Source organism: Hippocampus comes, unplaced genomic scaffold, assembly GCF_001891065.2.
Source record: "Hippocampus comes isolate QL1 unplaced genomic scaffold, H_comes_QL1_v1.1 scaffold443, whole genome shotgun sequence".
Taxonomy (NCBI): domain Eukaryota; kingdom Metazoa; phylum Chordata; class Actinopteri; order Syngnathiformes; family Syngnathidae; genus Hippocampus; species Hippocampus comes.
In genome coordinates this window covers 338,371-400,466 of record NW_017805111.1, presented here as the reverse complement: position 1 = coordinate 400,466, position 62,096 = coordinate 338,371, and the positions used below count along the sequence as shown (strand labels likewise).

Genomic DNA, 62,096 nt, shown 5'->3' with positions numbered 1-62,096 from the left:
CACACACACACACACACACGCACACACACACACACACACACACACACACACACACACAGTTTCAGTGTTGCCCGTGGCTCTGAAATAACAGCACATCAAACCGGCCCACATATTTTATTTGCGATGCTGCAACATGCTGACTGGCCGCAATGTCCACTCGGTGACACTTTGAAGAGTTCCTCATCTCACCCTCTGCACCCAACTTTCTACCCATGTGGTCCTGTCAAGAAATATCATTAGAAATGTTAGTTTTAATCAAATGTCTGTACTGGTTAGACCTCCCAAAGGATTTTCGAGTCACTAAATGACCTCTGAGTCAGTCGAGGAATTGAGGATTACAGTCACCTCATTTCCTAAGAGGGAGCTAGAGGGCAGCGGTGTGAGTGCGGTCCAAAGGGTGTTGGTGCTGATGTGCGATGTTGGGGATGTGCTGTGCCCATCTGGCGGGCAAGAGCTTATCACTAAGCTCAAAGGACCCCCTGCAGGGGTTCCACAGACTGTTGATCACTAGCCCCCCTGCTGGCGGCTCCAATCACTTGACCTCCATAGCATCTAAACACACAAATGCCCGCCACAAGGAAATATGTTCACATATGAACCTCTGACTTGTACCATTATGCTTACAGGCTGGGGTTCATGCCAACACCCCCCCCCCCACACCTTTTTTTTTAACACAGTACATTAAAGGCTAAGTTATAGATCGACAGAAAGGAGATGGCTGTCAACTGATCAGTTTCTCAGGTTTTACAGTTTTTGATGTTTTTAGGCAAAATACAAATTACATTCTCTAACTGCTACCAACATTATACCCAAATATCATACACAAGTATTGGAGACAGCCCGGTGAAATTGTCCCGAGGTGTGAGTGTGGATGGTTGTTCGTCTCTGTGTGCCCTGAGATTGGCTGGCAACCGGTTCAGAGTGTCCGGCCTACTGCCCGAAGACGGCTGGGATAGGCTCCAGCACCCCCCATGACCCTTGTGAGGACAAAGCGTATCAGAAAATGGATGGATGGAAATATTGGAGACATTTAACAACAACAAAAAAAAAAGATGCTTGGGTACTCACCTCCAGCCTGTGTCAACATGTTGCTATTAAGATTCAAGCGTTATTCACTGAAAAGCTGAGGAGGGAGAGCCTTAAAATGTTAAAAAAAATAAAAGAAAAATCGATTTGCACCTGTTTCTGGATCTTCACCAAGATTCGATGAGGTCTGCCTTGGCAGATGACCTCCCTCGTCACTCGGTTTTGCAGAAATCGGGGAAGCAGTTATTGTTTAATCTTAGTCACAAACAAACAAACGGCAATAAAAGATAACCTTCTAGGTGGAGGTAAAAGGTAAACACAAGAAAGAAATAGGAGGAAAAGCGCAGCACAAACATGCAGTGTCCATATGGAACGATACATTACCAAGCGCACACGTGATCAAATAAACATACACACACATAATTACAAAAATATAGACGGCTGGGCAAACACACAGAAGCAGCCACGCACGCCACACACAACCACTGATAATCCCCCAGACACACACTCACACAGGGCATCATATTGTTTATCACTGTGAACCAGCCCAGTGACACCCATCACTCTAATTCCATTTGTCTGTTTAGATTCGTTTTGCTTTTAATCCCCGCCTTGTTTGTGCACATCTGCAAGCAGCGCTACGCCACATCCCAGCGCGAGGCCGAACGGCAGGCAGAAAAGAGAGAGAGAGAGAGAGAGAGAGAGAGAGATACAGAGAGGGAGAGTTTTTTTTTTTTTTTAAGAACTACATTTCTATGACGGATTTCAGTGACCACATTAATATACTGTATGTAATCTAGGTGACTTTCATGAGAGAGACAGACGAACACACAATCAGAGACAGAGGGAAGAGTGACAAGGTGACAAAATTAGAGAGAGGGAAAGAGAAGGAAAGGCCGTATGAGAGAGAGAGAGAGAGAGAGAGAGAGAGAGAGAGAGAGAGAGAGAGAGAGAGAGAGAGAGAGAGAGAGAGAGAAAATTGGTCTCCCTGGAGCTCCAGCGGCAGGGGCACACGGGCGTATCTCCTTGCCCAGGGAGAGGCGCCCCATCCCAGGCACGGAGCTGCCGCCAGGGCCGCGGGCCCCTCTAATCACAGCAAACAGTCAAACACGCCGCCGCATGGGCTCGAATACCAACACCAACATTTGAGGCTTTTTACACAGTATTACAGCACATCTTATTATCCCATTCAAGTCCCTCTATTAGCTCAATTGGATGGTGGGATTTTCATTTGTAAATTGGGGGATTTTAGATTAGCTTGTCTGTCAGCAATGAAATGCCCCCTGAGACTGTGAATTATGTGACCGATCACATAGGAATCAGCGCCTCTGCATATTGGAGAGCACGAATGGATGGTGTTGCTTGAGATTTATCCCAGTTTGTGTCGGAACTCCATTTTACACCTTAAATTTTACCCGTACGAGCAAAACAATTGTAGCTCTAAGGATTCGGAATGCAGATACATGTACCGGTAAAATGCAAAAAGGATTTCATTTGTTCACACCTAAAAGAGAGCAATGTTAGCTTTTATACAGGATATCATATTCAGGCCTAATAGAGCGCCATTAAAGAGATACTGCAAATATTAGCTACTGCGCACACCTCGGAGCAACATTATGCAGAAGAGGAGCGCGTTGGTTGAAAGGAGGGGGAATCATTTTCCCCTTCTTCCTCCTCGGGCCTTCCATTCAGACGTAGAGTGAGAGCGTGCGACGGGGGTCGGAGGGGGGAAGAAGGCACCCCGAGCTAGTCGAGAGACCCGGCACATTATGAAAATGCTTCACTATGTCCTAAATGGAGGCCGAGCTTTTTAATGTGGCACAAAATTAGAACCTGGGGGAGGAAGTGTGGCCCGCTTGATTGGCGAAACACCTCCTGGCCCACTGTAGTCCTTCTCTCACACACAAACGCACATTTAACACATACATACACACATGCGCCAAGGCAGACGCTTCTCCAAGTGTACAGATATTATCCTGTGCCTAGTGGCTGTGTCTTTGAATTGGCGAAACGGGAAAATGTGAAGGACCCCAGAGAGAGCCCAGGGGCATCTATAAAGGTGCCTAATTTGTCAGTTTACTCCTCAATTATTTAAATAGATCTAAGGCGGCAGCGGAGAACGCGGCTTTTTTTTTTTTTTTTTTTTTTTTTGCCTCTTCGCAGTCGAGCATAAAGAGACCTTTCGCCACGGTAACCATTTTCAATTATGCTCCGCACTGCCGTCTTTGATACACACACACGTGGTGTAGTGGAGAGGCACCACATCAAATAAACAAATGTGTGTACACAAGATAACAGCGGCAACTTGGGGATAATATTCTCACAAGAACTCAAAAGTTATCCCGCATGGACAGATTAGAACTCTATGAAAATGGGCACAAAGTAGACGGACAAACATTGCATGTGAAGTGCTATCACGCGCGCAAATAAAAACATTCACGGGTCTATTGCCGAGGATTACAGTCAAGTTTGGATATGAAAAGCAAGCATAAACGTCCTCTGTTGACACGAAAGCCCCACCTCATCAATTTAACATCAGTACAGTCAAATGTTCCGGAGTTGGGAGTGCGAGTTTGACGAATGATCCCGAAAACGGGAGCTGTCGCATTCCCCAAGACCTTTGACCTCAAATCCACCTTACGTCAACAACAAGGTTTACTTGGTTTGATTTCAGGGTGTTTCCGTGAGGATATTTGCGAATCTTGCTTTTCACCCAAAAAACAAAAAAAGAGAGGGGGGGGCAAGCCGAGGACCCTGCCCAGTGCAACAAACAAGTCCACCCAGCAGTTTGGGAGGGTTCCTGATAAAATGGCCAAAGGAAAAAAAAACGCGACACACAATGGGCGCCACCCAAATACAAACACAATGGAGAGCTCTCCCTAACACCTGCACAAATAAGCTTATTAGGCTTGCAAACATACTGTACCTACAACTGCAGACAGACAGTAACTCCCACACAGTGAGAAGCACACGTTAAGGGTGATTGTAAACAAACTCTTGATAATCAATCATGGCATGTCAACACAGACGCTAATGGGCATAATTCTACCCAATACGCATAGAGCAAAGCGTCAGGGTCAATAAAAATGTAGGACATCTCCTCTTAAAAAAATCGAGTGCAATGGTTCTCAAAGTTGAATTCTATATGCTGCTCATATTTAGTTTACCTCAAGTGTCCAAGTACAGTTCAGTTGGACTTCACTTGCAAGTTTAAAGCATTCCATCTTTAAGAGCAGTTTCTTTTTAAACTTAAGGTCAATTAGTCATTCTTTTTCATGTCACCCAATGACTTGATTTGTATTTATTTTCTTTGGTTGTAAATTGTTTCTGATATTTATTGTCCTATTCCATCCTTAATCTTGGATTGATTTTTTTTTTCCTCGTAATATTTGGATTTTATCCCTGTAAATATTGGGGTGGTGTTTCCCCCCCCTAAATAGACTATCACAAGTTTGTCCTAATTTTTTTATCATAATACTATGACTTGCACAGAATTCTTGGAACATTACATCTTCAGGAATACAAATTCTGTCCCGTTCTGATGAACGCTTGGGCCTACTACGCTGCTGTATTTTGATGTTAGTCAGTATGATGGTACTTACAGGCATATATTTTTTTTTAATCAAAAGTCTGAACACCACTTTTCAAGGGCAAAGTCAAAAAGGTCATGAGTTTGGCATTGAAGAACTTGATCCTAGACCTCAACCACTGAACAACAAACATGGCGTTCCATATTATCCTAGAAAAACACAAAACTTTCCGTCAAGTTTTCCCAGAAGCGTGGGCTGTTGGTTCTCAACTTCACGCTGTCTTCTTCTGTAGGTGTCCCCTTCTTTTGGTCCATAGAGTATGTGAAGTCACTGTCTTCCTGAATTGTTTTCCTTTCAACACTTTTGACATCAACAAAGAATGTGTGTGGAAGTTTGGAGGCAGAAGTTGGCAACCAGCACACAGATGGGTGGTGCCCGGTAAGCATCCTTGAAACAGGTTTCTCATGCTTAAGAATGGGATCTGCACGCAAAGTTTTTCCAGAGTGTGAGATTCTGCGAAAACTGCGGCCAGCTCTGTATATCACGGCGCTCACACCCTCTGTTCTCTTCCCAAACATGAACTAACAGACCCATCCCAAGCCGCCGCCTCCCTCCATCGCAGCTTCTATGCAGCCAGAGAGGAGAGGAGATAGGCCCAGTTGCTAAAGCTGTCTTTTCAGCCCCTGCTCCCCGCTCCGTCTATCTGAGATACACAGCAAGCGGAGGTGTCGCTTTTCTGCTGGCATTTCGGACAGTATCTACTTATAGACGGGGAGGAAAAAGAGAAAAGAAAAACAGAGAGGGTATTATCAGGGAGGGATGAGAGCAGCAAAGACATTTTGTCTTTTTATTCCCCTTCTAAGCCCTGGGCTTTGCTCCCAATCCGATTGGTCGATACGGCCAGGGATGTAAATGAAATGCAAAGAGGAATAAGGCTGGCTTCCCATCTCCAGAGTGTGCCCCCACCAAGTCCCCCGCCCCTCTCGCGCCGCCTTACTCTCGGGCTGTTTATGCCGTTGTCTTTCTGTCTCCCCATTCATAGACCTGCTGCTTCCCCTGTTCCTGTCTCACCCTCACTTGCCTCACACACACCCCACCCTTCTCCCCCTCCACCCTTGCCCCATCACTCGAGTCTCCCTGGCTGGGCTCTCAGAGCTCTTATCTCCTCAGACGCCCCACATTCCAGCGTTGTCGTGGCTCCCTGCCTGCATCCTCGGTCACGGCGATTCCACGGGTTGCCACAATCCGCGGCAGCTTGCTGATTTAGGGTGGGCAACTGACTCTCAGAGGAAGAGGCAGCGAGAGGAGAGGAAGAGGGGAGGACGCGGATGAGGGCGGAAGGGAGACAAGTAAAGTAAAAACATAAAGAGCGCATAAGACAACAAACCGCCCAAACGCACAACTCGTGATGTCACGTATGTGGTGGGCAACAACGACACAAAGTCTTCTGTGTTCCCCAATTCTTTATTAAACCAAGGAAAAAAAGACTTTGGACACAAAAAGGTGAAAAATGTGTTCAAACAACCGCAACTTTCAATGTAGCAAGCAACTGACTGCCATCAGTCCTCTTACAACATCAGTGGGACGTCAATATCTGGCTCCTTCATCTGAAGTCTCACTCGTATGTCCAGGTGACCACAAAGGCGCATCCATTTCTGCAGGAGCTTGCATGTCAAGCGTGTGTCTGGATTCAACAAAACTTCTCAGATATTCGGGGTGCACTGACCCATTTACCGAGTGTATTTCTGCATGTGTCTGGCAAGGGGAGGACTTTAGTTGAGATCTACGCATGTTCAGGCACATGCGTAAATTTTTAAAAACAAACTGACACGTGTGCGCACACGCACTTTAAAAGGGTCTCTGGCATTGTGACATTTCATTTAAATCCACGAAGGATTACAGGCCTCCCGTTAGGACGGAAGAGTGTGTGAGGATGTGGGGGGATGGGGGGAGAGGGGGCCTAATCGAATGCATTAGTTTTAAACATTTAAAAGACTATCTAAGACAGACTGATGGATGGACAGGGGGATGGGTGGCGAGTGCCGGGACTGGGTGGCACAGTGCGAGTCTGTCCTAGATTAAACAGCTGCTCTAATCCCCTATTTCTGCCCCCAAATTGGGTTTCCCTCAATCTCGTCATCCTAATGTGAGAGGGGGGAAAAAGAGAAGCGGAGTGTCGGCCAAGGCAAAAATAATCAGTACATTAAAATCTGCATGAGCAAGAGAGGAGGGGGAAAACGGAACAGAAGATGTAATGATAAAGAAATCAAGTGCCAGAGTCTAATGGGGCACACTTGATTGGGGTCATTCGAGGCTTCCTGTAGTCCAGCTCTCTCACCACATTACTCTCATTCAGTTCACCCAATGTGGCAATTTAGTCAAAACCCTGACAAAACACCACAACTGGTACATTATTGCGCTTCCTTCTGGAGAGCCAGCGGAACAAGAAGCTTGCCCGCTCGCAGGTCAGTTTCACAACTTCTGGGTGTCGGGTCAAACCTGTCAGGTGGTTTGCTTGAGGCTCTGGCGGTGCCGGGCTCTTTCTTTCAACAGGTGTGCAACGGCCGAGCGGATGGCGGTAGCCTGCGGGTCTGTGGGTTCCTTGTCCAAGTATAGGCTGAAGTGCTGGATGCTGCAGGTCAACAAGGTGTCTGGACTGTGGCTTTGGTGACCTGAGCGCAGCAGCCTCTCGCAGGCCAGTGCCAGGTTCTTGTCCCAGTTTGAAGGATAGTTGGAGGCGGACTCCACAAGCGCCTTATACAACTGCAGGCACACACAGCCGGACAATTACGAAAACAGATGTTTTGACAATGGATGTTGTTTTGCAGTATTTCCAGGAAGTGGCACCTAAATCTGTCCGCTATTAAAAAGAAAAAAATATATAATATTACTGATGTAGGAGCATTGTTGACGTCAGACTCACAGTGTAAGACAGCTCAAAGAGGTCAGATTTGCCCTCTCGCTGCATCCCCTCTGCCAGGTCAAACAGGAAGAAAGCCGTCTTTATCCTGAAACAAAGCGCTTAGGGATCAGGGCTAAGTGCTGGCTGGATGGCTGGATGACACACCACTTCAATAGAGTGACTTATGGAGATACAGTTGCAAAACGGAACGCACACGTACTGAAGATGCTCGACCACACATTACTGATCTATGGAGATGTTCTAGCAAGTGCAGCGTATTTATGCAAAGTGTAAGCGCATCTTAAATTGGACAGTTTGAGTGTACCTGGCTTGCCACATCTCCTCGTTAGCCACACGCTCCCAGGATGCAGAGTGGAAACTTCACACAGAGGGGAAAAGTGGGGAGGGGGAGGAATTTAAAAAGCTTCAGGCAGTAACTCTAAATGAATACAAATGCAAATATATTGTTCCACTCGACTTACGCGTGGTCTGGAGCGCTAAACAAATATTTAATGCATAAACTTTAAATGACTGTGCAACAATGCCGGCTTGCATATTAGACATGGAGTAAAAACACATTTGCCCCCTTTTTTTTTTCCACATGAAGATTGTAACCACTTGACCTCTTCTTCAAAAGAATATTTTAGCGGGGTCCCGGTGCTAATATTTAGCTGGTGGGCATCGGCGGACACGCTTGTCGTTGGAGTGCGAGAAATAATGTCACAGTATTCAGCCGTGGATATCTGAGTGAATGAGGGGCTGCTGGCAACCGCAACAGAAGATGTAGCTCTGACTAATTCCACTTTTGACACAGTTATTGACAAAACGCAATATGAAACTCATTATTTCCCATCTTCACTTTCATTTCAAATGGCTGAGAGCCTAATGTCTATGCTCTGCTTGAATTCACAAAGAAAGCAGATCACAGCGTGGAGAACAGAGCACAGCCAAGCTCCACGAGGACGACTGAGGAGCCGTGAGACAAGAAGCAAACAGATCTGCTTCCTTTGATTAAATCCATTTTGTTTACTTGTCTGTCTGAATGACAAACAGAATGGCAAAATGAAAAATGAAACCCAGTAAATGTAAATAAAACTGAACAACAAATTTATCAGGAAGTCTTTGCTGTCACTATAAATATTTTCGATGAGACAATCTGCTATAAAATGTTTATGCAAAAAAACAACAACAAAAAAAAAACTGGTTTATCGATTCTAATTTCCCTCACAGGATGAATAAAGTTTATCTCTACAGCTATCGAAATAATATCAGACTATAACGTGAGGGCAGATTTGTTGATATGGCATATTAGAATGTATTACATTGTGCAAGTGCACCGAATATTGTAGCCACGACTGCATGGTTTAAAATGTACATCGCGGCTATCCAAAGGGACAGACTCTTTTGGTTGCTTACCGGTTGTGTGGCTCGCTCCAGTTGTAAAGATTGTGTGTGCGACTCGCCCACTCTTTGGGGCGAAACTGCCTCCGAGCAGGCACCAAGAAGTCACACACACCGAAGGGCCAGCGGGAGAAGCTACGACCCCAACTCGGGTCTCCATCAGGCAGCCCAATACAGGCAAACACGTCCCTCCTTCAGAAAGATAAATTGTGTCAGATGTAAAATGAACCCCTTTTTGCCTTCATTCTAGATAACACAAGCAGGCTAATTAATTCCTGTGTATTTCCTTAGTCAGCACACTCTTATACCAGGTGCTACATACCAAAGCCTCGCGCCCTGAGGGTTCAAACCCGTTTAGTGTTGCCCCACTGAGAGGCCGAGAGGCATTTTTTTTCCCAAGCAAATACTGCCCCCTGGTGGATTCGGCATTTACAGGTCATATCTCAGTTTCAGAACGGAGCCAAGAGAGACTGTTTGACACAATCAAGCAGATTAGTGACTAGCGATTCATCAAAGTCCTTTTAAGGCCTCAACGTACGTATGTGCTTATCTTCACCCTGCGTTCAGCGGTGGGTCAACCATTCCGCTGCCTAATGAGATCACCTACTGCTCTGATGGACCATTTCATTAGATAATTTTAGCGTTGAGACTCACTGGGAGTTGTGCATCAGAAATTGCTCTAGATTGAAGGTGCCCTTCTCCTCAGAGTGGACGGAGTCCCATTGCTGGCCGGGAAAGTGCACCCCACGGAGGTGCGCCCCCAGCTTTTTCACATACCAACTGTATGTCATCATCTAGAGAGGAGAAAGAGAAGTAGGTTTGTGTTTGTTTGTTTAGAATGATGAAAACAGGAAGGGTGTGCGCCTGAACAGTCAATGGTGTTGTTATATAGACAAATCTCTAAATAACAATTTGGTTCGCCCAACAGGTTTTTCAAATGTAAGTGTGAGTAGACAATTTCTTCAGCCACTTAATAAAATTTCCCATTAGTATTATGGTGAAAGGTAGTTGGAGAAAACAATACAGGGGGACAACTCATTGACTTTATTTTACAAGAAACAAGGGTGTTTACTCATGTGTACTTTGTTCTCATTGAGACCCAGGCTTGATCAGAGAGAGTGAGGACAAGGCAAGGCTCTCACTTCCTGGTCGACCAGGCGCACATCAGGCCGCACATCAAGACAGTAGTGCAGGTAGCGAAGGGAGTTCCCCGGAAGATCTCCTCTGGTCAGGATGATGGAGTCCGTTGGGAAGGAAGCTAAAAGCTCCCTGCCGAACCGTTCCACCACGCTGTTATTGCTCTGGTCACATTCCCTAAGATCACCGACGCGTATGGAAACAGCAGCTTTGTTTACTTGCATTAAAAAAGGGCTAAGGGTGCACTTTCACTTCCATTCTAAGCGGGATACTGTATAAAAGAAAGTCAGCATATTTGCTTGGGAGTGTGCTTACAAGGTGCTCTGAGGGGAAGTTGTCAGTGGCCCCGCCCCTTCGCCTGTGTACAGCGCTCCAGCTGCCTATCTAATCGTGAGCAGACAGGTGTGATGGGAATGACAGCGCGGGCCATGCTCTCTTCATGATCAAAGCCGCTCAGTGATGGCTGTCTGGCACTCCTCTGCACCTCGTTGGTGTAATCTGCCTCTTCGGACAGCTAACATCTCAGGCTGAGCTCAGCGAGTAGAATCTATGTGCTAACCGTGGCTCACTTTAGCCCTTACCACGGGGTGAGCGGAGAGAAACCTGACATGTTCATACCGCAGGTCTGAAGCACAGACTAGAAACAAATCGGGTTGATTCGGGGGGAAAACTTAAGCAAAGGGATTTTAAAAAGGTATGAGAGAGGACTTTTTATTTTCCCCCTTTTCTCTTCGCTTTAACTTTTCTCTGCTGAAGTAACACTGGAAAAGTGGGCGTTCATACAATTCAATGTTAGTTAATCCCTCGAGAGCATTCAGACGCTCTGTAACTGAGTGACACCTTTTTCACGCATATTAAAAGTAAAAGCAAAACCAAAACTTTTACAAAAGAAAAAGCTTAGTGGTGTTCTCTGATTTATTGCTATGGAATTGCAAATTCGAGACCAATTAGGCAAAATGTTGGCAAATCAAACCAAGTGAATTTTAGACAGAATGTCATAACTTTCCCCCCAAAATATGACAGTCAAAAGCATGGATGCCGAGCACTCACCTGTGATTAGTGTGCATCATGTTTACCAGTAGAGCCACGGTGAAGACCCAGGCTGTGGTCTTCCAAAACCCCCCATGGCCTAGCCTCCGCTCCAACCGAGTGAGAGTAAGGCTGGAGCCGAGTCCAGCCAGCACACACAATATAGCATCACCCTGGATCCAAAAACGCTCAACCTGCAGCAGACAGAGTGATTCCTGCAGTTGGACTTCAACACAATACATTTTGCTGCATCGCTGCCATAATTGTCAATTAATATACAGTAATAAAATGATCTGTTTTTTATTTTACCACTCCAAGCAGTAAAGGTCTACTGATGTCCAAGTTTGCCCTCCAAGCAAAAAACAGTGAGTATAGGAGCAGCATGGAAATCAACAGCCAGGACATGGAGCGATACATACTGGAACAAGAAAAAAGAAACAATGCTGGAAAAAACTTGATTTTCCATTGACATAAGAGTGAGTCCATAATTCAGCTTGCTAAGAGGGGCATTTTCTCAAAGTAGCCTGAGTCATTAGGATCTGGCGCCAAGCTCTGAATCATTTCAGCTTGGCTGGAAACTGTACTAAAAACCAAGCAAACCAAAAATGAGACAGAAAAGGTGTAAACTTGATTTTAGTCACTTAGGTTTCACAAACAACCTGTTCAAACACAAAGTGTCACACAGTATTTGAGATTTCATCAAATCGTATCCATTATTAGGAAAACTGGCATTTCGATGATTTCATTTTGACATCCCATTGCATGATCTTGCACTTCTTTCATTAGTGTACAGTGATAGGAATTTGCAGGGATCAGTCCTACAGCATAAAATAATCTACTTGTGGACGCAAATTCAAAAACAGTGCTTGGCTTGGCCTGCCGCACATTGAGCAAAGTAGCCAAATGTGAATAAACGTTCGCATTGTATGCAACTAGTTCTCCTCAGTGGTAGGCCGTTGGCCACTAATCTTGCCGTGATTCAGAATTTGAATCACATGTGGTTGGTATCACAACATTGCAGATTGAAATGCCATCAAAAGTGCCATGTCGTATCACATATGTTTTCACAACTCAAATTATAACTTCAGTTATGAAGCGAGAAACTGCCACCCATTATGTGTGCAAGGTTCAATTTCCTTGTGCAGGAGTGTGACTTGACGTTTTTTTTTCCCCCGTCATTGTTCAGTCATATTCAGCGACATCATTCAGTCTGCGACGGGCTTCTTTGATTTGGTTTCTTAAACTAAGGGCTTCATCTTACCTATCCATTGAGGTGAGAAGGAGGCCCAATGCTGCCAGAGCCACAACGGGAGGAGAAAGGTCTGCCAGGCAGTGGTCCCACTGGGCCCTACAAATACACAAACAAACACGATGGGAACACATGCTGACAAACGTGCAAGACAAACTCAGATGCTCGTCCTATGACAGAACTCAAGGACACCAATTCAATCCTCGCCGTTCCCGATCAAAACAAACACTTTGGACTGTGCGCTCCTCCTTTCAAACAGATTGACAGATTCGAATGACAGTGTCACGCACCCCCCTGGTGCCCTGTCCTCTCTTCTCAGCCCTTGTCAGTCACTGAGCGCTTTCTCAGAGCAAAGATAGTTTCCTGCCTCTTGCTTAATACCCATCTCGATTTGACAGCTTATTGAGTCTCTCTATCTCCCAATGTACACTATGTGCGAGTGTGTGCTTGCGAGTGGTTGTGTCAGCTTCTCCACTGGGTTTACGTCTCCAGTGCGACATGCTTGTCATGTTCGCCTGTCTTCCCCATTTTGAAGGTGCGGTTGTCCATCAAGCGGCGGGGGTGATGAGTAGTAGTGGGTGCCTGGCAGAGGGATGCAGGGGGGGAGCCTTAAGATGCATAGGCACCCCCATTTCGTTTGTGTGTGTGTGTGTGTGTGTGTGTGTGTGTGTGTGAGTGTTGGCGGGTGGAGTCGAGAAAATACTTTTTTTTTTCCAGGGCTGTTGCAGCGTCTGTCATCACAACTCGTCACGCTTTAAACACCAGCACTGAGTGATCACTTCAAACTGCTGGTGAAACAAAACACAGCGATTTGGCCCTCTAAGAAGGTTCACTTGTGCTTTGATGGGAGGGAGTAGAAGAACAAAAGCTCATGAAAGAGAGAGAGGGATAGGCTGTGGAAATGATTGAGCACTGTGAACAAGTTGGTGTGGTTAAGCCTTTGTCCATCACCAGAACCAGTTCCAAGGATAGCAGGGTGCTCCAGCTCCCTGACTGTACCTCTGATCACACATAGCTACACTGCAAAGAAAACCATACCTGCATAATGAAAAATAATTCTGCATATATATCAAAACAGAATTTTGACAAGTACGAAAAGAAGAAAAAAAAAACCTCACTTCAGCAATGACGTCAGGTTCGCAGAGCTCTCCGTCTTTGCCTGCAAACACAGAACGAGAGCCAAGCAAAACTTGATACGCCAGAGAACAAAAAAGCTCAAACAGAGCAAGCAACTCTTACCAGACTGAAGGTACCATATTCAGCCCTGAGCAGGTGGGTTAGCAGGCCCGATATAGTGGTCTGGTCGCCCCAGCTCCAACGAGCAGCGTTCATGTAAGAGGAAAAAGGCAGGAAGATGTAGGGCAGAAAACCCAGCAGGAAGCACATTCCCATCCACATGAGGCTACGTAGAGACAGCTCCTGTCAAGACAGCAATCCAATTTGCAATCAAGCTAGGTACTGTAAAAAAAAAATCGACGCGTAAGAACCTCAGGCTTACCCCGTGTGAGCGGAGTCTATGGAAGACCCACGGGATGACTGGAAGTACATAAAGCACCAGGGTATGCTGGTTGCAGAGTCCCAGCCCGCAGCAAAGAGCCCCCCACTGTGAATGCTAACAGTACACATGGCGTTCTGAGGACATCTCGACAAGAAATTTGAAAATGTCAAAGCTGAAAGTCTACTTACCTTTCGCCTCTCAGATGCATTCGTAGCCGAGTGAAAGCTGGCAGCAGAGAAGACGAGCAGCCCAGTGAAAAGATTGTTGAGGGTGAAAACCTCGGCAACCACTGACCACTGCCAACTCAGCCTGGAAACGGCAAAGACTCCTCCAGCCAGTGCTGCCCCAGGACCAGGACCTACCAACCTAACAGCGAAGGACAAAAGGGGTTGAGGGGCTGCTCAGCATAAACGAGAAAAGCCATTTATCCATTTCTCAGTGAACACAACAATTTTCTTAATTTTGGTGATGATTAAACTCATCTGTGTATTTCGATCTAAAAATCAGCTTTGCCTTGCCGTTGGCGAGCGTAGTGAGGATAAGAGTTTTGGAAAATGTATGAATGAATGGCAGATACCCATGTGTGCAACATTAATTTTTTTTTTTTTTTAATGTGTGTGTGTGTGTGTGTGTGTGTGTGTGTGTGTGTGTGTGTGCGTGTGTATACACACAACGGCACATTTTACTTACAACCAATGGTCCTAATTTGTGAGACCATTGTATGCTGTCAAACAGTATGCCGTGGAAAATATTAATTCTCAAGTTTTTCTCAAATGTGTTAGAGTGTACTTATGTTGAGCATTGTACGTAACTTGGAATGGAAAGTGGAATTAAATTACCGGTATTGAATTAAATGAAGTGCGGGTGAGGAAGGAAAATTTGGACAAAAGGTATTCATTCCCCTTTTTGGAGAAAGAATTTTGGGAGTGGCCCTTCCTAATTTTTTTTTTTTTTTTGTCACAGATGCGTAAAGGCATGATTCACTGCCATTGTTGTGAGTATGTTTGCATGGCACTGCTTATTATTCTTTTTTTGGTGACTTCCTGTGGCAGGTCTCCGGCAGCATTACACACAGGCCAGGCATATATAGCAAACGACAGTGTTTAAGCGTTTCCATGTGGATATACATTTCGCACATATGCAATTCAGGGTTCACGAGAATTGTTTTATAAATGAATCCAGCTCTGTTTCCTTGTGCACGTGCCCTAAGTTTTTGTCCCTTTTTCCTTAACAATGGCACAAATGAAAAGAAAAAAGCAGTTTCACATTGAAGTTGTGCAGTTAAAACCCCCAAAACTGATGCCCACTCTTTGCATTCCAATCTTTTCATTACAGTCCAGACCTAGAAAAACATTCCATGAATTGGCCCAAATGAGAAATATAACCCACCACCGCCCATTCGCAGAGAAGCTAGTTGATCTCAAACAGAACGGCATAAAAAAATGCCATGGTCATGATGGCACTTTATCCTCAGCTTCTTAAATATAATGTGTGCAAAAAAGTTTTCCGCTTCCTCCTCTCCTGTAATGTCTCCATCCTTTTTGCTGTAATTGAAGCAAACTTGGCCTAATCTGTCATGCGCTAAGACCCACCACTTACTAAAATGAGAGACAGAGGGAAGAGAGAGGTGACAAATGATGGGAGGAGGAAGGAGGGGTGGGTGGTGCAAAATAGTGCAGTCAAATGTGTGTTAAAGGGTTGAGACAGTGTGCCGGATGAAGGAGGAACTAAAGCAGGAAAAAAGTTCAAACAGAGAGAGAGGGGGCAAAAGAAAAACGGGTGGGGGGTGGGCAGCCCGGTCCCCTGCACGCTGGCTCGGAAATATGAGCGGGCTCGACAATTAGGGAAGTCAGGCAGTATGGCCCTTTCCGCCATTGTGTGGAGTGGCTTAGAGTCCTCATCAGCCTATCAGCTAACTGACAGGCAGAGAGCTGCTCTATTCAGCGCGGCAGATACAAGCTGCAGGCCAAACGGCTGCCAGGTCCCTTATGACCCCACAATCCCTTGCCGGTGACAGCTTCAAGCTCCATAGCAAATTAGGCGCTCTCACATTACAATCGCAGAAGACAGATTCCATTAACGGTATCTGAAATTGAGTAGAGAGCAGGCCCGTTATCAGACCTGACTCATAAGCACCGCCATTAATCAGAAGGCATGATACCATTTATACATTTCCAGCTCTCTGCCTGCCGCTGTGATAGTCAGCCACAAAAGGCCTGATGAGACTTAGGCGAGGGGAACAATGGAGCTTTCTGAGGAAAGCGCGCTAAATCAGAGGGGGAGAGAGGGTAGGGGGGGAAAAAAATTCTTGCTTGCTGACTATTTCCCCTTTTTTCTTAGGCTTTCTTCTTCACTATTTTTCCTCTCTGTGTTCACTGTAAGGCGAGCTTGTGAATATATGTGCGAAAGGGCGGGTGCGGGGGATGGAGCGTGTTGATGGGTCGTCTAGGCGCGCGTCTTAATATGAGATAGCGGTGTCTTCCCTCGCCGCCCCGCTCCAGGAATTAGTTGTAACTTGAAGCAGGGATGAAGGTGGTGGGGGCAAACGGGGACCCCTGCACACACAAGTTTACCTCCCCGCTTGACAATTAACCCAAAGCTCACACTCCTAGCAGGAGGGCGGGTTTTTTTTTTTTGTGTGGGTGCAGAACAGTCAGGGGGGTCCCATGGACACAGTTATTACAACAAGTCGGTTCTGGCTCCTTAAGCCCCACCTGATAGATATGCAGCACTTGTCACATATTCAGACACACATCTTTTTTTCATCTTCTACTACTTTATTCTCACTGGGTGGCTGACAAATCTCTCTGTTAGAACTTGACAGTCCGTTGGAGCCCAGTGATGTGTGTACAGTACAGCTGTAAATGACCCGCCTGTCTGCGTGGGACCACCTGGGTCCAAGTCTGCCTCTCTACAGCTTATTCTCCGAGGGCATACAGACATAACAGGACAACACTCTGACACCAGAGCGTTCGCCGTTATCGCCGTTCTTTGTAGTGCAGGATGCTGCTGTGCAGAAATGCGGTGGCTCAGCCTCAGCAACAATGGCCTGGCTGGAATGTGGCAGAAGAACAATCCAGCTAAGTCATTTCCACCCAGAACGGAAGCCTCAATGCCAAAATTTTTTTGCATCCTCACCTGTCCAATTAACCTCTTTGACAAGACATCAACCACACAATTATGTCAATTATCAATGGTCTAGTTTTTGACAGTCCTCAGACACTAAGTCACATTTGAAGAATATCTGCCACAAAATGCTCTGAGCTGATTCAAAGAGTAAAAGATGAAAGGGAAATACACAAATAAGAAATGACAACGGTACAACAGGCTCCGTTAAGCAGTGTCCCCTTCAAGGACTCCACAAAAGCGCAGTAAAACCACTTTGAAGTGTCAAAATGGGACCTGCCTCATTTACCACTCGAGCTCTCGCTACACAGTGTGTACTCGAGGCGTGCCAGCAGTCGCCTGTGCTAAATGGCTGCGACAAAAGCATACACCAGCCCTGCGCACTGAATGGCACTTGACAATGGAGCTGGTCGGGGCAGCCAGCGATACACAGCACCTCCGGGACCAGACAATAAATACCACAACTGTGCCGTCGCAGATCAGCACCGCACTGTTCTCAACCAAGTGGTTTTGGGAGACTGCTGGAAAGGAATCACGGAAACCATAGAGGAGGTGGCCTGCACGGCCTGCGAAGGACGCTTCCAGCTGGCCCTCAATGACACCTCTGAGCTCTCCCCTGGCCAGGCCGGGTACTTAGTGGCTATTAGAATACAGAGCATTTCATTGCTTTGAACTTTAAAGCCAAACTGCAATTGATATATTGTATTCCTTTACGCATTTAAAATGGTATGGAAAGGTAATGGTAAATCTGTTACAGGAATCAAAACCTTTGAAAGACATGCAAGACTCTGGTATTCATATTCGTAACAGAGATGCACTGCATAACACAAATTTGGAACATTGCAGATACAGAGGACGCCCGCTATTTGCGAGGGACAGGTACAGGGTCAGTCTGCAGAATTGACACCTCTTGAAATCCATCGGGGGAGGATATTATTTTTAACCCCAAATGAAAATGATTCAATATTATTTTTCCACAAAAAAAATTGAGAAAATGGGGAATCAAATCCACCACCCCACCCCAAAATCACAGAAAACACCAAAAAGGTTACCACTACTTGAAAAAATATTGGAGAATAAAGCTTTTGTGAATATGCAAATTCAAGGGTCAACATTCCCTCTGAACTGCATGCATGAGCAACTGCACACTTCTGTCACCCTCTTAGCGCACACAATGACACTAGTGCACACCATGAACACACACATTCACATGTCGACATTACTGATGAAACTGTTTGTAAAACACTACCTTAAAGAACCAAGTCATCACTAATATTGCTAATAATTAAGCAATAAATAGGTTGACGACAACAATAGTCTTTTCATTACTGCCTCAGTATAGTCTTTTTCAATTGGTGATTTCATAATACAGTCAAGCTCAGCTGAATGTGGCATGCCACGACCCAATTTTAGAGCAATTACTGAAACATACTCCCCTCCCTCATCTTTAGTGTTCACCAAGGATGCAGTCTCCTCCACAAGCGAGGGACTCCGGCTTTGCCACTCAGACACCTCTCCTTCCAGGAAGCGCTCCAGTGCTCCTAGTGCGTATAAAATTAATCAACACAATTCCGCTCAAACAATGCAGCCACCGACATGACAATTTCTCCCGTAATGCCATCATAATCTCAGACCAACACACAAAAATTACAGGGGCACGAGGGAAAGCAATTTACACACACACACGCGCGCGCACACACACACACACACACACACACAAAATCGTGTTTATGCAATTCACTGACAGCCATTTTCCTTGCTGCTTTTCCACCAGTCATTAAGTATACAGCAGTGATACATAAATGTTGCTATATAGACTCCATTAACTAATTTTGGCTGAACTGTAATTGCCAAGTCTGATCCATCTCCATGCCGGGTGCCTTATTAAGACTGCCTGTGGTGGTTGAAGAATGTAATATTGACGTCCAAGAGAGACACAATCTCAGGCCTAAGGGCAAAAAGGACTATTAAACTGGGACTGTATGCTGCCGTCTATCTGGCGGTCCTTCTCTCTTTTCCTATCCCATAGTCAGTAATGAGGAAATAACATCTTCATTAGGCATCTGTTTAACTGTATTAGAGAACGAGTCCTGGGGGAAACCATTGGTTATGCTGATGGTGGGGGGGAAGCAGGGCTATTGGACCGCAATATAACACATGGGAGAGTGGGAACAAAAGAAGAGCAACAATTTGGGTGGAAATGATGTAATGCTACATTTGCCACTGTTCACAAAACAATGGATTCGCAAGAACATTTTGAGCATGTTTAAAATTGCAAGCTTGAGAAGAAAAAGAGTTTGGAATGAGTTAAACTGTTTGCAACCTTTCACAAATGATTACAAACCCCAAATTCGCTACATTCACAAGCATTCGCCGCTCATTCGGGCTTAAGAGATTCCATTGCCATTTTGCAAATGTGAGACCTGAGCCTACTGATCCATGCAATTCTCCACCACCGTTCAAAACATACCATATATAAAAAGAGGACCATCTCAATCATATTGCTGATGGACAGCGTGGCACACGCTCACCCTCCTGTTACCTGAGGTATCGGCTGGGCCAATTTGTAGCAACGGAGCCTCTCATCTAGGGGATAGAGGCTGACAGACATGTTTGGTGTGCTTATTATGTAATCGCGATCAAACTAAAAATGCTGATGTTTGAGTGTTCCAGGGTTGTTTTTCTGCTCAGAAGGCTGTCAGCATGCTAACGTGGCTGCTCCTGGTTTCTCAGGATAAGCTCGGGAATGGGAAGAGATCCCTCTAAGGTAGTGGAGATACAGAGCAGCTTTAGCAGATAAAGTGTGAAACGAGAGCACACGCAGAATACAGAGCTGCCTGGATTATCCCGTTATGAAGGGTGCATTCCTCTGGAGGCTCACGGCTGAGGCCCGTAGCATTCCGCGGGCCAAGTGTTTTTTTCTTCGGTGCACCTCCGAGTGCAATCGATAGTAATTAACATTACGTGCGCCATCCTCAAAGGCTTGTCAAGCCACGGTGCGAAAACATACCAAGACGTGCAATTTGACCATCAAACCACTTGATCAAGGCAAGGGAGGAAAGTGGAGTTGGCAAATCAAAGGGAAGTGTTACATTTCTACATTTGCCCAAGCAAAGTGCCTTCCAAACCTATGAATGCACATTCCCCCACATTAAACGCCGCAATCCAGCCGACTAATTTAAATTGATACTTCAAAGGTTTGGATATAATGCAGATAAATGTGCCTTCAATACAATTTTCCTGTGAAGGCATAAAATTGTTTCTGTGGGAATAAATGGAGCGACTCAGTTGAATAAAGCTTCAAATGCAAATAAACAACAAATGAGAGAAGTCATTGAAGAGGGAGCAGCTATCAACTGCCCAGTTTTGGAATTGTACAGTATTGGACAAACAACATAGGAGGCCCACCCCTCCCCTTCAAGCCACAACATTAGTGCGATTGCTGATCTACAAACTCAAACTGGGCCCTGAACAGATAACAAAAACCTTTTATGCTTTTTTTTTCCCCCTGCCCAATTGAGCCCATAGATTACATTACGTTCACACTTAACAGCTTATGTTATGTGACTGTTTGCTTTGGCTGAAGTCCTTGCTACCCATCAGGCTCTAGTCGAGGTAGAGTGGCGTGGGCTGTTTTCAAAATGACTTTTCACTTAGCCATAATCCAAAACTGAATCTAAATCCCCAGAGATTACAAACAGCGCTATAGTTAACATGCACGCTGTGAGCCAAAATGCTCCCAGACAGCATGGCTATTTCCGGCCTTCTCGACGTCTGGCCAAGAGCTACTTTCCTCCAACTGAATAGTAACTCATCAATGGCATTAAGGCTGTGGGGGTCAGAGAAAAACCAAAGGCCTAAACAGCTCATCTGGAAAATGCAGTCTGCTCTAAAAGCCTGATGGAGCACATCCTCGTCAATCCCCTTGTACTTCTTCAGAGGCCTTGACTCTGAACTTTCACTTTAACCCTTCAACTGAGTCATGGAAATAAGGCAATTAAAAAACATTTAGGTTTGTTGTACATTACGACCATGTCCCAACTGCAAAAATGCAGATGTGGAAAATGACATCAATTAGATGATGTTGTCCGGTGCTTTTGGCAAGTGTGGAGAAAAAAAAGTTCAGCCTGACACAACAAATATAATATAATGTAACAACAAAGTCTCATATTGAATAATTGCATATTACCTAACCCCAAAGGGGAATCAAACACTGTACTTTGGACAACAACAAAATGCAACGAGGTAAACGAGTACAACACATGAAACCAAAAACTCATCATGCGGAGGAGATGAGGCGAGTTGTGAGAAAGAGGAGGACAGCGTTTGTGAGCATGTTCCTTTTTAGACCCAGGAGGCAAGAAGCGTCAGATTAGAAATCGTGCCATGTCTGGATTGGGCGCATGCTGGGCAACACGGGGGGTCGAAGGAATACAGAGATGTGGTGGCGTGGGGGTTGGAGGGCATGATAATTGTGGTATACATAGACACACGCGAGTGCTAACTCACAACGGGTGGCTGATGGGTAAACAGGCTGGGCAGGGTTGTGGCAGGGGGAGGGCAGCATGAGCTACGCTCCTGAATGCTGAGCAGAGGATTAGGGACAGCACCGTCGGGCTGTCAGGACCCCGAAATGCCACTCTGTGCCTCACACGGCATCCAGATGCAAAAAGTAGTGGAAGAATGTCGATTTCTGTTTCTCCAAGACTGTTTTTCTCTAATCAATTTCCTGTTTGGATATTTGTCTTGTGACGTTGGTACGTTTTGACCTTCTGTCCAAATAAGGTGATCTTTTCATATGTGTGAGTAGTTCAATTGAAAACTCCATTCTCACTGCGGCTCAATTCCGCTTTTTTGTCCATCTGCACAATGTATCAGATTTTTTTTTTTATGCAGTGTGAGCAATACAATTCCTCGTTTTTCAAATCCAACCTGGGCCTCTTTTATATGTGGATATAAATCGGATATGTGCCCAATGCATGCGATATGAACGCTCATCCGTACACATCCGACCGACATGTCATCAAAAGCCCAATATGCCCGCTGCACCAACGGGTAAGAATGCTTAGGGGGACTATTGACAATGACGCAAATCTGCAAAATTGTTTTAAGTAACAGTGTTGATTTATTTGATTTTGATTTCATCTCTCTCACCTGGAACATGAAGCATAAATTGGATGTGGTGATAGTAGTAGTTCATCCATGAAGACGGCTCATTTGTTACGTGTGGAAATGACGTGATGTCATCTTTAGAAGAAATGAAATGAGGGGATTGAGAAGCGTAGTCTTATATTGCCAAATTATTTATACCTCCTCCCGCCTCACTTCTCTGTCGAAATGAGATGATAAGATGATATTTACTTTCATAAAAACTGCGCGTCATTTTTTTTTTTTTTTTGGCGCACATCACACGACGTTGTGCTTCGTGCGCATGTAGGACACATTACGGACAAAAATAAATCAATCTCAAGAAAAAAGAATGCTTGTATTAGGTTAACTGTCCACAATGAATTTGAATATAGAAATGCGATTAAATAAAGCTCAACTGTACTAAACTATATGACATTTCTACAAAATTTGAATTGAGATGTACATCGAAGCATAAACGTTTTTTCTTTGCATCTACAAGGGCCTACCTGCATACAGTCATGCAGAGGGTGCCGCATGCCACTGCCCCCAGCACGCTGCTCATTAGGTTGACACTGTGGGCTGGTGAAAGTGTGGGCAGAAGACACATGGCCATGCGAGCTAGCAATGTGAAGAGTGGGTACCCGGGAGGATGGGCCACCTGGGCACACAGAAACGTTTGAAAACACAGTGAGTGGCATCGCCTCTCACAAAATAACTGACATGGTGCGAAAGGACGGTCATTCGTAGAATAGTGGTTCAACTTCACATTGCTGACTTGCGTGTAGTTGCTGCGAGACAAATTTGTGACCCTGAACAGGTTAAGCGAAACAGAAAATTCAGGAAACCAAAGGCACCTCCTCCTCGCACTCTCCACTTGTCTTTCTTTGGCCTCTTCCCAAGGACGGCGCAGCTCCCAAGAGCACGCAGCACAACACGTGATCTTCGCCCGCCCCAGCCCCCAAAACCACCGCCGAGCCGCAGTCGTTCTCGTCTGGGGGATCTCAGCAATCACAGCAATTAGCCGCTAAGTCTCCTTCGCCCAGATAAGGGCTCAGTCATTAAAGACAGATTCATTTCCTGCCGCTGATAACATGAGTCACACTGGCAGAAAGTAGGGGCAGCGCTTCAACCGAAGACAGTGAGGAAAGGTGAGTTTGACTACTTTGCCGGTCAACGTTAGAACAGACCGTACCATAAAACTACACCAGATGCCCCAGTTGGGCTTTGGAACAAAATGTGAAGGTCAGAAGACAAAGCGAGGGAAAGAAGTAAGAGTTCAAATCGTGAACTTGAGAGCGAGAGAATGACATGAGAGGAAAGATTCAAGTTCAGGATCGCTGAGCCAAAAAAGTCAAAAAGACAAAAGGGCAGAAGAACTCTTGGGATATAAAATGGGCAGCCTGGGACACAGGGGTGGCCTGCGAGGCCTTTGGGAGGCCTGCGAGGCAGCCGGGCAGGCCACACGGACCGCAGCCCTAACAGCAGGATTACTGGCATAGTGACACCGACACAGCCTCCCTAAAAGGATCACAGCGGCGTAATAAACTTTATTAAATAATAAAACTTATTATAACTGTTAACCCGATTTAGTTCATTCTTTGCGGCTTACACACACACAAAAAAAGAGGGGTGGATATAATAAGCCTTATACCGTACATAAGGCAAAGCCTACAAAAGCCATCGCCTTACTATTGACTTTAATTGGATTTGAAAAACGGGTTGCAAATTATAGCATTCTCTACTTGCAACTTGGTAAAATAAGTGTAAAGAAAAGAAGGGGGGAAACCTGTGGACTGAAACTGAATTAATCTGCTTTCTGCCCATGCTTAATTAAACTTGCTTAATGCTTCTAAGAGTTAATGAGTGAATTGATTAAACAATAGCGCTAATACTTACCCCCAGCTCACAGGCAGTGGTGATCAGCTCTCCTGTGGAAGAGAAATGGCGGAGGAAATTAATGTAAACCCAATAATTATTATTAAGAGACAAGTCTGCTCCCAAAGTTTTCCCAAATCAAATACTTGCACTGGGGTTTTGCATTAATTTGCTAGGATCAAAACCTGCAAATCTTCCCAGTGTGACATTTCCTAAGCGGCACGCTCATTCTCTTCAGCGCTTGCCTCTCCCCTGACGCCTCCCCTCCCTTGCCTTCGCCACCACACACACACACACACACACACACACACACACACACACACACACACACACGCGCCAGTAGACATCCTCTCCAATGCACTGTCACAGTAAGACACACATATGCTGATCTGAGAAGAATGCTTCCAGTCCCATCCTCCCCGTGCGTCAGGGTCTTTCTTCTGCCACTCTCCATGCGTCTCTGCCAGTGTCTCAGTGTCGCCTTCAGTCCGTTGGGCACAAACAGAAAGAAGGCGACGCTGGTGACAGTCACAGAATGAGGTAAGCTGCAAAAATAAGAGCCGGCTGCACAATTTCATGACAAGCTCTGTGTGAGGCACAACACTGAATGAAAACGTCTCCCCCACCCCGATCCCCCCACCCTTCTACTCCTAAAAGCTATTTGAGCAAGCTTTAATGTAGCTGGGCACAAACCCATTTGTGCCAGAATACACCCAGAGCGTTTCAAATTATGCTGATTTCTCACCCAATGTTTGCATCTCCCACTCATGAAAATTGAAATTCGGTTCAGATTAACTGACACTGATAAAGGTTTGGGTTCATGACAGCACCCTCTAGCGGCACTAGAGAGAAAGTCCCGCGTCTACTCCATCATATTCTGCAACGTCCTTGTGGCCTGTATCGGCACAGCACAGAGCATCAAACCATTCAGTGAAAAAGAAAAGATGTGCGCGTGTGAGGCTTCACAAACCGTAAAATGTTCAACAATTGAACACAGTCCATTCCATGATGCTTGACTTCCAAGTTGTTTTTGATTTCAAAACTTTTTTTTCTAACATGAATATGTAAACAAATGCAAAATGTATTCATTTGTTCCAGGGTCAAACTGTCGCCATCATATAGCCTTTATTATTTGTAGGGGTCACAATGGAGAAATTCGCAATTTACAGCAGCAAAATTTTGAAAGAAAGAAAGTGGGGTAAAAAAACAAAGTTGACTGGTTTAATTTTGTAGTGGAATTAATTACAAAAGAGACAAAGAAAAAGTTAAAGGCATGAGTTAATCACATAAGATGTGCTGACCTTAATTGTGATTTAATGCCTACATTTGGTGGCACATGAGGATCCCTAACTCTTATCAGTCTAATGGAGCATGAAGTCAGAACTCCTCCACCTGCACATCTTAAACACTTTCCAGCTCCATTTCACCCGGCATGAGCGGCGAGCTACGTACTTGCCACCGCTTCCACATTTTCTCGTCCTTCGTCAGCTCCTCATTTTCCCTGAGCGGTGGCACACATTTCCCCCCATTCAACAGAAATCAAACTGAGTGAGCAAAAGCAATCTCAGAGTGAGGCGGTTCTGCAAGCCCCCCCCCCCCCAAATGGAAGCTAGTGACTCAACGGGGGAGCAGCGAGGTTGCCAAGAGTCTTTGCGATAGTGGAGCATGGGCACCCACACCGGTCTTCCCGTAATCCCAATCATTTCCACACTCCACATTCCTAGACAACAGTGTGCCCGAGGGGCTGTGCTCAAACTTCTCCAGGGCACATCACACCTAAAGAGATTAGGACACGGAGACGGAGACCTGGGGAATTCAGCTGGCACTATCAGAGTGGGCATCCTGCACCGTCCCTAAACACTGTGGAGAAGGGGCTGGCCATTTTTTCAAAGCACCCCCTTCCCCACACCCCCCCCCCGTTTTCCCATCCTCATTCACGAGAGCAGGCAGGCTACTCGGTGCTCTCTCCTCGCCGTTCCGCATTCATATCTGGCTCAGCTTTTTCATACGCTTGCAATGTGCAAATGCGCGTTTCTTTCCGCAACTTGTACGCCAGACCGCTGCAAAGCTAACAAGCAGCAGAGCCTTCATTTGGCCAATTTAAACATCTGTAACTTGACTATCTCAACTAAACACTCTCTGCAAATGTGCAAGGCATTCTTTGGCAAACTGCATTACAGAGAAAGTTGGAAGACACATTGGTCTACAGCAGGTACTTTGCAGAAGGTAGGGACTGAAATATAGTGCATGTGTAGAACAGTACACGTATGTATATATGTACATAACAACAGACTTGTGTTTCATTGGGGTAATAAAAAATCTCAAGCATAGAGCGGTTCAGCATTCGCACGTTCACCTATTCACGGATTTTGAGGGGGAAACTCTCTGTAGCTCGAATAATTTTCAGGGGTGGCCGTGGATGAGTGTGTGTCAATGTGTCATTCTTTATCATACCATCCACAGGCAGGGTTTCATGAAATAGAATTCATATCTATCCAGAATAATGGCCATCAAACTCATAATCAAGCAGGAACAAGTCTAAGTAAAAAACACAATTTTTCTGAGCTTAATTTAATAGATATTTGCCATCTTCTTTGCTGTTGCTTTGCTTTTGTGTACTATCTCAATAATAATAACAATAATAATAACAATAATATTAATAATCGATCCGGGTTTTTTTTTTTTTAATGGAGAGGAAAATGCTTAATGCCGATAAAACCCTAAACACGATAGTGTTTGATATTTTTCAGAGACTGATAATAGCATAGGTGGAGATAGACACATGAATTTTGTTGCAGAATGGTCGTAGTTTTCTAACATTCAGCCCAAAATAGGTCTACGTGAATTGGTTTTGATTCTTGCAAAAAGCATGCCCCAGCCATATTATCAAGACAACACAGTAGTACCCTATTTTAAAATGGGGGAGGAATGTCATGTTTCCGTTAACGTTTAGTTTCCCTGACAGCTAGCAGGTGTAGATCACCTTAATGCAGCTCAAAAGCGGACCACATGAGCAGCTACCAAAAACACAACAAACCCACGTGACTTGAAACAAGGAAGCTTAGTTAGCTTGCTGACTGTCGTTAGCAACCAACCTGAATCTCCGCCGGGGACTGTTCTCTGCACAGACGGCACATAGAGAGCAAGCACACAGGCGACGGTTGCACCAGTTAATATCCAGCTCGTCTTCTGTTCCGTGGCCATTGTTGACATGGACATACGCCGGCCCTTTTTTCCCTCGGAGGTTAACGAGAGACAACTAGCGACCCATGTTGCACCTACAAGCTAGAATAAAGCAGTGCGACTTGGTTTACGCGAAATTAGTATCCCTTAACGTATTGCGTTTAAAGCGTTTGACTCAAAATGCAGACACAACATTCAGGGCTGAAGACTTAAAGACCGAAATTGAACCTCTTCTTTTCCTGGTACGTATCCGCGCCAGTGAGCGAATCTCGCGAGACTACCGCGGGCATTTGTTTTAACCATTTACTGTATTTCAAAGACCACGCGATACAAAGTTCATAATAATACAAAGCAACTTCAAAATAGTATTTTATATTTTTAATTGGTTTGAAAAATCACTTTCAGATTAGAAATTGTAAATGTTTTAACCCTGACATGTTGTGGGTCTAATTGAGCCACTTTAAAAATGACATGAAAAGAAAACTTTTAATATTACAGTTTTAAAATATTTGTGACTTGATTGAATACATACACAGCATTAAATATAGTGACACATGAAGGCTAAAAGGGTGAAGAATTTTCATTATGTTTGGATGGTTAAATGTGCAACAGTTCTTATTCACCCAGAAATATTGTTGGTCGATCAAAGAAACAAGCATTTCAGAGTGGTTATCATACTTTAAAGACAAATATATAAAAGGATGGTATTGATATGGTGGTCTGTCCCAGTAGTTACTTATCAATCATAGTTATGGCTCATACTGTATAGTAGGTCCATGGGTGAGAGAGTGAGAAGGGGGGTGAGGGGGGGGATAGACACTGTTTATTATTTGACACTTTGCCTTTCTCCAGAAATATACACCAGCGGTTTGGCAAGGAGGCCAGCTGCCCCGTCCGTCTGTGTCATGCTGAACACCAGTCTGCAGCACCTGTTCTCAGGTTGCAAGACTCTACTGCAAGATGGCGGCATGATAATGTATTGAGGAAGGGACAGAGTGCAGAGGACATCAGCTGGCGGGGTCATCCAGGAGGTGCAGCAGACAGCATAGTCCAGCAGGAAACACCATCCTCCTATGCAATCTTTATTGTCTTCATCTTGTAAAATTTCTCTTTCCTGCCGTGCTTCCAGTATGTTTACTGTATGAGTTGGATTTTTTTGTATTGTCCAATCAGATTTCAGCCTCTATGTCATGTCATGTGAATCTGTCCGGGGCCACCAGTAGTGTCAGTCAATCTGTAGTGCTGGCTGATGTAACTAGAATAGCGATGACGTCAACATTTTTCCATCAACTGATTGGTTGGTCAGAGCAAGACAACTGCGACATGAACACGTCTGTAGTGATTTGCACACGTTCATACATTTAATAATCAGAATCAGAAAATATTATGTATTTTATTTAAAGGTACAAATTGTATTTGTCATGTTATTTGATAAATATTAATTCTGAATTGCTCTATGTGATGTACATGACAAAACTGCATGCTGTTATATTGTGTTTTTGTACAGTATTGATCGTTTATTTAATTGCGATGAGTTAGTATTAAGAGGTGGACTGAATCGGTAAGTCCCCATTTAAGGCCCAGGTTCCAAATACAAAGCCCACCGCTGGTATTGACTAGGCACCCTTAAATATCTCCATATTGTGACCATATAGTTTGAAGAGTTAGTGTAATAAAAATATGGCCCCCTTGAACTGATAATAATCCCCGCCCACCATAAATGAGTCTGATCCGTCAGTAAATTGAGCCCTTGGTGAGGTGGAGTGGTGTCAGCACCTATAGCCAACTCTCCAATGGCTGCCTAATCCTCGCTTCCCACTCGCTGCCACCCTCATCGTCTAATCAGCCTCCAACACACACACACATACATCTGACACACACTCGAGTGCTCGGCCTTCCTCGCACTCAGCCATCTCTTCAGTGTGATGTCACAGCTAATCCATGCGTGGTTATCCGCTGGGCTGCAGTGTTGGCTGGCAGAGGGATGTGGGGAGGAATTTGGGAGCGACGAGGATGAGGGGAGTGAAATCAGGCACGTCATAAAGTCTACTCTCCAAGCACACTTTGAGTGCACTAGAAAATTACATTCAAGCGCAAAACATTCGGAAATGCTCAGTTTTGTGTTAATATGTACACATTATTTAAGATAAGTGGATGCTAAAACGATAAAAGCACGATATAGCAACATTATTAGAGGTCTGTTGGATTAAACCTACTCTCTCCCTAATATGGCCTTTTTATTGGCAGCTTGTTCAAAAAGAGGAATTACCTAAAGTGCCTCCCTCCATATGGCACCATTATTAACACACATTAGTTGACTGTAATAGCTATGGAACTCATTATAGTTTCAGATTAAATGTGATTACGTGTGAGCCCATGTACACATGTTGCATATAGAGTGGAGATTTAACTCAATCCTTTTTGGGATGCTGGTTGACCCCTGAGCTGAGACCTTTGAGGCAGATGCACTCACTACTACTACTACTGTGACCTGACCGTATGAGTAAAATCATCTAGGGAAAAAAAAAAAAAAATCAGACAGCCAAATTTGATTGACAAGCAACCCATCAGAGACAGTAAGCATGACTGACAAAAGTGTCGATTGTTTCTCGTTCACTCGCAGGCACGCGAGCAACTGACCTGTTACTTCAGAAGAGCACCTTATTTGTCATGGCTTCAGCTCACTCACGATCACAAGCATGGGTGGATGAATGCATGTGTATTTTTGTCCCATACAAATAAGAAACACCTCCATGATGGCTGTTGATCTTTACTGTACATCCACAAACACCACACTCAAAACACACACACTCACACAAGCATATACGGGCAAGTGGCATACAGGGAGGAGGAAAAAGGATGAGTGAAATTCAATCTATCAGATTTAGAATTTTCCTCACTTACCTCATATCTGTTTTAATCTTACCATAAGCATCCTTGAAATGAGGTGTAATCCACTTAAGCCCTTTTCTGAATGTGCTTCACAGCCACATTGCACCCATTCATAACCCTACAAACATTCATGCCCCTGCAAGACACAACATTTCATACTGGGATTTGGATATGTGGATAGAATATTGGCACATGTTACACTTGTGTTACACAAAGGGGACATCCAGTTTAATGGAAAATTCACTTTCTCGTGACTTGCACATGAATGGCGCTGCATTGTTTTGTTGACTGCATAGATAAGCGTAATTTAACAGTGTTAGCTTCTGTTATATGTCACTTGATTACTCGTGCAGTTGCCAACGTGTTAGTGAGTACGTATTTGTGTTTAGTGATGTGTACCAGCAACACATATACACAGTTTAGTGTATGGCATGCTACCTCCACAAGTTAAAATGCTTATATTGTCTTTATGGGTCATCAATTTTTTTCCCCCTACACTCTACTTCAACAAACCATCATCATTGACCCAGCGGTATACATGGCACTCCTGCCACTTCACAGTTTGCTATTCACAAATTCACCTAATCACGATTTTTCTGTGGAAGCTATATCCCGCAATTTGCACTAAAACACCGCTATTTGTGTATTTGATGTAAATATGACCCCACGTGTTAGTTTCAGTCCTGACACATTGGTGGCAATTTTAAGGATTTTGTCTTTGAACCGACCACCACGTTGGGATCGTAGTTTGTGGTAGATATACACCATCACAAGATGTGGATATGCATACAGCCTTCCTGAAATTTTTTTTAAAAAAAAACATTTTTAACAAACCTGAACATGTGAATCGTATTTTGCCGCATGCTCTATGAAGTGTCAAAAGGTCTTGAATGAGTCCGTGTGTCTTCAGAGAGATTAGTTCTCCTCTGTGATCTGCTTCTCATTACAAGAAGCGGGGGGACTCAAACACATCTAATAACAGGGCGGACTGCTGTTCCTTTGTAGCATGTGGCTACCTAAATGATCCCCAGTCAGATAGATGACGAGGATAAAGCGAGACGTAATCGGCATCTTGCACAATGGAACATAATGGTCCAAAGAGGAACAACATGGAGCGCTGGTGCTCTCATGGCCCCGAGCAGCACACCTACTAGAGAGCAATTAAAATGAGAGGATTCAATTTTGTTGAGCAACAGGAAGCTCAGATAAATCACCTATCTCGTTTCCCAGCAGAGGATACTCCCTCACTCCGAACATTGTGTTTGATATATTACTTGGTAGAACCAGCTGGCTATTGGCAGGGTGTGTAAAACAACCCCCTTGCCCAATTATGATTATCGCAATCATTTCAGTGGGAGACAAACTGGAGGGAGGAAAACATTCACCATGTGGAAGCAATACATTTACTTTTGAACTGATAAAAATTTAATTAGGACCAACTCCATAATTAAAGTATCTTGTTTGGATGGATGGCCACATGAATAGTTGTACTATAAATTATAAATATTTCCTTTTGTAAAAAAATATATTTATTGATGTCATTTGTTGTCATTACCTACACCATAGCATGCTAGGCTATGCTATGCTAACATACTAAGAAAGTAAGTTGGTCTGTTAGATATTATTGTATCTCATTTGGCCATCTCAGTCACAATATAAGCATGACCCCATGCCCCGGAATTAAAAACGAATATGATCCTGTCATCCACAGTCTCTCACAGTTAAGATTTAAATGAGTTCGGCTTGTTCTCATCCAAAGCACGAGAAAGGCTTGTTTTATTTTGAAAAATGAATGATTTTCAATTTCTTATGTTGACCTTTCACCACAAAAATGAATATCAAAAATGCATTCCGGTAGCAGAGGCGCCGTAAATGGGAGAAAATTGACGACTCGACGATTCTAATGGCCCATGAGTAACAGGTGCTCGAGAATATATCATTTTCAAATCCGTTAAGTGGCAATGAAACAGTGGAGTCCCTAAATGTGATTCACAAGGCCCAACTGGGAGCTTCAAATGTGTATAAGACAGAATTCAACATCACAGAGACACACGTGTCATCATAGTCCAATTTGCCTGCAGATACAATAGAGCACGGCCAAGTTTACTATATTAAAATCAGAGACATAAATGCTGGGTTGTCACATCGCTGGTGTTCACTTCATGCAGGGGCTAAAGAGCGCTATCTCTTATTCTCAGATCTGCAAACAATTAGCTTCAGCTACATGCTGAGTAATTGATGTTGAAGCCATCAAGTTGCCAATGAAAGGTGTCCTGTTGTCAGCTTGGTGCATGGCCCCGCAGCCACCTGTCACAGTCTGCACGGCAGGATGCAAAGAAACATCCATTGAACCTTTTCCATCCAGCTACTAAGTCATAGAAATGCTGCACTTTGTTGAAACACAGTACGGTGGAATGGTGGTGTATTTTCTTTATTTTAACTTTCCATCCATCAATTCTCTATCGCATTTGTCCTCATTACAACAGAGTGATGGGTATGCTGGAGGGTAGAGGTTTCATTTCTAAAACGCTTATATAATACAATGGGAAGCCGTTGCAAGACGATGCAAAGTTTGCACTGCGCTTAAACATAAGAAAAAAATGCACTTAAATTATTCAATTAAATGTATTACCCATAAAAGTTGTGCCCAAGCATTTTACCCAAATAAATGTTTGAACAAAGTTATTAAAGATTAACTGCCAATGCGATGTACGAAAAAATTAAACACAGTGGTACCTTGATATACGACTGACCTGACGATGGATTTTCTGTGATACAATAGCAATTAGGTCAATTTTTCTCATTACAAATATGACAAAATCATTTTTTGTAGAGAGCAACTGGGTAATTTGATCACAGTGATCATACTTACGTCACAGTGGAACACGTTCATGTGCCTAACGTCATGTGAAGCGTCATCTTAGCATTTTGGCGTTGAAAACTATATTCTCTTCATAATCATGAAAATTATCATTTCGATAATTTAGCAACGCACCACAGTGAATACATTAGCACTAACAAAATCATTTCTTTTAACTGTTTGGTTCACTTTCCCCTTTGATGCTTTTGATGATGGATGAGTGCAAAAGGCTGACGGTCAAAAATCTGAGCATCCTTTTGTGAGTGACTGTAATAGAAGTGCTGCAAATTAAGCGCGGTAGGCTTATAAAGTAAAGCATCCTAAGAAAGGTTAATTGGGATGATGAAGGTGATGCTGCTCGTGCTATCATCCAAAGCGGCGTCACGAAAGCACGTGAACCTGGCTTCTAACATCAAGGAAGAAATATTACATCAATCCGGTTTATTTGCATAACAGTGGCCCGCTTAAGGCAGGGGAGCCACCGACAGAGAGATGGAAATTAGCATCATGCTGTCACCTTCTGTCTGTCATTCAAAAAAAATAAAAAAACGGGAAAAATATGTGAGGACGTGAGAACCCCTCTTATGGCAAGAGCGTTAATTAGGAAGCCAGGACGCCCACTGAGATGACGTGCATTTAAATCCCTCCTCATGTTCCCTTATTATGGAGGAAAGATGATGTCACGAGACTGATGGGGAAACATCATCGCTGTGCCACCGTTAGCGCTCGTCATCAATTACAGGGCACATATTAGACAATAATGTGTGCTTTGATTGCCATTGGCCAGCAGTCCAGGGTGTTCCTCGCCTCTGGCTTGAAGTAAGCTGAGGTAGTAACTTTCAAAATGTGGGCCTCTTTTTTCAAACTGAGATATTTCCCTCAACTGCCAACACTTCTTACATCATATCAAACTCTTTTGATCTCATCCCCCCACACCCCTCAATGTGCATTTCTGCAATGTAATTTGGTACAACGTCTTCGCTTCACAGAAAGTTCGCAGTTTCTACAAAAGAAAGTGAGACTGATTTTTTCCCCGGTCTGAACAAAATCCCCCCGCCCCCTGATTTGCTTTGTTTTTAGGACTTTTTGTTTTGATTTAGTTTTCTGTGTTTTATTAATACAATTCATCAGGTTCACCCTGCTCCTCCCCACTGCCTGCTTTTTGGGGGTCCTCCACTTCATGACACCAGCTATTTATACTGACAGGCAGAACAATTACTTTTCCACTCGATGCCAATTAACCTGTGTATCTACTATTTGTGACATCATCGTGTGATTTTGTGGTCTGAGAATTTTTCCAATGTAAAACATGTGACTTGGCTAAAGGTTTGGAAACATTGCATCACACAAACATGGTGGGAGTGGGGCCTCCAAAACCAAATTCTGCATTCAGGGCTGCACCTTGTGTGTACACAATTTGCAACACAATTTACTATGCATTCGTGTCAGTGTTCTCTGACATGTTGGGCGAGACGCTCAATAAGACTCAATTCAACCAAAGTATACTTTGTATTTCGATGTTGGTAAAATATAGATAATACAAGCAAAATGCTAGATAAATAAGGATCCTTAAAGAAGCAGCTATACCCCCATGTTTATTTGGCCTACTCAGCTCTCTAAAAACGTGATCATTGCTCCGTTTGTAATTAAAAAAAAAAACACCCTAAAGGTTCTTAGCTCTTTTAGCAATAGCAGGATCCTTGCCGTGTTCCCATATTCGGCATTGTTGATGAAACAGTGCCCCCCTGTGGTTCAAACTGGAGACGCCAAGGAATGCAGCTCAACCAATTGGTCTCTACGGTGAATTTTGAGATGAGCGTGATATAAGATAAAAAGAGCTGATACAACATATGCGACTAAAACAGCCTTCAAGAAAATACTAGCTGTTATCTCCCAAAATTCATTTTGGTAATGAAGATCTTAGATGCCAAGGAAATTCACATGAGGAAAATGACGAAACTTACACGTAAGCGTGCGCAACTAGGCTGCTACTGAATGTACAGTAATTCCATACTGATATTAAGAAATCTCAAAACGGAAACAATCTTAAATTGAGGAGCCATAATATAGCTTGACCCAAACACCAAGCAAAACATAGATGGCTCTTGCTTTGTGGAATTAATGTTTACGTTTGAATATAAAATAATAGAATATAAATACCGTTCAAATATGATTGGTGTTCGAAAGGAAAAATAATCTCACCAACAGTTAATGTCTCTGACCCCTGAAAACATAATGCTTCGAACTTAAAAGAGTTGCAGTGATGGCCTCTCTGAGGTGCAAATACAAGTTCACAGCCTGATACGGATCTTTTGGTGGCATCAGATCGGACTGGGCCATTAAGAAAGCACACAATGCAAATACATCCGGATCACAAGGCATGGTCAAACGAAAGACACAGTGGCTTTTGCACAGTTGAATTGTTCATTGTCAACTGGGGAGAGGAAGTCCCTTGTACCATAAAGTTCAGGTGAAGTATACATCACGTTGGGCCGACCACTGGGGACATTTATGTTCTTTGAGGGCCTGATGAGATGGCTATTCCAAACTACCGCAGTGCCATCCAAATCATCCTGTTGAAAATAATATACAGATAGATTTAGGAGGAGCTGCAGAGCCATATCAGCTTTGATGAGCAAGAAATTATAGCATGAAGCTGCTTTTCTGTTCCTACTCCCTCTTTTCTGTCTTATTTGTCTCACTCCCTCTCATGTTTACCACATCTTACTACTCCCCACTTTTCCTTCATCTTTGTTTACCTTGGTCATTTCATCTTCACCCTATGACCCCCGCCCCCGCCCCACACACACACACCACCACTATCATCTTTCTACTATCCAATGTATTCCTTCTTTCGTATCCCAGTCCACTTTACCATTAACATACTCTCTCACATACAAAACTACACATTTAATAAATGAGGCTATCAGAATGTACAAACTCACCTGAATAAGTCCCATGCAACAAAATTGTAGGATGCTTTTGTCCAGAAATCCACCATCAAAGAAGCCATTGTCTCTGGGGTCTGTAAAGAGGGATAACCAGAACTCGATGCACTGGCTGCGAAGAACCCCCCCACCAATATTCAATTCTTTGATTGGCGGTGCTGGCTCCATCCAAGTAACTGTCAAGGGTGCTGCCTGGCGGTATGGGCACCAGGAAACGCTAGAAACCTTTAACATGACCATTTTCAGTCCCACGATCAGCTCGAACGATTCGAGGACAACCCCCCCAAACGGTGCACACCTTGCAAAGTTTAGCGTTTCCTCGCAAAGTTTTGCATTCGCTCGCAAAGATTGCGTTCCCTCGCAAAGATTGCATTTCCTCGTAAAGATTGCGAGATCTCACAATCTATTTTTTAAAATGCGCGTTGATGTACTTCCGGGTCATTGACCAGGTAACTGAAAACAACAAACATGGAGCGCTTGCTCATCAAAGCGAGGGAACGCTGTTTTTTTTTTAAAATAATAATAATAATACATTTTATTTATAAGCGCATTTCAAAATTTTTCCTTCTATGGTGCCCCTAAAGCAGGGGTTGTTAACTCATTTTTGTCGCACGCCCATTTCTGTTACCGTTTCCCTTGGAGGGCCGTTATGACTGGAAGAATATAAAGAACGGTCTATTCCACTGTTGTTTAAGTTACTGTCATAAGGGGTTTGGTAACAAGAAATATTATTATAAATATTATTTAGTACATTAAAGAATTTTACATTTTTGGAAGAGATTTTAGCAAGCATCATGTAAGTCGACATGTTTGATTGGCTTTCGTGGGTCACAGAAAATGATGTGGTGGGCCAGATCGGGCCCCCGGGCCTTGACTTTGACACTAGTGCCCTAAGGGGACATGGAAGGGGGAAAAAAAAACTGTGTTCCCTCGCAAAGTTTTTTTTTTTTTCCTTCCATGTCCGCTTAGGGGCTCCGTAAGAACACACTCTTCTTGAAGCAACGTGCAGTGAAGACTGCTACTACCTGCTACGTGGCATAAGTAGTTGTTGACCCTGCAAAGGCTTTTAATATCTAATGTGACAACATGGCGTCACCTTTGAGCTGAGCTCCTTTTAACTTTTAAAGGAAGTTTCTGTTGGGAAAGGAAAACATTTTGGATGAATTCAAGTTGGCTTTGCCCCTCAGTCATCCATAGTTCTGGAAGACAACTTGAATGCAGCTACTGGAAGCAACTCACAATTTGAATGCTTGGTATTGTTTGCGAAGGACGCAGAATCAACTCTGTTGCCAATATTCTCCACATATGGACACAGTCTGTTAAGCTAACATCACAAAAAGAATACACAGATTTGTCCCCATTTTTTTTTAACTTTCACTTTATCCGCTAGTTCGTTTTTGAGTCATCCGTGAAAACAAAAGAACAAATTTGGCATCATGTGAGATAATATCATTATTCCCACGGAGCTGGTGCATGCGACTAGAAACCAAAGCTGTCAACATTGCGCCGCAGCAACGGTCCCGGTTTAGGGATTGTTTACAGAACCACTTTTGCTTCTTGCGTGTGAGAGAAAATAGCTCCTCCTTATATTTGGTATAATCTCTGCACGCTGCTGAGGCGATGCCCAGGTTTCTTGGCGCCCCAGTTGCTGGATTGAAGCCAGCGCAGGATGAAGCCAACAACAGTGCAGACGGCGTACAGTACACGTGTGGGACTGAGACACACTTATCAGTGATGCATAATGCTCGCTACACAGTGTCAGGTCTTATCTTTCTAGTCTATCAAGAGGCTGTAATCCAGTACAATCATTGTCAAGCCCTGCAAGGTCCTCGTCGAGCGTTTGGCTGGTGGGCTGAGAGATCAGAAGGGAGGATTTGGGGGTGAAGTGATGCAGGGCCTTTCTTTCAAATAAAGCCCGAGGGCACCCACGGTGTCCAGCACATGCACACACAAAACAATTTCGCACAAATTATTTATGCAGGAAAATATATTAACATTTGCATTAAAAACAGTACGAGGGCCTCAGTGTAGTAAAATAGTTCTTCTGTCAGATACAAATGTGGAGATGGGTCGGTGTGGGCTGGCATTTCCTTACACCCGTATGCAAAGCTAGCTCCACACTTGCCTTCAACTAAATACTCTTCTCTTCTCTCTTCTGTGAAATATATTCCCACTGCTTCGTGGGATTAGAGGCACTGAATTCTGACTGTATATTAAGCATATAAAAGCCACCTCCGTAGGGTTAGGAGATACTGTTAAGGGGTTCGGGTCCAAATGACACGCACATGAGATGCATCAGACCCGTGAGGTTCTTCAAGCCAACAGTCCAGCTGTCTGGCTCGGAGACCTCTGATCCACCAGGAGCTATACTGAACCTGCTTCAGGCTCGCCTACACGCGCTCATTGTTATTGAGAGTAAAAAGAGTAAAAACAATAAAGTCTTTCTACCTAAAGCATAAAATCCACCAGCTACTGTAAATCATATGTAGCCCACCAGTGCTGGAGCATATTTTCTTTAAAGCAATTGCTTGGCAGGATAGCTGAAACAGTATCTGGTTTGGGAAGGGAAGGGCCCGACATTTGGCCTTCACAGAGCATCCAGACAGCCTTTCGAATCCATAATATCACCACCTGAGCTTCCCATGGAGGATCTAATGTGAGGAAAAGGAAACAAAATAATGTCAACAGTTTCACAGCATGTTATCACTCTTGCCCAAGAGCAGAATCCGCCCCTCACATCAGTCCACGGGGCCCTGGAAAATTAGCTTGGAGCAGCCCTGAGTGAGACTGAGCTGGGTGGCACAGAAGGGGCACGCGGCGTGGAAGGCATGGGTGCCGTGGGGCAGAGGGATTTCCGACCAGTACTTAACAGACTTCTCCGAGCACACATGTCCGCACGGCACAAAGGCGTGAGTGGGGGCGCCTGTGTCCACGTAGAAGGCGGGCTCGCAGCCCAGCCAGAGCGGAACGTAGGGGCCGACCACGCGACACATGGGGCACTCTCGCTGGGTGTTGGGCTCCTGCTCCGAGCGATGCCCCCAGTTGTGGTAACCGTGCACGTGGCCGCACGCCAAGTACACCCAAGGCTGCTTGTCCTCCAAGCAGGAAAGGGCGCGGCTGCGTTGCATGCTGGGGAAGGCCAGGGTGTTCAGACCCACGGGGCACTGGGGCCTCGCCGCGTTGATCTCTTGACGAAGAGCCTCCAGGTGCTTTTGGGTGGGAGTGTGAAAGAGACCCTCAGCGGTGCGCCACAGCAAGGTCGCACCGCACAAATCCACCAGCGAGCCATCCAAGAGGACATTACTTTCATTCTCCACCTGAAGACGAAAAAGCTATTATTAACTATGTTAGCACGATATGGCATTCCTTCATACAGGTGCTCATCAGATTTTTTTTTTGTTCTCAGCAAGTTGGAACACGATAACCAATGCAGTGGGAACATCAGAATTTAAATGAACTCCCATTTCTCGCGGCGGATCCGTTTCACAACCACATGCAATGTGTGAAAATGTTCAAACCAGAGACCATATTACAAAATATTTTACAATTTGTTTTACCCCTAAAGCACACAAAAATATATTTGTATAAAATCTATTAAAAAAAAAAAAACTAACTGCAGAAAATAATATTGCAAGAATGGTAGTGTCATTGTGTACGCATGTTAGACACAAGCATGCGCCTTGTAGAGGCAAGGCGGGGTAGGGTGTCACCTCAACTCTACTTAACTTTATTTTTAGAGCACTTTAAAAACAACAATCGTTTCATACAAAGTGCTGCACATGCAGTAAAAAATAGACATTAAAAAAAACAAAGACTGTTTTGAAAAAATGTACATAAAATATGAGATTCGGTTTTCTAGCAGTTTTGTGTCAACAGTGACAAGTATTTGGATCTGTTCAGTATCCTTGATTAAGGCCTCAGTACCAGCATTTTCTTTCACATGTGCATTTTGAAAAGTTCTAATGTGTTTTTGCTAAATGTAGACAGACCTGGATGTTTTTCGATGCAAGATAAAGTTTCTGTCTTTCCACTCTACTCCAAAACTCAAGACATATTGTATAAAAGGGACTGGAGATTGTTGTCATGTGTGCTAGACAACCAGTGTGTATGTTTAGCAAGCACTGACCAGTTTGCCCGGAGTCTGAGCTGAGCGCGTCTCCCTCAGGGTGTAAACATCCCCACACACAGAAATCTCCCGCCACACGCCGGGCTTGGACTCCTCCGTAAATCCGCCCTTGGGGTGCATCACCAGAACACCATTGGTTGTCAGACCATCCATCTGACCATCAGGGTTCTTCCACTTTGCAGCTTTTTCCTGGGAAACAAAGACGCACACATTAACATGTTCAGTGACGTATTGGCCCTTGTATGCACAAAAAAACTGAAACTGGAACAGCATCATTGGTGTAGCGTTCTTGTGAAAACAAAGTCGACTTTCATATTTCAACAAGCTTTGTTTTTTTAGAGAATTTTAAGAATATACAAAAATATTAGGTTGAAGAGGCAAAAAAAAAAAAAGAACTGTTGTCAATGCAGGATGCCTTCTTTGAATCACTGCATGGGTTTCATGTGACGCAGTGACTTTTCATTAAGTATCTCACTAAAATTCTCATGAGAACACACTGACTGGTAAGCATACACTTTCAGAACAGAGGCAGTGCTATTAAAAAGATGTTGTATGGTATTACTAGTAATTACCCCGAGGAAAATATTCTTGGATGAGTCAAACCCGGCTGCGAAGATTCGAGCGGTGTAGGGAGGGTTCCGCTCACATACGACCCGGCAGGCGAAACGTGAGATGGTGCTCTGTGTGATGGGAGTCTCCTCGCCCTCCTGGCCTCCTGCTATTGTGTCTGTCACCACAAAGTCTATGGGACTCTCAGTGGAACGGCCAATCTATTTGCAGGAGGGTGAACATTGTTCAGAAATCGAACACAACGCTAATCTAATACAATATCGTGTCGTAATTACTTTTAGTGGTAGCAGATGTGCAAGAATGAACTTTTTAACACGTACACGCTGGTGTGTGGTGACCAAAAAAAAAAGGCCCAGATATATTTTGTTCATAGTTTTCATGGAGCAGTACAACTTTATAGCAAGCATTTAGTCTCTCACTTGTGGTAGAATGATAGGATTTTTTTGAATGAAATATTTTGGCAAAAAGTGAATATGTAGGGTTAATGAACAGCATTAAAAAAAAACAGTTGCTCTAATTTGGAAACACTCATGTGTCAAAATTCAGACAGTTACTATGATTCTTGATCCTCATTCAGTCACCGTGAAATTAAGATGCACAATCAAGCAGAAGAAGCTGATACTATGCAGATAAAAGTAGTCCACCTGAAACATGTCGGTGTCCTTATCATAGCTGTACTCCACCACCACTGTCTGGTTGCGGGACAGTGTGTATGAGATGCTGTGCTGGCCTTTGGAGTTGACAGCCTAAAATCAAATATAAAATAAATAAATACAATAAAATACAAGCAACTTTGTACATGCTTATTCTTTGTGACGCAAGGAACCGTACATGCTTCCAGACGTTTACGCAGAACTTATTAAACAAAAGCCTCTTGCAACCATTGTCCATAAAATCAAAAGGTCTGTAGTAGAAATACATGGGAGGAAAAAGTGAGAAATGTGTGCAAGATAACGCTCCCATGGCAATGACCATAAACTGCACATAGGCCTCGGTTAGCTCCAACTTGCTGACCCACCAGACTGGCTCAATGCAAGTTAGATCCGCTCAGCTCCAGACGCTTTACCACATGCCACTCTAATCTGCAAATTCCACTCCCCCAAAAACAACCCCCCCCCCCCCACCACCAACAACAACCTCCTCCCTTTGTCACGTGCGAGAGAAAAGGAGGAAGAAAGTGGGTCAACAGTGCCGCCGCTTTCGAGTTAGGGACAACTGTCATCACACTTTGGTTTCCCACACAAATTGTGCTCCACCTGTTCGACGGCAAAAATGAGCAAAAGCACGATGGTGAACCCGCGTTTATCGCATCCGTTACGTTCCAGACCCACCTGCAATAGGTTAATAAAATAAAATAAAACACACACACTCGGGACCATGTTAAAAAAAAAATCAGTGTGATTTGTTTTACTCCTCCCAAGCACTTTTAAAACATTGAAGCTCTCTCTCGCTCTCTCTAGTACAGTTCTTCAACTAGTAGCTTTGTCGACTTGACAACTTCACAAGGGCATAAGTGTGATGTTGATTTGTTGGTAATCATGTTTTTTGGCTTGTGGAGGAGACAGAGTCACGCACAACATATGAGTGTGCTGAGTTAAATTAATCCATCAACATTGATTAACATTGTCTTCTATTATTGAATGTGCAGCCTTGGTAAGTGAAGGAGAACCAATAAAGGGGAAAAGGAAAAGAAAAAAAGTCAAGCTCAGCAAGATTTTGAACTACTTTTCACACTGTCAAAGTGGAAAGAGAAGTTCAAATCGTACCCGATTGTCCCGTAAGCACACCATGAAATAGATTTTTTTTTCTGTCTGGAAATACCATCATGTGGCAGTGTATATAAAATAAATCAGGGGGTAATATTGAGAGAGAAAAGAGGACTACGTTTGCAGGTTGACATCACAACAGGCCCTTAATATTGTACTTCGGTCTAAGCAACGGTAAGCACCAATACGTACTTAACCTCTCAACAGTGTGACTGTCACTGTAGGGGGGATGACAGTGGGCTGGAGGAGTACTGTGGAAAAGCCCCAGAGGCCGACTTCTCCCAACATTTTTCTCCTCCCTTATGGAAGGCTTCCCTCAAATTAAGTTTAGCACGCTCCTCTTTTTCTTCAGGCTATTTCTGACCGGTGTGTGCACAGCTGGGAGCCGAGCGTCAGTCAACTGTGACAACTTCCTCTTCTGTTCGCCCTCCTGATCCCCAACTTGGTATGTAACAGCATGTGGCAGGGAGGCAAAAGGAGGAGGAGCAGACAATTAAGGTAACAGACACTGTTCCTTCTGTTGTAAAAGCATCCCACAAGTTCAAACCAACATTATGCAAGATGAACTCTTGTGGCACTTTAGCTCAGTGAGCATTTAAAAGGATTACCCCCACATTTTTTTTTCTTTACATTTTTTTTCTTGTGATCCCACCACAAAAGGGTAGCTGTACAGTCAGAGGAAAAGTGTGACTAAAACAATAGAACCAGAAGTTGAACTAAACATAAGAAGGGGTGTGTTTATTAAAGACAACATGAGCAATATCTTAACTTATTCCAGCAGTAACCCTAAAACCATGATGTGACAATAGCTCTCTGCAAACACTTTGTCATCTCCTCGCTCCGCATCCTAACACACGGTCGGGAGGATGAATAGCTTTTGTTAGTTTAACATCATAGATTGTATTTTAAAACCATATTACCTAGTCCGACTGTGACTGGCTAAATTGTGAATAGAGGATGTTCTTGGGGTTTTCGTGCAAATCCACAGGTTTCAGATTACTCTTGTAAATGCTGAACAATGGCAAATAGGACAACCAGTGCTTACTTGCTCCCCAGGTAATGTTACGTGCCAGAGACCAATCCTAGTAATGAGTCCAACTGTCATGACAAAAGAAGGCAGGATATTCTGCTTAGCGATGAGTTGCTGCTTATTATGAGTAATACAGTGAATAAGTAAGTGGAATGTAATGCACTTTTAAAGTCAATTTGCAGTGTGCACCCTGAAATGTTCTGCTTGCACCCTTAAAATTTAGAGTTAGGGGGACTCCTAGTCCCCAAAAATAGTCTGGAGGCCTGCCAGTGTTCAATATTCCTTTGAGAATTAAAAATGAATTGCTCTTAAAAAGGATGTACTTAAATTCTTATGCTCAAAAGTCATGTCAGTGGCATAAAAATAACCAGCAACGGCACAATAATTTATTGTGATAATTTCTGGGAAATATATCACCCTAAAATGTTTTGTTTTTAATATGACAGGCCTACATGCATGTAACTTTGATAGATCACTACAGTTTCACAGAGGTGGATTCTCTGCATTGAAAGACTTGCAATACAAAATCGATTCTTATCAGGGGTCATGTTCCACATGGTGAGAGTAACATGAGCGCATGGACTTTGCGGCCAGGATGCTAAACTACAGGCAAACGTGTAGAGTATGGGCCCTCAGAGGGTGCAAAGGTAAGCAACGCTTCTGGCATTTTAATCAGGCGCCCAAAGAGAGGAATGCAGGAAGGCTGACATGTTTTACTGGACCAGGCGGTTTGTGGCAGCCTCTTAGGGGAAAGATAAGTAAACTGTGAGGCCTTACAAAGAATGAGTGTTATCATCAATGAGATCTGCAAACAAAAAGAGTTCATGCGCATTCATTCATTTTGGAAAAAAAGGTGCCTGCACTTAGGACTACTTAAGCAGACATGTTTGTCTAAATCAAAACACAAGCAGGTAATTGCGGTGTTCTACTTGTCAAATGTGTACCTTGCTGTCTTGGGGTGTGTTGAGTATGTGCACGGCGCTCGGCTTAACACCATTGGCTTTGGTCCTCTTGTATAGCGCAAATCTGCTTTTCCGTCGACCGCGATCCCCATTGGGCAGGGAGCCATTGTACCTGTCGTAGAGAGGGGGTGGGGTAAAGTGAAGGACAGTGAATACATGGTCAAAAAAATTGAAATAGAGATTTTGGGAGTAGCATCAGGATGCGTCAAGTGGGAATTACACGCATAATTCTCCTAATCATATAACAAATAAACCGAGAGAGTAAGAAACATTCATGTGTTTCAAAAGGCACTTTGGAAATCTACCACACACCCTATAAGCACACTAAGCATTATTACATTGGATGCTGTTGCTTATTACATAATGCACTCGGTGATTTGTGTTGGTGTGCACAGTGCATAGTGCAGCTTGTTTTTGCTGTGTCCCGTCCGCATAGGAGCAGCTTTTGAGATGCACGTCAGGTTTGTTGGGTGTGTAGGTGAGACAATAACTTAATAACAAAGACAGTAGAAAGCACAAAAACAGTAAAACTAAAAAAATCAAGTCTCATGCTGAGTCAGGAGCCAAACAATAAAAATGAGCTTTAAGATGAGTTTTGAAGATGGACAGTGAGGGGGCATACCTCACGTTCAGCTGGGGGGTCACTACAAAGCGAGGGACCAGCTACAGAAAAGGCTCGATCCCCTCTGAGCCTCCGCTTAGTTCTCAACACTGGGCAGGAGAGAGGTAAGGTGGGGCGAGGCCATTTAAAGATTTGCAGGCAAGCGTTACTTGAATAATCAATGGATTAACCTATTGTATAATCAATTCTATAAAGATTAGTTTGTGACAAGCCTATACAGATTCTAATTAATAATGGTCCACATGGCTAGTCAGGCACTGAAATACAAGTCAGCCCAGAGCACAAAGCTGGCCTGTTGGACAAGGCACCCACGGAGAGGTAATGTGGGACTGGATGGTACAAGAGACGACTATCCAAACAACTGAATTATTTAATGCATCCAAAGGCTCGAAATACGCGGTTTCAATTCACAATTTAGGAGTCAAAACTTCATTAATTACATGGACTTTCAAGTTTTTCCGATAACTGAACTGCGGAGACAGCCCCCCCCCCCTCCCCAAAAAAACAACATTTCATTGGGCTGGCACCTACGCGCAGGTAATCAGGGATCTAGGCAAGCTGGGTGTTACTTAGGTCGCACCAGCTAGCTAGCAATGAGCTTCGGCTATCTAGCAAGTGCGGCGAGACACTTTGCGGAGTCACGCCTAAGTCAACAATCATTGGCGCCATGGCAGAGGATAACCTACACTTTGGACACAAATGAATTTACAAAAGTGCTAAATAAAACTGGATACTCCCTGGAAAGCTTTTTGTTCAAAATAAACTAAAGTGGAAAATAACACAGGTTGATCTGTTAACTAAGGATGACACCATGAAGCTGGAAAACTGGGCTGGTCAATATAACTGAGTAATTTATCATTTTGATATTGCTTTTTTTAACTGTTCAAAATAAGAACAAAATTAAATGGATTAACGATAAAATACAATAAAATACAACCATGCATAGGAAAAATACAGTATTATTCATATTACAAAATAGAGACACAGACAAGTGCAAAACAAGTAGGCAACTGGTTCACCCTGTATGATACATACGATTAAGTAACAGTCCTACGTTGCCTGTACTGCATTCAACAGGACGAATGGACCTTAAAGCACTGAATAAGAACATTCTATTTTACTCATTTGGTGGAAACATGTAAATGTGCAAAGTACAGAGCCTTACATTTTGGCAGAGTGGATGTGTGGCTGGGATGGGCTCTTAATGAAGATAAGCGGCATGGAAAGTGGATGCACTGTCAAATGTAATGTGTTTCGTGATGCTTCTACAGTGGAGCCTCTTAAAAAAAATGTTCCTGGGGGTGTTCAGTTTGGGGAAAAAAAACATGTCTAATAAGTCATGTTGAGGTCCCAGGATATCCCATGAGACTCGTGTACCTTAATTCATTACCACATTGCTGTAACATTAGAGGATACAAGGCAAGAAACAAATGACACAAATAAACCCACACGCTAATTTTATCTTACCCTGTTGCTGTGCGTTGTAACGGAATGCTGCAGTGCTATACTCAACAGTCTGCACTTGCTCCAGTGGTCCATTTGACCAATTCTGGCGCAAAAAGCTGACAAGCATCATTAAGACAAAAATTGAGCGATGACTACAAGCAGACATCTTATGGCGGCATCGTTTAATGGTGCACTTTCTAACCCAGAAAAATTAAACTAAAACTATCTAGAAATTGACTTTTTTTCTTTTCTTTTTCTTGCAGAAACTGCCAACTGCCATACACACAGTAATAAACAGTATAACGAGGTGACAGTCACAACCAACAACCAATTGATATAAATCCAGCCAACAGTGCATTCAACCATTACTATGAAGTGCTAGGCTTCAATTTTAAAACCGATAACAACAATATGTCACCACCACCTGTGCTCACTATCTGCACTCCAATTAAGACGGCTTTCTTTTTTTAACCTCTGCCAGACAAAGGATTTGCCTTACAATGCTAAGCGGTGAGGATTACAGACAATGCTGCTATGTTGCCCGTCACCCCGGCAGAGTTGCACTAGGCAGCCAGCCGAGACTCCTAAGGGGTACGCTGACATGACAACATCGTAAAAACTCAATTGCTGATAGGAAAGTTCAACGCATAGATTTGAATGTTGTCAAAATGATCAGTGTTTGTACCAATCCTTATGTGTGTGTGTGTGTGTGTGTGTGTGTGTGTGTGTGTGTGTGTGTGTGTGTGTGTGTGTGTGTGTGTGTGTGTTGGAGGGGCCAAGGTGCAAAATTAGTGAAATGGGTATCATGAACTGACTCAAGCTGCCATGGTCTCAAAAATCCATCCGACTGATACACTATAAACTCAACAAGAGTTCAAGTCTGAATATGCTCCCAACGTTGTTGACATCTAAACAATCAAGAGTTAGCGTGTGCCATAGATGTCCCCAAGTTGATTTGTATATTTCCTTGAATGAGTCACTCTTAATGGGAGAAACATACTAAGTTCAATCAATAGGCCCAGTCTCTATGCCACAATGGACAGAGGAAGCTGAGTAGAAGCAAAAGCTAGGCCCTGATCAATCCATCCTTTCATTTCCAGGATGCCCACACAGCCCCCCCGTCTCCCCACGCCCTCGCCGACCAGCACCGGTTGAGTCCGTGCAGTCAAGTGACGAGGCCAAGCGATCCTCGTCATGGCCCTCATGGCGACAGACCACTGAGGGAATCGCTGTTCTTTGTTCCATGCTGTCAGCTCGCTTTTCTGCCCCCAATTTTGCTATCAATGAGACGGAAGAAGGTGTCACATGAGGTGATTATACACCCATCAAATGTGCATCTTTGTGTCTCATTAGAGATGAAACAGTATCGACTTCAAACACACCACATGTTCCTCCAGGGGCAGTACTTTTTGTCTCCCACAAGAAGCAGTCTGACGTGGGTGTGTAGGAGGAGGGCGAGGGACAAAACAAATCTGTCACAACTTCATATCAGTCCATTCCGAAACAAATGTTACACAAACCAAAAGCACAAAGACTATGACACATTATGTTGGTCAAACCAATCAGTGACGATACATTTTCTATCCTACGTGGCCCTCGGCACCTTACAAAAATAACTTGCTTGCTTATTCAATGCAACCATTGGGCAAATAGAGAAATTGAGTTTTCAAAAAATGCACTGGTCTTCTTGCTATTTTTCTTCCTTCTTAGTGAAAAAAATTTCAAATTTCTTTTTGAGGGGAAATTTGTTTTACAAAAACCAAGATCATGAAAATTAGACAGCTTGTCACCTAGAATCAGCAGCTCAGCATTTATTCTACATTCTGCAAATGTAACAAATGTTTAGAAGGGTGGAAACCGTGGGGGGGGGGGGCATTATGTAATGGCATAATAGAGGCATAAATAAAATTAATATTTTTTTAAAAGTTAGTTTTCCTCAGACATTAACAAATGACCTAAAATGACCAGTTATGAAGCAAATGAATGTACTAATGAAAAAAGAATTCCTTTCGGAAATTTTCTACAAAACCAAAACAGCGTGGAACATTGTGGTTATAAAATAATCAACATCAGCATTCTCTTTGTCCCTCTCGGGCAGATCTATTGATAACAAGAGATTTTATTTTCATTACTTATAAAGTGCAAACCATTTCACCACACTATGGTTTTGAGGAAGAACAAGTGATCATGAAGCAAAGATTTTAAGTGTAAACTAGCTACTTGACCTGGATATTGTAAACATACTGCATAGTTATAATAAATGTAAATCAACCAGTTCATTTATTACTGAGCAGCAATGACATGCCGTCGTCTTCCGTCGACGTCTCTGCTACGTGACGTCATCTTTACTGGACATCTCCATGAAATGGAGTGAAAGATAAGGGGCGCCTCATTTTCCCATAAAAATTCCACCACCTCCCACATCTCTCCACGGTCGATACAAGATGATAAAAAAAAAGAGCCCTTAAATGGTGGGTCATGTTTACTGCCGTTTCTCGTCGTCTTTCGTGTGGCCCTTGACGTCGTGCTTTGTGCGCATGCGTATGACATCATGGACGCGTTCAGTTCGCATTAGAGGACGCATTTATTTTGGTACGGTAATGTGAATGACAACATAGAGCGGATTTGTAAAAAACAAAAAACAAAAAAAGAAAGTCTGAATTGGGCATCACACCCTGCAGTGTAAACATAACCTGACTGACCGCAACATCTACCTGCCAGGATGAAAACTACATGTAAACACATGCACCTCACCCTTATTTCTGCAGCTTGCTTTCAATTCCTTGGAGAGCTTTGAACTCCACATTCATCTGCTGCAGCCATACCTTTGATGCATTGCTTCCTTGCACACATTCAAACCTTAAACAACCATGTCGTTATCTCTTGATCAGCCATACATTTACCGAACTGTTTATCCTCACGAGGGTCACGGTCGTGCTGGAGACTTCTATCTATCTATATCTTTTTTTAACTTATTTTATTGTTCTATTTTTATTTTCACAAGTCTCAGGACTTCCTTGGCTAGCCTGGGACCTCAGGTATTATATTTCGTGTCATATCACATGGAAATGTGTGTTGGTAGGGTTGGGCAGTATTACGGTAATATGGTTATCCCAGTGTCGAAAAAGAACAACGGTGTCACTTTCAACAAGCCATAAAAAACAAAATAAATCAAAAAACTGCAGCACATGAGGACCTAATACAGGGGAAGGGGAACACTGGTTCCTCGAGAGCCATATTCTGCCCGTTTTAGAACACAGCTAATTCTAATTCTGAGCTTCAACGGAGCTGGCTGATCAGATGATCGTTTGAATCAGGTATGCTCAAGTAGAGGGCAATCTAAAACTGGCACGATATGGCTCTCGAGGAACTGGAGTTCCCTACTCCTGACCTAATATGATATTAAATATAAACGTGTCATCATATTTTCAACTTAATATTATTACTAGCCTATGTTTCTTGTGACTGCACAGAGAACGTTGTTCTATAAGTAACACGAACTAAAAAATAAAAAAAAATTGCCATTACATTATTTTTCAAAATCATTCAACCCTACTTTAAAGATTAAGTAAATCGGGATGGACAATACTTAACATCTGTACTCGGGAGACTTGCAAAAAAAAGATGCTTCACACTGACACGACTTTACAAGTAGTACTCGCATATATATTCCGTAAAGAACATGGAGCTATGTCAGTCTTGTGGGTGTGGTGGTAGTTTATGATAAATACTGGTGACAACACAGCCGTTTGCAAATCATGTTCTGCAAAATGGATGATGAACTCATTTGCGTTGTCCCGTAACTTTAGTTTTATAACTCGTGTTACTCTAAAGAAGCAGTCTTGTATTTTTACTTGCTTTATTTGCAGTTGATACACAGATGTAATATGGCATCCGTATATTTATCTTTATATTGTGGGATTCTACCTTTGTGCTAAAAATAGTAACATATCCCACAATCCGAGACAGTTGACCATAGTGTTAGGCAACTTCTCCTTTTCATTGCAAATGCTGGTATGCTGTTAAGTGTAAAGATTTAGATTAATTTACGAGACTACGAGTTTTTCATAAACTTTGACAATCTGTAGCAATAGAGAAGTACACAGGCACTTCAGAAAGGCAGGCGAGTCAATGGTATAAAGCGTTTCATTGGAAATTTCGATCTTAATAAACTTTCAACGGCAAGACTAGATTGATGGCTCGAAATTAAGTACTGCCCAGGGTGACTATCTTGTCAATTATTAGATATACTGTGTGTCTGTGCACAATAGTCTTACAGTAGGAGTCATCCAAAGTCATGTTTTACAGTGTTGCGACGAGGGAGACAAATGAACTCCGCGTGCTCTCATCTAACATACATTGAAGACTTATTCATTGTGGTCAGGCACTTCACAACTACTTCTACAATTAAGAGGCAAAACGTTCTTACATTAAGTTGTTTATTTGTCACTCCAAGCTATTGTTCCATGCAAAATTGGCATGTAAAACAACTGATTAAACAAGAAACCTCCGCTTATGATAACTATTAACGAGGAGACGGGAAACAACAGAATATTGTGCATTTAAATGTAAAGTTCTCTTGAGAATGCTAACCGACGGCGATGTTTGTGCCTTGCAACCATAGCAAAAGCTCACAGTTCAAAAGATGGGTCGACAGCCAAATTCATCTTCATCATTCGCTTTTCTTCTGGTTGGGCGTCAAATCACTTTGACAGTCTGGAGAAACCTTTTCGGCCTCTCCCTACGACTATTACAGACAACAGTGACACACGCCCAAGGTATGACCAATGACAAATGACACTAGTTAGCAGGGCTTGCCCTCCAATATGTCAGCCGACGATGCATTGTGGAATATGCAGAATAACCCCAACCCCTCTATACACACCAGACTACGTTCATTGCCCCATATTTCTTCTTCATCTAATATCTATGTACTTCCTTTTAGATAGAGCCCCTAGTGTTCAGAAAGAGACATCACATACTTGAAATGCCTTGAAAGTAAGCGAGTGAGTGAGTGAGTGAGTAGTGAGCTAAAAATGGGGAAGAACTATGGGGCATGGGGGAGGGGGTGCATCTCCACTTCCGAATTCCTGAAACCCCGTGAGTATAACTTCTTAGGTGGGAAGCGTGGCATTCAATCCACAGGGTAACCAACGTTGTGCGGCTCGTATATATCGTGTCGTTATCAGACCACACTTATGTACGCAGTCCGTTAATCCGTCTCAAAACACCAGAGACCCACAAAACATCGTAAAACGTCAACCCAGAAAAAGACAATTTCAATGTACACACCTGAAAAACACACGTGTCCGTTTGAAAAGAAACATGACCATACGATGCTTTGGCGTCTTAAAAGCCAAATGTAAAATGTAGCGTTTTCTTTACTAAAAAGGGTATTTCAGTAAAGTCGTCGAGCGAAGTTTGTTCGCTACGGCGTGAGTATTCTTGTGAAACTTCCTCCGCGTAAAGAGGTCGCTTTAGCGCTGTCCATCAAATTATAACACAGGAATTGTTCCCCCCTCCCCCGAACTTACCCCAAAACGACCAGCTCGCCGTATTTAACTGGGTCTTTGGAGGGGGCGCAGTGCTCCTCTTGGCTGGACGAAAACATGAGTCTTGTAGCTTCGTTGTGTGGCGTTCACTGTGTACGAAAAGACACAACAGCGCAAATATAGCCAGGGTCTACTTTAGAAAAGCTCGAACACACACTTAGTTAATGTCATACATCCAACGGCGGGTGTTGGAATGCCAGCGAACATCCGCTTTTCATCAAATAAATGCAGGCTCTAACTTCTTTTCGGTGACATGGCAAAGCGTAACTTAGTTGGCGGTTGAACCCACTCTGGAGCGGATACAAAAACAGCTAGGAGCTGGGCCGGAATGTACCATTAGCTTGTTCTTCACTTTGCACAGGGGGATGCAGTTCTTATCGACTCTTTTTAAAGAGGTTGTTTGAACCAAATTTTGTAAAGAATTGCTTTTCGTGTTTTCAGGTAAACCTGATAGTAAAAAATGAACACAAATCAAGCAATAAATAGACGATATTGCCAATATAAACTACGCAGGTATCCTTACCACACACCCTGCCATGGTCAGTGACTCCCAGTTTATGTTATGTAAACAAAGAGTACAATCTGGGTAGTCTTGAAACGAACCAAAATTTAAATTGTATTCACATATGCGCAGTACTAGTTTCCCACGTCATATAGGTATGCCCCCCCCCCGAAATATTCAGTATCGTTTTTAAAATCTAAAAGGTGTTTTTCTTAACCATCGTGTTTTCAGCCAAGACCACGTATATGCACATTTTCGTAATTACTTCCATATGTAGCAACCTCTTATTCAAAATGTTAATTTTTATTTGCGTTTTGATTGCATTGTATAGTTGAAAGTGCGTGTCAGAGTCTTACAGCGGCAAGGACATATTTGTGAATTAAGTAAACCATATCGTGTTAATATTCCCCACACACCTCCTTTGTAAGTAAACCATATCATGTTAATATTCCCCACACACCTCCTTTGTAACATACGATGGATTTGATGATTTATCAAAGATAATGACATCAAAATTTAGTTCTGAGTGACCTCCAGTGTTGGCCCTTTTAACATCCCTCGTGACTCGTTTTGTCATGCCTGTCTGATAAATGTGCCACTTAACCTTTTGTCTGGAAATCTCATCGACGCTTTATGGTCCCACCTTGTTTTCACAAGAATCTGCATTGCTGGAGGTGCCATTTCTCCTTCAACCTCCTACCCCCAATTATTGGCTCCCCTTTGAACTGGTGTTCAGTTTCACTGGTCCCCGATGCCCACCCTGCTCTGTGTTCAAACTTTAACCACTTCACATGATCACATATACATTATCATGTATTATCCAGGTTTGATCCAGTTGTTTATTGATGGGACCAAGAAGGGGGCTTTAGCCCCTTCTACAAGGATGAATGTGCTTTTAGACCTTTTACTGCAGGCCTTGGGGCTGACCACAAAGCTGTGATTACAATGAGTATTTACAGCTCTTTTGTTTCTTTCATCCACTGGGCATTGTCCCTGTGAGAGCGCTCAATAGTCTTTTTCTATCTGCCTACTTGGCCTCCCACGTACACACAGACATAGCTTGCGTGTGTGTGTGTGTGTGTGTGTGTGTGTGTGTGTGTGTGTGTGTGTGTGTGTGTGTGTGTGTATATGCAAGTGTGTTGATCAAAGTTCTAGCACATACCACACTGATGGAGAGCAGATGCAGGGTGGGGGCTCACTTTGCTGAATCTGCGCTCAGTCAGTGGGAGGGAGGAGCCAAATGTTACCAGCCACTTGTGGTTGCTATAGGCCTAACATGACCAGCTACATTACGTAATTGAGTGTGAGCAGTGTGGTAACATGATTGCAAGGCCTCACTTGTCCGATTTTTCAAAGGTGATGAGTCAGTAACGGGTGGCATGGCTCAATGGTAGAGTGGTCGTTTCCCAGCGCAGAGGTTGATGGTTTGATCCCCGGCCATTGCGACCATGTCGAAGTGTCCTTGAGAAAGATGCTGAACCCCCAGTTGCTCCTGATGCTGCGTCGTCAGTAGGTGAAGTAGGTAACAATGTAAAGTGCTTTGAGTACCCGAGGTTGAAAAGTGCTACATAAGTGACAGGCCATTTACCGTTCAGTAACATGCCTCAAGCAAAATTCCCTCTCACTTGGGATGTGTGAAGTAGGACAACTGTGAGAATATGGTTTCATTGCAATTCTCTGAACTGAATGGATCATTTTGTGACTACATGTAATGAAAAAAAGTCGTTTGCCATGGAATGTTCAAATGCAGAGTCAGTAAGGATCCAGAGGCCAACTGTTCCTTCGAGAGTTTTCCATCAAGGCAAAAGATGATCTGCAATCAGCTGACTGTAGCATGACAATGTGGGGGAATGTAAGGAATGTGCTGATCCCATGTTGCATGCGCCCCTGGGCCGCCCACCCAGGCTAGTTAACACAACAGCACTGTTGTTGGTACATTTTTTGAAGGACTTGATTCTTTGAAGAAAAAAATTAAGTGCAGAAGAGAAATGAAACATTCCAAAGGAAAAAAAAACAAAAAAAAACAACCCAACAGACATGCCTCAAAGGTAGAACGCCCTGTTGAGGAGCAACACTGCTCCTTTACTGTGTCCTGATGTCTTTTTGTATTTAGATTACACACAATTTACCGTACAGTAGCTCATTAATTGTACTTAATAAGCTTTCCTGCCCTCAGCACCCAAACGACCTTTCATGTTGTCTATTTATGTTCTGAACTTTGAAAAAAAAAGCTGTTATGACCTTTGGCATCTGCCTAGCCATTGGTCCCAGGTTTAAATCTCAGCTCAGGCCCTCCCCTGCGGAGTTTGTTCATAAACTCAAATATGCATGGGGTTTCTCCCCCATTCCCCAAAACAGATTAGGTTTACTGAGGTCTCATTGTCCATAGGTGTGAAATGTTCGTTTGTGTACTGTACCCTGAAATTGGCTGCTGACCAATCTCGTGTGTTCCCTGCCTCTTGCCCCAAGTCAGTTGGGATTGGTGCCTACTCATCCGTTTGTAATGAAGACTCGCCCTATAGAATATGGCGGGTGATATCGTCATAGGTCTTCTAGTGTTTGCATGTTCTCCTCATGATTGGGGTTTTTGTTCCTCATCATTCCAAAAACAAAAAACATTCCTCTTAACTGTCGGTGTTAATGTGGGTGTGACAACACCCTATTGTTGAGCCACCACAGGGACACCCACAATGCATAAAAAGGGTTGACTCCACCCCGAAAATTTAGGACTGAAGACTTTTGGATGAAAGTGAAAGGTCCAACAAACAAGAACCAGTCTAGTTGCCTCGATTCAAAGTTTGTGGATTAGCATGACCCGGATGACTGAGAATCTACACATGAAGAGTCAATGTTTGTATATATCTTGTGATCGGCGTGTGACCAGTTCAGGGTGCACGCCGTCTTTTGCCGAAGTCAGTTGGGATAAGCTCATCTGAGTCCTGAATGAGTACAGGTGTGATTGAAAATGGATAGACGTGCTGATATTTTCCAGCATGTGAAACTTTCAACTTGTCTTAACATTGACCAATAGAACACCCATTTATTGGACAGAGGGGCGTCACATTCAATTTGACATTGACTCTGGTTTTGAACTCAAATGCATTCACGGATATGTGGTGACCCCTTGTGTCAGGAAAGATTAAGTGCAATGGGAGCAAGGCAGCATAACACCGATTTATCAAGCATCCCTTTTATTAACATCACTTGTTACAAAAAGAACAAACTCTTCAGTGTTAATGAACTCAGCCAACAATATAGCAAGTGTTGATTACTAATATGGGACACTCTCTCCTCGAGTCCTTACAGTAGAATTAAAACCTGTACACTGTTGACCTTGTCTTCTCTTTCAGCGTTTTAGTCTCCTGCATCTCTCCATAACACATATGCAGTGACTGATATACTTCTCAATCTACCTCCAAATGAGTAAAGACTCACATCAAGGTGCATTTATGTGTTCTAAGAGTCTAATGATACACAGCTGGTGGGGAAGGAAACAGATCATGAAATACAGAACTCAGTACATTAAAACAATACGTATTTTTTAATTTAAGGAAAACAAGTGATAAAAAAATTTTAGTTGGGGTTTCTCTTACCAGTGCCCTGTTGACGTGTGTGACATGTAACCAACTCAGTATTCAAAAAGACTGAATTTAAACAATACAGATTGAGTAGATAATCCTTGATGGAACAAGATTATGATACAAATTAAGCTGTGATGCTGCTGCTGTAGAGGAATGTGGTTGAGTGGGGTCTTAGTGACGGTGGAGTGTTTGGTATTAACAGTAAACCTCAGCCTGTTCCCTTGTTTGACAGCGGATGTAGTGATGTATGTGTCGTGCGGTCCGGATGGCTGCATGTCCGTCTTTTGCGTGCTATACCTTCAACACATCTTTGTCAGCCTCCTAGAAAAGCCCAAATATACATTTACAAGTCAGCAACCTGAGAACATTGCAAGTGATTTCAAGTGCCATGTTAAATGATAACCAGAAATCAACAAAGCAAAGGAAGGGATCTTACCGCATCCTTGGTGAGTTGTCGGCTGACACCTCGTAGCAGCTGCTGCAGTTCCTGGACTGTTTGGTTAAGTCCTGCCGTCATCTTTTCATTTCTGTCAAGCTCTTCCTGATGGACAAAAATGTGATGGTTTAGAATTGAAATTCCCAAGTAATTGTGAGTGAAGTATCGAAAGTGGACTGCCACAAAGGTCATACAATTTGGAATTTTCAGGTAACTTAGGTTATGCATGATTGCATGCAAGACATCAATCATAACGTTGATACCAAGTTGAGCTTTTTCTTTGTCTTTTTGGCAACACCTATTTTAAAAGGACTGCCATCATGTACCATTCGACACACCTGTGTCATGTGTTGAATGTTTTGTTTATATGTCTTTTTATCATGAACAATGACATACTTTTTAACACTCTAAAGAAAGTTCAAAAGCGAGACTGGTAAGGTGCATAAATCACCTGTCACTGTAAAACTTTATACCTATTACCATTGGTTAATTTATTTTAACACCTGTATGATTTTTAAGACGATAAATTTTCCTGTATGGTGAATAAAGGTTTTATAAATGTGTCAAATTGACCCTGGAATAGACTGCCATTATTTTCTATTGAAAAACCAAATGACATGAACTTTGGTTTCCCACTATCCACGGAAAACACCAACTTACTCTCTGTGAGGACAAACTGCTGTTCTCTATCAGGCCATCAGCATTGTCTGTCACTTTGGAAAGCTCCCCTTGGATCAGGTCCAAAGACTGCTGGGCCTGCAGTGCAAAATAAAAAGATCCAAAGGTCAACAAAAAAAGCTCGTAGTTTAACAGACCATAATCCAAGACAGTCTTTTGATCATTCTTACCTTGTAGAGATCACCTGCAACCTGCTGCCTCTCATTCTCTTCTGCCTCCAATTTGGATAGGGTCTCTGTGAGCTGAGTTTTCAGCTGCAAGTTAAAAAAAAACAAAAAAAAAAACAGTCAGCTCAGTTATGTTACCAATGTAACATAAACCAGAAAGGGAGCATTTTTAATGGCACTTCAATCGAGGCCACATATTACTTCAAACTTGCAAAGTTGGTGCTAACATCATTAACTTGCTGTAATTGCAGTTTATCAGCTGCACTGACAATGACGTGTAGGACATTTAAATAAGATACCATTAAAATGCTCAAACTCATTTCCAAAACTACTATATTTATAATATTCACCAACAAGCCATTTTTATGACTACTACCAAAACTAAATGAGGTTACAGTTCTCATGTGCTGTGAGTGCTTTGTACTTGGCTTGATTGAAAACAACCGGCAATAATGGCAGGATAATCAATAAAGCCAATGAGAGAAATGAGAATGGGATGATAGTGTGCATCTTAATTGTGAAGGGAATGAGTAATCCCGATATTAGGCGCCAGACCAGTACAAGATGAGACACCTAGATGGCTTTGAAAGGGAAGAGTTAGTTTTAAAAGGGATTAATTAATTGTGAGTCACCATTCATAGCCCCTCCTTTGAAAGGCAGCAACATTTACGTCCCCAATAGAAAACAGGACGCTGCCAAAATGAACACTGTCATGCAAAGTAAGCAAGATAGCGAGGTTGTGAATGATGACCTATGGAACCTGGCCCGAGTGCGACAGGGGAAGGTTTAAAAGGATCTCTAGCTGGACGGGCGTGTAACTCTTACCAAATTCAGCTCCTCATTCTGCCTGATGGCTTCTGTATATGAGCCATCAAGTCTGGTCTGCAATTCAGTCAACAGATCTTTGAGCTGAAATTAAGTTTGAGAGGATGTGTTTACGGAGTCCTAAAAACAGTCCAGACAGTGGTGTGATGTGGTCTGCCTAAAAAGGCACCTATAATAGATTGTGGTGCACTGAGGACGAATTTGATCACTGTCAAATGGGTCTCTAAACTTAAGTCAAGTAGGACTTGCGGTTCAAAAATACTTGGACATGAGTTTGTGCGAGGTTTCAAATGACAGCCATCAAAAATTAACCCCCCCCCCTCATCAACATGAAACGAAACCATCGCACATCCTTTAGCAAACAAATGAATTCTATGGTCCACACGACTCAGCCCTTTTGCTTACCTCTCGGACCTCTGTCACATACGTGGCGCTCTCACGCTCTGCCCTCTCCAACTCTGATTCCAAGTGCTGCTTTTCTCTTCGCAACTAGAGATTGAAAAACAATTTTAACAATGGCTGTGTCAAGAACATGAAGTCGTAACAGTACTTCAAAGGGACTGACATTTTCCAACTCCCCTCCTTCGCTTAGTCTCTCAATCTCCTGCTCCAGAGTTGTGACTTTCTGGCTCATCTAAGGTAAGAGAAATAATTATCAACACATAGGAAAAAAGTGTTGGTGCCACTCTGTTACGAAAAAAAAAACCCAATAAAATAATTGTGAAAAATGCCAGTCAAACTTTGTGATGATTTGCTTACAACAATGGTCTTTGATTGTTTCCCAAGAAGTCCGCTTTGGCTGACAACAACATAATTGGCAACAGCTAGTGCACTCTGACACGGATGTATCTTGACCGCACTGTTAATTTTGAATTTCTTTGGAGATTGTTCTCGGCTCTTAGATTGCCAGTCATACTACAGTATACCTCTCCAAGTTGTAATCCAATTTCCTTTTGCTGACATATCCACGGAGAGTGGATTCAGTCCCGTGGACATTAAATTTCTGAATATGTACAACTGTCGTCACAGGAAAATCTAGCTGTTTGGAGATGGCTTCACAACCTTTACCTTCAACATGCTTGTTGATATTTTTCTTTCTAATTTTCGGAGACAACTCACTCCTTTGCTTTCTGAGGTGCAGTGCTCACCATGTCACCAAATAGCACTGTGGAAATCAAAATTACAATTGCGTTTTTTTTTTTGGGTGGGGGGGGTCCAAATTTGATTACTTTCCATAATCGTTCAGCCCAAGCGTGTAGACAATATTTGAAAGACTGGGTGAAGCTGAGTCTCCAGCTAACCAAGGAAACACACCTCTCTCAGCTCCACCTGCGATATCTCCACCTTCACCTTCCATCTTGACTCTTCTTGCTCCACACTGCTCTGGAGGCGCTGCAGGATTCCCTCCTGTGGACAGAGCAGGAACAACATTTGAGCCCGGCAGCATTAACATGAGAAAAAAACTAAAATGTTAATTTACCGTTTCTGCCAAAACTTTCTTGTATGTCTCACAGTCAACTTGTAATATCCTTTGGGCTTCCTCAGCTTCTTTCAGCTTCTCAGCCATTTTCTGCCAGGATAAAAAATACAACAACAACAACAATGTGGCACTTGTGCATGTTAGAATAGCTCAGGATTATCACTTTTTTGGACATGTACCTCGGGATATTCTGATACATTGGTAGATTGTGCAGCTGTGACATTTTTCTCAAAACTGCAGAGCCACTCCTGATGATTCTAGAAGAAGAAAGAACTTGTGGTGTCACAATAGCAGGAAGAGGAGTTGATAAGAGGGCTGTCATAAAGGGCCATACTTGTTCGTTGGGCAGAGGCACATGGGGCAAAAGTCTGTGCAGGAAATTGCGACACTCAGCCTCGGACAACGCCAGTGTCGCTTGGTTGTCCTACAAGGTCATTAAAGGGGGAGAGATGGAAAAAGACAGAAAAGTAGAAACGTTTTGAGCATAGTTTGTCTTGAGGCTCACAATCATCTTACGACTCCCCTCGTTGCCCTTACACCATTGCAAGAATTCAAACGCAAAACGAATGAAAAACACTTGGAATTGAACAAACTATATGCTTTTCTCAGTCGAAATACTGTGGGTTCTGAAATATTGGATTTATAAGATCACTGAAAGGAAAATAAAGACAATAATCCATGGTATTTCCTTCTGTAGTCCAATTGAACTTCTTCAAATTCACTAGAATTGTGGGCTATGATATACTAACCAGCATTTGCCGTAGTCAGACCTAAGACAAGCTGAGCGTTTCTGGCAGCGCGTTTCCACATGTAATGCAGTTTGCGCGTTCAGGCGCGAAAGCTTGCCGGCCGGCAAGGAAAAAGTGAGTCGAAAATTCTGCAGCTTTGCCCATTTTGCAAAGATTTGCGATTCTGACCTTTTCGTGGCCTCGCGTCGCCGACAGCCAATTGGCATCGAGAATGTACTTACTGCGTCACACAACGCAGCAAAACAAGCATCAACAGACACACACACACCGTGGTGAAAACAATGTAGGACAATGTCATTGCAGTCTTCGGGCACCGAGGAGAACACAGCCAGATTCATATACCATCCAGGACCAAGCCAAAAAGGAGCAGGTTTGGAGAATGAGGAGTGTGGAAGTTAGCGGATTGATTTGTTTACAGCCGTTGAAGTGTCAACTCAGACAGCATTTTGCAGCTCAGGTAACACAACCACAGTGATGTTCAACTTTTTTTTTCTCTTCGGTCAGGAGAGGGAGGAGCCCCTCCCTCTTCTCCACTCAAATTAACCGGAACAAAAGCACGCGAGATACACTGGCCGATGCGTCATGTTCAGTCTGAACCGAACCAAAGCGCTCTTTTTATTACCTCTAAAAGTTTCTCAAACGCGTACTTGAACTGAAGAATAGAAAGACTTCCAATCAACCACGAACAACAAACCAGCATCATGCACTACTCAGGCCTAAAAAGATATACAAGCAATGACAGTGTGAAGCAGCTGCAAAGGTTCACCCTAGCTGCAGGTTGTCTGCCGTATGCATCTACTGAGGTGGCACAGGAGCAATGGCAATGTCAGTGGTTTGGCACATGACCTTCCTTGCTATAAAGGGAGTGGTGGCAAAAATATCCACACATTACTTAAACTCTAAACAAGATACTGTATATCCAGCCCACTCTGTCTTCTAAGGAGAGTGACCACACTTTCTGGACACTTTCTTAGGTACACCAGCACAATCTTATGAGATCCACATTAGGGTGACAGCAAATCTATCTTCATGAAGATAATTTAGATTACCTGTTAGGAATTACAGTAAATGTTTATTGTTGTCGTGGTCTAGATTGTAGCAGTTTAGGATTGCACTTCATACCGCGAAGGGGTTTTTATTATTTGGAACAATTAGTCATTGGCAAAAATTATTTTTTTCACACTTATTTTATGCTATGGCAGCTCATGTTATAATGTTGCTTATCATGTATGGACCCATTCCTGGATGGTGGGGAGAGGGCAGTATGCACTTTTTTTTCACACTTATTTTATGCTATGGCAGCTCATTTTATAATGTTGCTTATAATAGCCCCTTTACTGTATATCGTCCTGCAGGCCTATTCATCCATGCACTTTCACTACTTTAATCTTAAACACTTTTCTTTTGGTCAAATACAAATTGAACTTGTAAATATCAATTTATGATATTTATCTAGTAGTCACGACTACTAGATAAATACCGTTGTGTGTCTTGGACCGGGCGAGATGTCACACGACAAGTCCATCCCTGACCAGACCCTGTGCAGTCGCCATGTGCTTTCATCAAGGTTCGGCTTCTATTTTGGGGGGGGCAGTATGGACCCAATCCTGGATGGTGGGGAGAGGGCAGTATGCATCGTCTATTCTCCAAAAGAACTTGAGGTAACAAATTTGCTCAGAGGCCACATTTGCCAATCAGCTACTACCTTTGCAGTTATCAAAGGTAACATGAGTTGAACAAATGAGGAAATACAGTATTGGAAAGCATGTATTTCAAGGTACTTTTTAGATCCTGTATACCAGATTGTGATTGTGTGCA

The 62,096-nt window shown here is 43.3% G+C and overlaps 3 protein-coding genes and 1 long non-coding RNA gene across 12 annotated transcripts in view; 1 reads left to right on the top strand and 3 right to left on the bottom strand.

Moving 5' to 3' along the window:
• Positions 1 to 5,683: 5,683 nt before the first annotated feature.
• Positions 5,684 to 27,146, bottom strand: tmem260 (transmembrane protein 260). 4 transcript variants are annotated; one of them, XM_019865484.1, is made up of 16 exons: positions 26,999 to 27,146; positions 23,925 to 23,956; positions 22,535 to 22,686; positions 13,961 to 14,138; positions 13,773 to 13,886; positions 13,514 to 13,693; positions 13,393 to 13,433; positions 12,287 to 12,373; positions 11,335 to 11,443; positions 11,047 to 11,219; positions 10,002 to 10,173; positions 9,514 to 9,653; positions 8,875 to 9,051; positions 7,784 to 7,837; positions 7,480 to 7,564; positions 5,684 to 7,319 (listed from the first exon to the last, which is right to left on the bottom strand). In XM_019865484.1, exons 1-16 carry the CDS (start codon positions 27,120 to 27,122, stop codon positions 7,059 to 7,061), a joined length of 2,079 nt encoding a protein of 692 aa, XP_019721043.1. In that variant the 5' UTR covers positions 27,123 to 27,146; the 3' UTR covers positions 5,684 to 7,058. The 4 variants fall into 4 exon arrangements, with proteins under 4 accessions (XP_019721043.1, XP_019721044.1, XP_019721045.1 ...); XM_019865485.1 differs by having other exon boundaries at positions 22,535 to 22,646; positions 26,999 to 27,037; XM_019865487.1 differs by having other exon boundaries at positions 7,203 to 7,319; positions 7,480 to 7,529.
• Positions 27,147 to 27,240: 94 nt separating this feature from the next.
• Positions 27,241 to 29,601, top strand: LOC109513207 (uncharacterized). The gene is made up of 2 exons (XR_002167679.1): positions 27,241 to 27,328; positions 27,939 to 29,601. It is a non-coding gene; the product is annotated as an uncharacterized LOC109513207 (long non-coding RNA).
• A 7,555-nt stretch (positions 29,602 to 37,156) lies between these two features.
• peli2 (pellino E3 ubiquitin protein ligase family member 2) lies at positions 37,157 to 52,175 on the bottom strand. Of its 3 annotated transcripts, none has more exons than XM_019865490.1 (7): positions 51,843 to 52,175; positions 44,223 to 44,352; positions 41,127 to 41,228; positions 40,485 to 40,682; positions 39,913 to 40,101; positions 38,524 to 39,103; positions 37,157 to 38,437 (listed from the first exon to the last, which is right to left on the bottom strand). In XM_019865490.1, exons 1-6 carry the CDS (start codon positions 51,917 to 51,919, stop codon positions 38,525 to 38,527), a joined length of 1,275 nt encoding a protein of 424 aa, XP_019721049.1. In that variant the 5' UTR covers positions 51,920 to 52,175; the 3' UTR covers positions 37,157 to 38,437; position 38,524. The 3 variants fall into 3 exon arrangements, with proteins under 3 accessions (XP_019721049.1, XP_019721048.1, XP_019721050.1); XM_019865489.1 differs by having other exon boundaries at positions 37,157 to 39,103; positions 51,843 to 51,949; positions 52,018 to 52,175; XM_019865491.1 differs by having other exon boundaries at positions 37,157 to 39,103; positions 51,843 to 51,949; positions 52,034 to 52,175.
• A 3,359-nt stretch (positions 52,176 to 55,534) lies between these two features.
• The window catches only part of ktn1 (kinectin 1), a 19,343-nt gene continuing 12,781 nt past the window's right edge, over positions 55,535 to 62,096 (bottom strand). For 3 of the 4 annotated variants that reach the window (XM_019865475.1, XM_019865476.1, XM_019865478.1), the window contains 11 exons: positions 59,864 to 59,953; positions 59,709 to 59,786; positions 59,530 to 59,619; positions 59,364 to 59,456; positions 58,615 to 58,683; positions 58,455 to 58,538; positions 58,050 to 58,133; positions 57,228 to 57,311; positions 57,040 to 57,135; positions 56,380 to 56,484; positions 55,535 to 56,264 (listed from right to left, as the gene is read on the bottom strand). In XM_019865475.1, the coding sequence (XP_019721034.1) occupies positions 56,235 to 56,264; positions 56,380 to 56,484; positions 57,040 to 57,135; positions 57,228 to 57,311; positions 58,050 to 58,133; positions 58,455 to 58,538; positions 58,615 to 58,683; positions 59,364 to 59,456; positions 59,530 to 59,619; positions 59,709 to 59,786; positions 59,864 to 59,953 (903 nt within the window). In that variant the 3' untranslated portion in view covers positions 55,535 to 56,234. The remainder of the gene's footprint in view (positions 56,265 to 56,379; positions 56,485 to 57,039; positions 57,136 to 57,227; positions 57,312 to 58,049; positions 58,134 to 58,454; positions 58,539 to 58,614; positions 58,684 to 59,363; positions 59,457 to 59,529; positions 59,620 to 59,708; positions 59,787 to 59,863; positions 59,954 to 62,096) is intronic. The other variant, XM_019865477.1, reaches the window with a different exon arrangement.

Bases quoted from the DNA above. Each gene is read 5' to 3' on its own strand.
- tmem260 (XM_019865484.1), bottom strand. From the start codon at position 27,122: ATGTCCATGTCAACAATGGCCACGGAACAGAAGACGAGCTGGATATTA. The intron at 9,052-9,513 runs GTGAGTCTCAAC...ATCTTTCTGAAG, and splicing joins TTTCTGATGCACAACTCCCA to GAGGGACGTGTTTGCCTGTA. The intron at 7,320-7,479 runs GTGAGTCTGACG...GTGTGCCTGCAG, and splicing joins TCTTTGAGCTGTCTTACACT to TTGTATAAGGCGCTTGTGGA.
- peli2 (XM_019865490.1), bottom strand. From the start codon at position 51,919: ATGTTTTCGTCCAGCCAAGAGGAGCACTGCGCCCCCTCCAAAGACCCA. The intron at 40,683-41,126 runs GTGGACTACTTT...TCCTGCAAATAG, and splicing joins AGGACACCGACATGTTTCAG to ATTGGCCGTTCCACTGAGAG. The intron at 40,102-40,484 runs GTAATTACTAGT...TTTGTTTCCCAG, and splicing joins CCAAGAATATTTTCCTCGGG to GAAAAAGCTGCAAAGTGGAA.